Source organism: Echiichthys vipera, assembly GCF_963691815.1.
Source record: "Echiichthys vipera genome assembly, chromosome: 4".
Classification (NCBI taxonomy): Eukaryota; Metazoa; Chordata; class Actinopteri; order Perciformes; family Trachinidae; genus Echiichthys; species Echiichthys vipera.
The window spans coordinates 25842990-25893651 of NC_139829.1; the positions used below are offsets into that span (position 1 = coordinate 25842990).

The following is a 50662-nucleotide window of genomic DNA, read 5'->3' on the forward strand; positions in this document are numbered from 1 at the left end:
CAGGAGCCTTAACAAAGATTGAAATACGAATGAATGAATAAACAAAGCTGCTGTCTCCTGACATAACATGAATACACTATTTACATTTGTTATTATTAATATTTGCATAAACTATGTAGCATGATCAGAAGGTTACTCAAAAATGCAATGAACAGCTAGTTTCATTATGACTTTGACAGTTATAGCTGTGAAATCAAAATGCATTTGATGATTGCAGCAAAGCAAATGATTCACAAAGCTGGTTAAATGAAACACAGTAGAGATGTGTTTGTGTTTGATCTTGAGAGTCAAAGGTGACTGAGGGTCAGAGAAATACTTCTGTCACCACCAGAGTCTAAACTCCATCCTGCTCATATCACCACTATCCCCTTAAAATCGCTTCTAATTGGAAAAGTCACCTCTAACTTTCCTGTTATGCATTATGGCCGATAAATAAATGAGCATTTAAGCCTCTTTAGGGAAACACCGTGAAAGAGAACTTTGCTGTCACTTGTTTTTCCATGATCAAAAAACTCACAAACAACAGCAGCAGAGAGATTCTTCTGAAGATGAGGTTGGAAGAGATTCCACCTTCTGCTTGACAAATGCAGATTTAATCGAACTGAAAGGCAAAAACAGATGTTGTCTTGTCTATGAAAAGTGACCCTCATGGTTTGCAGAAGATGCATTCCAGTAGCACATAAAATCTATTGTTGTTTGTGATTCAAACTCAAAACATTCATGACAGATATCTTTGTTTGTTTGAATTGGGTTAGTAAGTTCATTTCCTGTAAGTTGTACAAGCTCTATTTTCTTATTTTTCCCATTTATTGCTCTAATATTTCACACAATTTTCTAATAATAAATAACAAAAAAATGTAAGATTTATTCAATTATTGAATATTCAATTGTCAGTGACAACTCACTGGCTTTACATACAGTAGTTGCTTAATACTACATGTGTGAGTTACGATACAATTGTTTTTAAAAGGGCTGGCTAACTGGTTATCATTTACTGCAACTTGTCGTTATGATTAATGTCAGTGTTCAAATAAATTACGATCTTTGCATGAATGGAACATCTTCCCCCGTTCCACTAAAGCGAAAGCACGTGTGCTACTTTCATTATTATTTGTTTACAATTTAAGCTCAGTTGTAAAATCTTTGTCACAATCATCTTAATTGTCGTAGTGAATGATTTGCTAACGAAAGCCGGCACGTGCACAGATGGTGCTCAATCACCTATCCTGTCTTAAGAGCGCTTTTTGCAAGACATTTTTAAATTTCTTTTTTGTATTTCTTCTTATTCAAAGCAGGTTGTAAGGCCTGACACCTGCATTTGAGTTCTAGTTCTATGGGACAGAATGAGCCCCTGCGTCTCATGGTGGCGATCCACTGGATCAGTTAGTATGTGAAGTTCATTCATTCATTCATCTTCAACCGCTTATCCCGGGGTTTGGGTCGCGCCAATCCCAGCTGACATCGGGCGTGATGCGGGGTACACCCTGGACAGGACGCCAGTCTATCACGGGGTACATAGAGACGAACAGAGACAGACAACCATTCACACAAGGGCATTTTTTTTTAGAGTCATCAATGAACCTAACACGTGCAGGTCTTTGGATTGTTGGACGAACCGGAGTACCCGGAGAAAACCCACGCAGACACGGGGAGAACATGCAAACTCCACACAGAAAAGCCCAGGTCGGGATGCAAACCTGGAACCTTCTCGCTGTATTTATGGAGAGCATGATATCTGACCATTGCATGATAGATATGGCTCTGGGAATTGACTGACCATGTGCCATATCCAAATGTTCATAGTCAGAGCAGAGAGATGCTTAAAAGCTTATAACAGAAAAACACAATGGCAGCTGAGTGTCTAATTGGTAAAGACACATCTGATATTTCATCAACGTTTCTAAGTAAATACATGAACATTTGTGCCTTTGCAGGAAACATTGTGAAAAATAGCTTTGCTCTCAATTGTTTTTCCCTGATAAAAAAACAAAACAGTCACAAACAACAGCAGCTCAGTTCAGCAGAGAGATCCTTCCGAAAGATTAGGGTTTAAAAAAAATCATGTTCCTGTTGACGTATGCAAATTTTGCAATTTAATCTACCTGAAAGACAAACACGTGTTGTTGTCTTTTCTATGGAATGTGAAGCTCATGGTTTGCTGAAAATGCATTCCAGTAGCACAAAATACCAAACAAACAAAGACAGGTGAAACTTGTAACATGTTTTGAACTCAGGCACACTGAGGTTCTTGGTAGCCATCTACATTTCAGTTACTGGTCAATGTTAATTTCCTGGATATTGAACAATCTCTACTATTTTGTTCTTCTCATTTATCAGCCTGATATTTCACACAATTTTGTATATATATTTTGTATTGTACATGTTTATCATGAAAATGTCTCTATTTGCTATCCTATTAGGCCAGTTGACTCAATCAGGCACAGTAATACACGGTCATCAAATCAGTTACAGTTAGTTTTGGCACTGTTGGCAGGTTCCAGGTCCTGCTGGAAAAGTAAATCAGCATCTCTATAAAGCTTGTTAGCAGACGGAAGCATGAAGTGCTCTTATATCTTCTGGTAGACATTTGCGTTGACTTTGGACTTGATAAAACACAGTGGACCCACACCAGCAGGTGACATGTCACCCCCAAATCATCACTGACTGTGGAAACTTCATACTGGACTTCAAGCGACTTGGATTCTGTGCCTGTCCACTCTTCTTCCAGACTCTGGGACCTTGATTTACAAATGAAATGCAAAATTTACTTTCATTTGAAAAGAGGACTTTGGACTCTGTGGGCAACGGTCCTGTTCTTTTTCTCCTTAGCACAAGATGCTTTTGACGTTGTCTCTGGTTCAGGAGTGACTCTAGGAATATGTCAACTCTATGTGTGGTGGCTCTTGATGCACTGACTCCAGCCTCAGTCCGTTCCTTGTGAAGGCCCCCCAAGTCTTTTTCTTTACCACAGGGTCTCCTACCAGTTAGACATGCCTAGAAAACCCCCAAAGTGAGGTGCCCAGATGGCATCCTGATCGGATACTTGAACCACCTCATCTTTTGACACAAATTGGCAGTGGCGCTACTCCGAGCTCCCTCTGGATATCTGTGCTGCCCAAAGCTCATGACCTTAGGTGAGGGTAGGAAGGTAGATCGACTGATAAATCGAAAGCTTTGCCTTCCAACTCAGGTCCCTCTTGACTATTACAGCACAGTGCAATGCTTGAATCAATCCGCCTGTCAAGCTCACACTCCATTTTACCCTGACTCGTGAACAAGACCCTGACATACTCCCAACCCAGAGGAACCAATCTAGTTTTTCGGGCGAGAATGTGGCTTCAGACTTAAAGGCGCCGACACTCATCCCGACTGCTTTGCATGATAAAGCCAATAGAGCCACATCATCTGCAAAGAGCAGAAACACAGTTCTAAAGTCCCTGAACAGGACACTCTCCTCCCAGCCTCTCCTCCCAGCCTTTCCCCAAAGTCTTCTAAGTGCTCTTTCCACCACATCAGTTGTGATTGGTCCGTACAATGTCAAGCTGCTGGAAATCTGTCTGTATAGGTAAGGGGCAAGACATAATTAACGTGTAACCAAATGTATTATTGCATATTTTTATTGTACAATTAGTTATGAATTAATGAAATCCTTTGAGGTCCCACAATGTCTAAGAGGTCCCACAGGTGGCCCTGATACTGTACCTATCTAGACACACATGCTGAAAATGTCACATTAAACAACCAGTGTTGTTGTGTTACAGCCTTTTGTTTAAAAAAGTTAAATTGTACTGAAGCTATGAATAAGTTGATTTAATATGATGCCATGATATATTTAATATCTTGCATATGCATGCATTATATTTAGACTCCTATACCAATGCATTATATTTTACATTAAACATTTAATATGTATATATGTACTGATATTGTGTCTGTCATAAACCTCATTTGTTGTGCTTTTTTAGTTTGAAACTGTTTTAAATCATATTTTGATTTAGTATTTTACGAGAGTTCATGCTTTGGAGCTATTTCTACAGATTAATGGTGGTTTGGGCGACATCTGTCTGTAGTCATGGTAAAATATAATCTCCACACATTTCTTTTCAGGCCCACTAAGGGGCAGTGTCGTACCACTTATCCTAAGAACGTCCACAGCAAAGCAAAGTCTGTAAAAGTGAAATCAGAGAACATTCTGACAAACTGCATCTTGTTCACAGATACCAGAAACAATCGTTGTGGATTGGAATTTTGACATACATGCAAACGAGTATTAGACAGTAGATCCATTGACTAACATCAAAGGACACATTATCAGACCAGCGAAGGGATAAAAAAAATTGCTACTACTAATTGTTTCTTTCCACATATGTTATAGTTTGTTTTTTGTGTGGACCGTGATTCCACTGAAACCAAATGAAGGTGTCACAGCGGAGGGTGACGTGGTCGTGTCCCGGGTCCAACGTGGAGATGGACTCCAGAGAAAGCGAGGGGTGTGACCTTTGGATGCTGATCTCGCAGGCAACCTGTTAAATATTTATCTTGGATGGCATACCAGAGACTTCTGCTTCTGGACTAGAGCTCAGGAATCCAGCGGTCGTCTGCAGACTAATATCTCAAGACAAGGAAACATGGGAATGGGAACCGACAAATAAACCTCTCAGGAGCTTAACAGAAGCTTTAAACTTACTCTGTAGTTACTGAAATACTGATCTGCTAGAGACACTATATGGACTTTAAAAGGAAAGCAGCAGCATTACTTCTCTTGACTTTTGCTGCAAGGCTTTCAGTTTTGCTGGAACACAACATGGAAACACTGAGACTGCACTGAGGCCTTGTGTGTGTGTGTGTGTGTGTGTGTGTGTGTGTGTGTGTGTGTGTGTGTGTGTGTGTGTGTGTGTGTGTGTGTGTGTGTGTGTGTGTGTGTGTGTGTGTGTGTGTGTGTGTGTGTGTGTGTGTGTGTGCGCGCGCCTTGATGTATGTGTGTATGCATCTGTACTTAGAAACACTCCTGAATGTATAAGATGGGCCTTGCAAAGTGACAGGTGATCAATAGAGCCACCTGGATCCCATAAAGAACACTCCACAGACTGTCTTTTGTGCCTGATGTGAATCATCTAAAGGTCCAACACAGTGAATAGAGTCACTCAGGCCTATTTATTGAGATAGTTGTGGAAATCGCTTCCTCTTCCCTTGCATGTAAAACACTGGAGGGCGGTGCCACTGCGCCTGTGCCTGTATGGGAATCTCTATTATTTCCAGCTGTGGATGGAAACTATTACTGAGGGCCTTCTCCCTGATGAGCTTTAAAGTGCATGCTCACATGCGCACACACACACAAACACAAACCATAGACACACATACGCACGCCTACGGACGCTCAGTCAAACATTCAGACCCACGCTGAATCATTCACCGAAGATAAAAGACACCCTGTTGCCCTGAGAAAGAGAAGAGAAAGAGGGAGGGAGAGACGAGCAGCAGCAGCTCCCTCCTTCTTTTATATTCACTTCCTCTCTCCCTCTGCACTGAGAGGACCTCTCTGCTCAGCCTGCACTCGCCTGTAAGTACTGTACAACTTTGACTGCCACTTCTTTAGGGTCAGTGTGACAAGGGAGGAAATATTCACCATACTGAAGGAGGTTTTCCATCCTTTTTGTCATTGGTTCATGATTGATTTCCAAGCTGCGATGTGGTGGTTTTAATTGACATTTTTATTTTAAACGAAGCTGACTCTGAGCATCATGTTGTTTTCCTTCATCACTCAGTTTATCACTGGAAATCAACAAGGCAAACAAGATAGAGCTGTTTATTATCTTTGTTGTGACAGTTATTTTTTTGAGGCTCACATTGTTGAGCAACAGTTGAGCATTTATATGGAAAAGGGCGGGTATGAGAGGGACTTTACTACAGAAGATGCCAATCTTTTACTGACTGTGGTTCAGAAGATGGTTATCACCAGTTCAGAAGTTGCCTTCTGTTGTGGCTTGGGTATTTGTTTTGGGTCTGAAAAGTTCTTGTGGGAATTTTTCCCTGTAAGAAATGTACTCAATCTTTTTTTCACCAAACTTTTTCAAAATTAGAGCAGCATGTCCCCACAAGGATTTATGACTATACTAGGCATTGTTTGTCCTCATCAGCCAACAGTGTGACCCAGCGTCCTGGGATGTGCACGACTCAGAAAAATTATGTTTGCCATTCAAATAAACATGTGTGTTTGTTCCCAGAGACATTATTCAAGTGCTACCTCAGAGTACAATCTGTGGTAAGAATGAGACCGTATGATGTCCATACCTCTTTATCTGTCACCAATTGACACAGAGATGCTTGTTTACCTGTTGACTCATCTCTTTCCAGTTATGTCATCATTTGATGATAACTTTATCTCCTGATTTGTACGGACTTGCTGTCTCTTGTTTCCTCAGAGTGGAGACAAAAAAAGCCTTTGGCTATTAATCGTCAAGTGATTTAGTTTTTCATGATGTAACAGATTTATAATATGGTTTATTCACTCGCTGGAATCTTTGGCTGGCAGGCTTTTTAATGAGCTTTTGCAGTAACATAGTGGCACATACCACTCAGCGTGATAGGACAGTGGTTGGCTCTTTACAGCGTAGTTAAGTTTGCTTGAATCCCTAATGCATCCTACTTCTTTTCCTCCTGTTCTGATAATGTTTCTCTAATAAAAAAGGGAGCTGGCATTGGTGAAGCCTAGTGTTTGTTTAGCAACGAGGCAGAGACAACGTGAACAAGGATCCAGTGTGAGGAGAGGTGTCAGGTCCCAGGCTAAAGCTGCAATTGCCTCTTGCGTGATTACCTCATTTAGCTGCAGAGTGACAGGGTGTCAGATGTGGTCACAGCGGGGTGAAAGTGCTCAGACGGGACACACAATGTGAATGGAGCCTCTGCCAGGATCCTGTACTGCCCCCTTTTCCCCCTCAGGTTCAGCGGCTCAACTGTTTGGCAAAAGTTACCCTGTTAGGAGTACAGGCTCAGAAAATGGATCTGCCCTGAGATTCGCTCTACCAAGCCAGACCACTGAATTATTAAACAAAAAAGTCTTCAGTTTCAAGATGGAACTGGCCACACACACACACACACACACACACACACACACACACACACACACACACACACACACACACACACACACACACACACACACACACCTTTATTTCCAGAACCCAAAGTGCACAAGTACGAAAGATGATTGCGTTTGTTTGCATGGATAACTCACCTTGTAACTCAGTCTATCTGCTGCAGTCTCAGCACCAAAATAAGCTTGTCAGCACAATAGATGACAGGTTTTTGCGCTGTTTGTCTTCATTGGCAAGAACTGCAGGCGAACTGGAAATCCTGGTTTTATTTGGGAAAGTATTGTGTGCAAGAGCAGTCAGATTTGACAGTCCAGCTTCATTCCTCTTTAGCTGTTTTTGGCTCCATGGTATTAACAACCTTCCTCCTGGAATTTGAATGCTGACTGACTTATCTGTGCACATACATTTCCAAATTTGAATAATTTGAACATCTTTCAGTCTCTGGTTATTTCCTCCAACCTTGGCATCCCACAGTATTGCTGTTGGTGTGCGTGTGTGTGTTTGTTTGTGTGTGTGTGTGTGTGTGTGTGTGTGTGTGTGTGTGTGTGTGTGTGTGTGTGTGTGTGTGTGTGTTTGTGTGTGTGTGTGTGTGTGTGTGTGTGTGTGTGTGTGTGTGTGTGTGTGTGTGTGTGTGTGTGCGCGCGTGTGTGTGAGATCGTGGGAGAAATGTACGGTCAGTTGCAGACTACATGTTGTAGTAGAGTAATGACTCTGAAACACTTCTAGAGCTACTGGAACAGAAAAAGCTTCTATTCTCCCTTTGTGCCAGAAATCTGGCCTTTGCACTCAAGCACACATAAAACACACACACACACAAAAGCAGAGGGAGGCACAGGAGAGAAAAAGTTAGGAAGGGGTGTCATGGAGTGACTGGGCAGTGTCTAGAAGGTGGAGGTGATGAACTATTTGCATTCCCCTTTGGTTAACCCTGCGCTGTGAAATATCGCCTCATCACAACAAAAGGGGCTGCTTCACTAAAGGAGCCCCCCCCCCACGAAACTGACAAGCCAAGAGCAGAGGGTGCCTTTTGAACGGGGGGGGGGCAGAAGTGGGTTGCTATGGCGATGCCTGTCAACCGGGAAGTCCTCCACGGAGGCAGGCAGAGTGAGGACTGGGAGTGAGAGAGAGAGAGCGATTGTGCGTCCTGGCTAGTCTCATTAGACGGGCGAGAGAGCAGGGAGGGTCTGCAGCGTGGTTTACTTGCACAACTCAGGCAGACAGTAAGAGGTGTGAGTCCACTTGTTGCCACTATTAAGGTGAGTACACTCTTTCCCATGGGAACACAGCTTTTAATCACAGGGAGTGATCTTAAACATTGAGAGAGTAGAAACCTATGTCTGGTCTGCTGCTTCCTCTAAAGGTTGAGTAACCTGTCTGACTGCTCAGGGCTGCTCCACAGCATTAGATCCTTTCTGCAGACCTGTCTGTGATTGTCAGGTGAGTGCACCTGAAAACCACTTGACCCATGTGATCTGTGCAGTTTTGATGTCGAAACCTATGGGAGTTGTTGTGGTTTTTGGCAAGTGGAGGCAAAAGCACCTGTGAGTTACAGCTGGAGCAGAGAGAGAGAGAGAGAGAGAGAGAGAGAGAAAGGGCACTGTGGTCAGTGTCATCCCTCATCGCTCTGCCCAGCGGGTACATGTGTGTACTAAAAACTGCCTGCAGAGCTCCAGAGAGTCAGAGGAAAGCGTTTACTTTCCCATCCTGCTTGCAGTTTTTCCAGTCTAAATGCCTGAAATCAGGACCATCCAGTCATAACTGGTGGCTCCCCTTACTGTCAGGGCGATTTCCACAGCCGGCTCTGATTCCCTTTGTGATATTACTGAGGGTCCAGCTGCCAGTCCTCATATCCACATGCTGCACTCAGCCTTAAAGATGCAAAATGACAGGCATGAGGATTTGTGAGATTTCTTTTTCAGTAGTTACCGTGATTTGAGTGTGTGTTTTTCTCATGCTTTGTCTGACACATTTTATTACAGTTTCACTTTTACAAATCCACCCAAATAAGGAATAATCTTGAATGATATGAAGAGTGCTTGTTGTAAGGTCAGATCTGACAAACTTCAGCTCAATCCTGGGCTCTTCTTCTGTGAGAGAGGTTTAATGTATTGCCCCGCAGCTCCTCCTTGGAAACGCATCGTCTCTCCATTGACAAGAAACACGCAGGGTGACTCCTCCTGTTGCTCAGACTGTTGGAGCACCATACAAGGAGGCGAAATACTTCCCTACTGATAAATGTGTGTATCCCGCAATAACTGCATATCATAAACTTGCAGCTCCAGGACCTTGTATGGGCCAAACATCTGCTAGAAGGGCAGTATGGTTGCTTGATCAACCTCACGGGACCTCTAACATCTCTCAAATAACTGCAGGATGACTCATTTAATGTGTTTTGAAATAAATGCCCACTTTATTCAGCAAATGTGCTTGTGATTACCTTCTCGCCACTTTTTAAGGCAGGATTTCATTGCGTATTTACGACCCTGTTACGCAACTTGTTGGGCTGCAGTGACACGGTTTTCATGCGAACGGGTGATAAGACATTCGCCCTGCTGTGTGTCATGCTCTTAGTAAATACCCAGGACATAAACACCTAAATAGAAGATTGGAATTTGTTTATACTTTTTTAAGATTGTAGAAAGGGGGGTTTTCAGTCAAACAAAATGCAGGTCACTGCTCACCCAAACAAAACGACCACCTTAAGCTAATATTGAGCTGCTGGTATTCCGGCCTGTGCCCTTCATTTATGTGAGTAGGGCTCAGATGTGTTCATGTGCAGTAGTTCCCACCTTATGAAGTCAATGATTAACTCGACATTTCTCCTCACCACCCTGCACACGGAAGCAGAGAACAACACTTCTGCTGATGAATGGAGATTGTTTCACAAGTGACAGTTTTATTTGTCTTATTTAAGTCTCAGGACTTTCAGTCATTGTCACTGCTCATTACTGATACATTCTCCTCCGTCACTGGTGATTTATGGACAATGTGATTCTCACTCTGACCACAAATCATTACTTTCCTGATGCGCCAACAGATTGCAGAAGTTCACGGGTTGACAGTTATTCATTGGGGTATGTGTGGTCACCCTGACAGCCTTGTTCTCAGTGCGAACAATGCAAGAAGCGCTGTGTGTGGAGGAGGAGGTCATCGTAGGTCAGTGTCTTCTCAGAAAGACACAGAAGACTTTTGATAACTGAGTGTTGAGGGATAGTGACCTTACGGAAGTTCACTTGTCATCAGTTGCTGTGGAACTGAATTTGAACTGTATAGTGATTTTTTAAATTATTTTTTAACGGCTGCCAGTATCTTTCCTGCAATACTGTTACCATAACATTAGTCTTGTGTTACTTTTCCCAGCTTTGGAAACCTCCCATTGTGATTATAAGGAATCACAGGGGTGTGGTGAAGTTCACTGACCTTGTAGCTGCTACGTCTGCTCTGGCTCAGCAACTTCAGATAATAGTCTGAAGTTCCTCATCCGCTCCTTATGGGTAAAAAAGGGGAAGAAAAATACCCTTGTGCTTCACTAATGTCACTTGCTTTTTTAAAGGGGACCTATTGTCCTCATTTTCCGGATCATACTTGTATTTTGGGTTTCTACTTATATATGTTTACATTATGTTAAAACACGTTATTTTTCTCATACTGTCTGCCTGAATATACCTGTTTTCACCCTCTGTCTGAAACACACACTTTCTATCTATATATAGTTGTGTTGTGACATCACAACCCTACACAAGTCCTGGCTGCTCATTTAAAGGCATAGTTTGTGAATTTGAGCTGTGTGCATTTCTCTGTGGATTGATCGTTTTGATATTTTCACAGTATAGCGCCTCGACTTGCTTGATAATCAAAAAAGACATGGAAGTCTATTTATTTATTTATTTATTTTACAATATGTGACCTTTACATATATATATAAAACACCAATTTTGGTTTGATGATGTTGATTGAGCTGTAAGACTTCTGTTTCGCGGATCGGTCTACAGAGTTTAACATCTGGCCTTGTGCTCCTTTAAGCACCGGATGAGTTTCCTGGGGGACAGAGGCACACATCTCCATACTAAAATCCCCTGATTTTCATTTTAGGATGTCCTCAGTTACCCTGTGATGGACTCATGAAAACTCATGAAAACGTGGGCAGAATGCAACTTCAGATACAGATTCAGCTGAGATTCACATGCACCTTTTATGACTCAGTTTTACCCTGTGGTGATAATGGACCTCTCACTTAGCAGGGGTTTAATATGGGGCTATAAAGTTTATATAAATCAGGAAGATAGCGTCAACATACTTACACTCCACCAGTCCAAAAAAACCCTGTCTCCACGTGAAAAGCTTATAGCTGCCTCTACTACTGAGTCTCAGACATTATGTAAGAATGCACTGGGCGTTCAGGACAAACCAAGGGAGAGCCAGACCTCTGGACAGGGATTTTCTTGCTAGATATCAACACAGATTTTTCCTTATTAGGTAGGATTGTGTTTGGTGCTCTCTAACGGGGGAATGAATGCACCGCTGGGGGAATTCTCTGTTGGATTCAGCTCCCCAAAGAAATGAGACACAGAGACACTGTTATGAAATGAGCTTACTCATCCGGATGCTGCGTTGATGACGCAGGACTCCTCCGTTTTTGGCCCTCTGAGTTGAGCGAGTTCCAGTGTCAACTTTTTAATAATGTAGAGAAAACAAAATGTGGTCCATAATTCTAACAATATATAGACAAATTTGAATTTCATGAGTTTATTTACACAAGAGCAGCACTAATGCAGCAGGAACTAATGAAGGGTTCCAGCAATAGTCAGATTCTTGGTGTCACAGTGTTGCTTTCACTGCACGCATCCCTCTCAGTAAAAGGCAATAATCTAATATTGTAGTATGTACTGAAAGGGCACTCCACAATTGTACACTTGAAGGTTATTGAACAAATCTTGAGGAGTGTTACTTATGAGAACAGTTGTTTAATGTCTTCTGTGGCTCTGGAGGGAGATTTCAGCAATGACCCTGATGATGTCATCAGGGTCATTGCTGTTCTTGTTATCTTGGCTTGTTCTTAAAAAATGTAAATGTTTAACAGAAATCAGATGCTACAAACTTTCAGAGTTTGAAAGAAATGGGCATTTAGGATGCAGGGAGGATCTAATTGAAATAGATGTTGTTAAGTTGCATTGTGGGAAATGTAGGATCCAGTGTTTTTGGAGCTCAACTTATACCAGAGGTAGTGTCTGCTGCTTCATCTTTGACCATTCTTTTTGTTTTTACTGTCTCGTGTGAGTCCCCCAAAATTACGGAGGTACACTTAATCAGTGGAGTGCCCTTTTAATTCTGCATTTTATTCATATATTTATTATTATTAACATCTTTCAAGTAACAACACATATTGTTAAATGCATGGGTATGGAAAAGAGCAGCTTTCTTGAAAAAGGAGATCCTTTGTTCTCTCTCTAGGATTTCTGTATTGAAGAAGCCTGTGTGGAAACAGCACTCCTTAAACAACAGTGAATTACTCAGTTATTTGTTCATCAGTGTGATGGGCCTTTAAAGTGAATGGCAGTAAATCTGGTGTAAATAGGGACCAGCATGTCAAACACATAAATAAAATCACACTAAGCCGTTGTTTGTTAATTAAGCTTGTTGTTGCTTATGTTAGCCGGCTGTGATTGCTTTGGGCGATGATATGTCATCCGTCATGCCTGAGCAGTAACGGTATTGTTGTAGACGCAATCCTCCGGTTCCCATATTTTTCCTGTTATGTAAGGCAGTTTATTAGGAGAAGATGACTCAGAGTGACATCGTTGTCTGGAAACTGGAGCATTGATTCTATCAGTGCATGTGCTGTGTGCTGTCTCTTAACCTTGTGCACAGAGTCGGAGAGAGCGTAAAGTTTTCTTGGAATTGACCACGAAGATTATAGACTCTAATGCTCAGCTGCGAATGCCACATGGAAAACTCATTAGCACAAATTGTGTTTGGCAACTCTCAGCCTGTAGTAAGCTGGTCTTGGCCATTACTTTCTTGCCTTTTCTTCGCTTACAAAATATGTTCTTCTTTTCCAACCAAGATAAGATTTTACCTCAGTCCAAGCGACTTAGAATCACTTAACAACCTTGTTTCTGCAGAGGCCATGGTTTCAGGGATGCAGGGATGTACAGTGGCTGTGGTTTCTATGCCTACAATGTTATTATGGGCCATTTAGCCACTGCAGATGCCTGCCACATACAGGAGCGGAAACGGCCTCCCCCTCATTCTCCCATGCCTTTGATGTTGAAACAGCAGGGCCTAATCTGTTTTCCTGAAGTACAATTGATTAGGAGCCGATCTCTGCTTTCAGTAGCTGACCTTCTCCATCATACCCCCCTCCCTAAGTCCAGTTTATTACGGCATTGTATGACTGGGAAAATTGTGAGTAACACTCATTTTTTGAGTAGATTTTTCCTTAGTGACAGTGAAAAGTGGGTGAGGCTAACTTTCCCTCTCTGGAATACTAGTGGTATGGGATAATGGAACAGTTGTCAGGCCTGCCTGCTGTAAAATGGGATTTATGAGAGGCTTTGTGGAACCCCACACAACTAATGATGCAAGGGGTTAAAAGGGGCATGCTGCAAGATTCAGAATAAAAAACTTGTAAGAGATATAATCTTCAGATTTTTTATTTTCATTGGATGTCAGTAATCTACAACAACTCTTAAAAGCCCTGGAAATCTATTTATCTCATGGAGCTTGTTCTTTAAGCAACAATGTCATAATCTACGCACAATCCAAAGTTTAGGGTATTTACCAGGAAAGATTTCTGTATTTATGTAACTGGTCACCGGTCTGAAGCTCTATTTAAGGCTACTGAAAAAAGGTGGTGTTACATATCTGTGTACAAATATCAAAAATTTGGTGACAGTTGTAGAAATGTGCTTGTTTTTAAATTTTAAATCATTTATTTGCCAACTTCTGTAATACGAGTAAAAACATTGGTTAACTATGTTTTTCCCTCAAGGTAGAGCATTTATGAACTGACAATTCAACACGCATAATGAAAAAGTCCTTTATACCTGACTACACATTTGATATAAGAAGACACTTGCTGACAGTCTAATTCTTGATAGGAATGTTGAAACTCCACTGAAACATCTTGATTAAAATGGGGAAAATAACATAATTTCATTTATTAATGTTTGTATTTTGCATGTCTTTGCAGATACTTTTGATGCTGGGCACAAGAATTTCATATCTGTCACACAAGGACCATAACAGATGCATTTTCAGGTAAAGCCCTTTTTAATTGTGCTAAATGTTGACTTTTACAACGGTTAAACTCATAATCCAGGGAAACCACTCATGAGTGTCACACAAGTCAGTCCAGTTCAGGGTCACCACGACTTACCTTTGCAGTAGAAAGCAGTCCTACTGTTCCCATGACCCCCTGCAACCACACAGGGAGCACCAAACCACCTGATTCAGATACATAGCATTCCCATAGAAGACTCTAGACTCACCACAACGGATAGGGGGAGGTAAAGAACACTGGAGACCTCAAAACTACTACTAGCCCTTCTGGACTTTGAGGTTGACATCAACGGCCCCTTCTAACCTCTTTAATCCCGACTCCACCCCCAAGCCGGAGAATAGAGAGGCCTGGTGAATAGGGAGTTAATGGGCTCATAATGGTCCTCTCCTGTTTCAGTGCCCCGCTCTGCACCTTGAATGAGGCCTTTCTGCAGTCGTGACAAGAGAGATGATGAAGTGGGTGGAACACCACTTCCCACTGGTCCTGCTTTAAATAAATTAGGGGCCTTTTCATCAGAAGCTCCCCCACTGAGGCCAGTTATTCTCTGGAGAATAGCCAGGCTGCTAACAAGTTCACATGACCTCCCATAGAGAGCAGTGTTTACCCCGGGGCCAACAGGAGGACATGACAGGAGCAAAGTTCACACATTGTTTTCGTTCTTCCATATTTTCTCTATGTTTAGCAACGTGTGGAAGAGGTGGGCAATCCGAATGGCTCCCGGGTTATCTTCTCCGGGGAGCCTGGGGTATCCTCCGGTCAGCAAATCCTAACTACTCCAGAGCTGACCCATGAGGTGGTCATCTCTCCTGGACTCCCAACTCCTCCTCTGAGCCCTTTTCGTTCATTTGGAGAGTTCAAGGTATGAACAATGATTTCCTGGAGGCTGTGTTAATAACAATGCTGAGGTTGAGTGCGTAGAATTCAGTAAACAAGTGCTCCTCCCTGTGGAAAAATGATGCATCACAGGCTATATACATTCAGCCATGGAAATGCAGTTGTCATCACATTACACTGAGATGCTTGTATTACTGTTCTCAAGGTGTCAGAAGTGAATGGAAGTGGACCAACAAAGCTCAGCTTTGGATCTTACTATGGACCCTCACAATTGCATGGTAAGGTTATGATTTTTTTTTTTAAATCTGCGCATCACACCAGTGCCTGAACAACGCAGAATATGTTTTCAGAGAATAAATATGAATTTAAGTCAAGATGAATTGACTCAAAACACAAATCAGTTGAAATAAAAGTGCTGAGAGGAGTTGAAGTCCAGCTGAATGGATGTCCTTAAATAATTGAATATCACTTCAAATGTTCAGAGGAAGTTAGTTCTGTTAGTTGAAGTGTCAGCTGATCTGCGTTAGAAGAGCTGAAGAAGGTTTCTTTAAGGTGACCACCTGAGACCTGACCTGAGACCTGAAGTCACAGGGTATGCACTGAAAATAGTTGGTAGAAAAGAAAGGGGTAAATGTATACCCATAAAGAGTCAGAGATGAAAGCGGTTAAGAGTAAAAGACGAATACAGTTGAAATGTCAGTTGACGTGTAAGTTGTACACAATAGTTTGTACTGGTGTCATGTGATTAGATGGTTTTAAATGCATTTTAATGGATGCATACATCACCTGAAATAAAATAAAATCAATAATGAATGGACCAACATTATTACTGAAATCTTGTTGTTGCGACTGTGACTCAGGTGGACTGTCCAATGGCGTCCAGGGCTCTGCCACTTTGCCACGCAGCTGGACTCCCACCAGGGAGGAGAGGCTTATCAAGTTCTCAGGAATCGGTCCAGTGGATGAAACTGGGATGCCCATCGCATCCAGATCGGTAAGACGCAAGTTCGATAATCAAACACTAGATTTCAATGCTATAGATTTCTCTTTTTTTTTTTTTTTCATGTTCAAAAACGCACATTCTTGTTGATTTGATATTTTTATGTTCTCACTATGTCCAATGTTTACCCTTTGCGGCCCACCCTCTTCTACCAGAGTGTGAACAAGCCCAGAGACTGGTACAAGAGCATGTTCAGACAGATTCACAAGAAGCCAGAGGGTAAGGACACTCCTCCTCCTCTTTTCACAAACACAACACCCGAGTGAATTCCTCTCTGTCAGTGTCAGGTATTACAGAGGTGATCCGGCAAACAGATTATCGCAGAGGCAAAATAAAACATGTTGAAAGAGCCCTAAAGTCTTAAATCATCTCAGCTTCTAGCTGTGACAAAAATACAGCTTTTTTCTTAATCTCAGCCCCTCCTAAATCTAGCTGTTCAATTCTCTCTATTACATGTTACGTAATAGAGACACATTCCCTGTGTTTGTGTGGTAAATGCCACCGTCGCAGCACTGAGGTGGTTTTAGTAGTTTTGCTCTGGATCAGTTTTGTTTTGGAGGAAAATTCTCAATTCTGCAAAAACAGGATTTTCACATTTCATCGATAGCTGGTTTTTTATTTAAGACATTTTATGTACAAAACATATAATCATCTCATAACATATGATGAGTTTTCCTGTAATATCTAAAGTAGTTAAACCGACTTGAACAACAACATTAAAAGGCTGCTTAAACATGAATTCATCAGTGACACTTATCTAATCATTTTATATAGGAACTGTACTGTTAAAAGGGCCATTCTGCATAATTATACATTTTATACTTTAAGTAGATTTGTGATTAAGTTATGTATATGAAGTATTCCAGTGTTTTGAATCTACATAAAAGGCTCTCTGCTTCTTGTTTACAAGAAACTGAGCTGGAGGATTCAGAGCGGTGGTCAGCCGAACGTAAGTGAATCCACCAAGGTCCACATTGTTATCCAGTCCTGTTACATAATTACTTTTTTTTTTACTTAAGAATGCTCTGCACTGATCCAATGATCTGCAGGGTTCCAGTTATCTGCCGACACAGAAGAAAGTAATGAAGCAGACAAGAATCTCTTCAGACTAACACCGTATGGAGCTCTACCAGACTGGTGAGTTTACAATAGTTTGATGCAACAGCTTCAGGGTCACAGGGTGTCTTATAGCACATCGTAGCATGCACTGGAGAGAAGACAGGCAAGCTGCCAGCCCATCGTGGCACGTTCAGACAGATTAACTATCAGTCACTTTCACACCTTTGGGCAATTTAATTAAGTCTTGAGTGATCCTGAGCTGTAGCACTGAAAATTAAAATGTGCACAGGAAGGCACAGAGGCTGGAATCAAACTTAAAGGAATAGTTTAACATTTTGGGAAATACGCTTGCTCACTTTCTTGCAGAGGCATAGATGAGAATATTGATACCACTTTTGCGTCTGAACATGTGGTTACAGACAGTTAGCGTAGCTTAGCACAACGACTCAAAACAGATAGAAACACCTAACCTGACTTTGCGCAGTAACTTCCTGGAGTATCCTCTGACAACTAAGGATTAAACTAACTACATAAAACAACTCAATTTGTAAGCTTCAGAGGTGCTGGTTGGTGTTTCAGCCTTGTCTCCAAACACAACTCAACTGCAGGCTAGCTGTGTCCCCCTCTTTCCAGTCTTCGTGTTTAGCTAAGCTAACCGTCTCCCAGCATACACATATGAGAGTGGTTTCGTTCTTTTCAACAATCAAACTTTTACTTAAAGCTCTTGTTTAAGGTTTCTTCTGTAACCTTCCTCTGTACTGCCGTCAGCCCAGTTCAGCTCGGTTTGAACTACAAACTTAGGGTTTAAACTAAACATGCAGACAAAACAATATTAAATATGAAAAGAAATCGTAATATTAGACCAGATAGCTAAGTTTGATAGAATGCATAGTTCCATCTCGATGCATCAAATGTTAAAGATACAAGAAATGAGAAAATTCCATGTGCAAAGAGTTTATCGTCTGCACAGTAATTAAAATGTGAACAAGACAGGATATTTAACAGTATACTGCTATGTTGATTTTTTTTTAATTCCTTTTAACTAGCCTACTACTAGTATAATACACACCAATATGGATGTATTCCTCACATCAGATAAACATTGCAGTTGACGTCTTATGTGAATACTATCCAAAAAGGCCCAAGAGCAGTGGAGGGGAAACGTGTGGGACAGACAAGTTTGGATTTGTTGTTACACGCACTCACAATGAAGCCATGATTTAGTTGCTGTCCATGGTGTGTGTGTGTGTGTGTGTGTGTGTGTGTGTGTGTGTGTGTGTGGTGGGGTGTAATGTTTCAGGAGCGAGGATGTAGATAAGCTGTCAGACCCGGGAAAGCAGCACCCTAAACCGAGGAGCATATTCGACTTTGAGCCTGGAAAGAGCAGCTCCTCAGAAAACCACAGCCAGGTAACGACCTCACATGCAGTCATAGTCACACATTTAACATAGGCGGGGATATCACTCCAACGGAAGAATTGTTTTTGTTGTTTGCAAGATTCTTTAACCTCTAGATTTATCCAGCGTTGTTGTTGGCCCCAATGACTGGAATTCTTTGTGTAGTCTTGCACTGTTTTTCCGGTGTGGCGGATCAAGTACAGGTTTAAGGATGGGCACCTTTTCTTTAAGGATTATAGCCTAAAGTCCTCATATTTCATCTTCTCACGTGAGGTAACTTGTGAGTGTGGTCTTTCTGCTGCTTACCACCAGATGTGCTCACCCCAACATTCATTCATTGAGCTTTTCAGACAAGGAAAGTAAATAATCTAGGTGTTAACATTGGTATTTCTATTAGGTATTGTGCTGAGAGTCAGTGATTTATAAGCTGGTGACACATTTATTTATCCCTCTGGGGTTGTAATTTATTGTCCTGTGTGTTCTGCACCTTCCAGGAGCTTTTGTGATCGAGTGTGCAACCGCTTGTATGTGTCACCCTGCTCTTGCAACAATGTCCCAGATCTGGTGCATATTGTGCCCTGTGTCCGCGCTTGTGAAGAAAAGGAGTCTTTGTTTTCCACACCCCCCCACGGGAGCTGAGGTGTCTTGTGATCCGTATTATGGTGTTAACCTCTTGTGGTGTATAATGGCTCACAGCATGGAGACTCATTTCATTTCCTTTTAATGACAGCGGCCTTATGTTCTATCCCGTGGACAGCGTTTCGAAAACCAGCTCTCAGATCGTATCAGGTGTTATGCTGCTTCACAGTGACATTACAGTCTGAGATTGGCGTGAGGATGTCTCCCAGCTGTCTCCCTTTTTTTTTTAAAAACAAAAACCCTGAAAATGGAGCAGGGAGTTCATGGTTCTCGCCAGCCGAGCCTTTTAAGTAACGTTTGATAGAATCAGCAGCTCTCTTGGTGTTAAGTCTTTGTAAAGAGAGGGTGAAAGAGGTATCGGCTAGTTAGTGAAATTAGGTGTATTATATTACTGAGATCTTGATATCCAGCCTCTGTCCAAATTTCCCTGCATTATCAAAAAAGTTTTTCTTTTCTTTCCTTTTTCACATTTTTTGTAAGATATTGAACTTTTAAGTGCTTTTCTTTCTGGCCCTGAAAGTTGCATCCATTTCTGACCAATCCAGTTCCTTCAAAATATATCTTATATTTATATATAAAGATATTTAGTTGTCAGTTGTGTCCAAACTGTCCAGAAATGGTGACATGCTGTCAGATTTGCTTTTGGGTCATAATCTCTGTGTGGCAGAATGTTCAGTTGGTCCCAAATTACTATTAACCCCTAAACATACTGACACAAAATATAATGGAAGCCGCTATACATGTCAGCTTCATTATTTCTCTAGACACCCCAAAACCAACCAATACTTCTATGCTGGAATAATATCACCTGGTCCTTTCTGTGAGAAGCAATTTGACATAACACAACTTTATTCATGAATATGCACCATATGAGCCACATAAACTGAAATAACCAAGGTCCTATTTTGACAAGTTACATACAACCAATTGTTATGGAAGAGAAAGAAATGTCTGTTGTTGTCATTGTCTTTCTGTTCTCAGGTTCATGTACCCCAGAAGAAACAACCTGAGACACCAAAGTCCAATTCAATTGAGGTGAGCTGCATTGACGGCATTTGGATTTCTTTGTTCACTCTATTGAGGTTTCATCTTATACATCATTAAAGGGGACACCATTAGCTCCACTATGGTGCTCTGTATTAGTGTTTTAATTTTGCCCTTCCAACTCCATCATTGCTTGGGCTCAGGCCAGCCTGGTCTCTGAGCTGAGTCGGTTTGAGGCTGAGCTGGACTCGGAGATCCAGGGTCTGGAGAGGAGACTTTCCCAGAAGAACAACCAGCATCGAGGCCGGGGTGAGGTACTGAGCCCCCCTCCTGACTCTCTCTGTTAGAGCATCCCCCCCACCCCCCTCTAATCTAGCAGAATCCTCACCCACCCTCACCCTTACTCTCTCACTGAAGGCTGCGAGTCTCAGTAAGACCCTCCCTGCTTGCTAGCTTGCTAGCCACATATGTTGTTTTCCCTCTGTGACCTGGATGACAGCCCTGGAATCGCCTGCCTGCTTTGCTCTTGAATTGATCTGCTGTGTTAATCACTTGCCTGCAAGTTGCCCTGAACCCACCCACCCAAATGCAAATCTGGCTGCCAAAAAAGGAAGAACCTTTGCAATCAATGTTGTTCAAATCATATATGTTTTTTAGAACTTGTTGCACTTTTAGAGAATGACTTGGATGATTCACAAGCTGTTCCTGATTCTTGCGTGATTCAATTTGCTTCAAAAGCTGTGATTCGACTGAAATCACAGGCAGCTCAGACAGAACATGAAGGGTGTTGTTTTTAGCCCGAGGAGGATAGGACCCAGGGGATTTCTTGCTCCTTTGGGAGTGGTCAGCACCTCTACTTTGTCTGAGTTGTTGTGAGATTTCCTCTGAGCTGCGAGATACAGAAGGCTGCAGGGAACAAACTGTGTTTAATGTTCACTCTGCTTTCAGGAGGCCAGAGACGGGGATCTGATAACTGCTCCAAAGACCGGGACCACAAACTACAGGTCGGTGACAACATTACTTAAGAAAGCACCATGGAATATGGTTACTTCAAATGATTTTTAAGCAGATTATAATGACATCTTTATCATTTGAGATGTCCTTAACCTAGAATAGATTCCACTAAAAGACAAAGTTGTTAACACTATTATTTGTATCTATGTTGTGTTACATGACAGTGTTCATTTTCCACCCAAATATACCATTGTGCTCAAAGTGTACAGGTTTTTCTTACACACATCAGTTAGACTGTTTAAAGTAGATTCAGGGCTTTCAGTACTAGCTAGGAATAGTATGTGTTTCTTGGCACGTTTTACTTTCTCCTTATTTTTATACAAAGCTGTGGCATTCCTGTTTTCTGTTCATGTTACTGGTAGAGTGAGGGAATTTGTTCAACGAATGGACAAGTGGAGTTCAGAGAAACACATGTCAAGTGACTTGAGAAAGTAGAAGCAGTTTGAATATTAAGAATCATTTTCGCTGTGAGGATTGTATTATAGATAGATATAATATATAGATATGTAGGACAGGTTAATGGAAAGACCTGGGTCAATCATCACATAACAGACCTCCTCTGAGCTCAACACCCCTCTAAGCCACTTTATCATTGCTTCACCAAGTGGGCGTCACTTCCTATTTCTTTCCCACTGTTTTAAGAAATCCAGCACCGTGATTGGACAGCACAAGCATTAATATTTTACGGGCTACTTGTTCTGTTAGTCGATCAGGTAGCTCTCTGTGCTAGATTCTGGTAGGAAGCTGTTGCACTTTAACAAGTTCAAGTACAGTATTATATGTTACTTCAAACAGCATTCCACATTTCTCCCCATGTGTGTAATGCTCTCCTGCAGGACTCTCGCTGTTGTTTGCTAAGTTGAGCTCATGGGGTTTTGACCTTTTCTAAGGGGCCTGTTGCTAAGAACATGTGAAACCAAACCATGCAGCACGTTTCCAGACAAGTTGTGTAGCTGTTGGTGTCCAGCTGCAAATACTGGAATACAAAACAACACTGTCTGGAAATATGCAAATGAGCTCAGAGTCAGCCAGGCAGCAAGCTTTGGGTTTTTGGATTAATTCTTAACCCAGAAACAACTAGACTGATTCTGATTAATTGGGTTTCAGGGCTGTTTATAGAATTTGAACTTCATCTAAACCAGATTTTCAATTCAAGGATAACAACATGGGTCACATAGTATCTTCTGCATGGCCTTCTAGCTGTCTGTCTCATCTCTGCACAAAAACCAGCAGCTGTGACCAGATGTGTTGAACAGTAAATCTGCATTCTATTATTTTTTTTTATACAGAGGCAGTAAGATAAACATAAAAGGCTTATACTTTCTTCACATTTTCAGCAATCCATCAGCAGCAAAGCAGCCTGTCCATGGCTCTGTCGGCACATCATTGACCCCTGCTCCCACTTATGGTAAACAGTTTTTTCCCCTTTCAGCTCTGTGACACACATGCACACTGTGATTTCCACACCAACCATGCCAAGACTTTGATAATGAATTTGAAGTTGATAGTGTTTCTTTCAGTACTGTACATAAGTGTATCCTGTTCTGCTCTTCCTCTTTCCTTCCCACCAAAAAGACAAGCACACTTTCAGTGAGCAGATCACTCATTTAATCAGGCAGCATATTTGATACAAGCTTTCACTGTAGTAATCTTATATATTTTGAAAGTCCCATGATTCTCTTTCATCGCCGCGGTTGTCTTCTGCTCTGGTATTTTGCATTTTAGATGAGATGGCTGATGTTAGCATGGAAGGCATTTGCCGTGTTTTTTCCTATAGAATCAGGAGGTGCTGCAGATGGGTGGGGAGGAAGCCCACAAAAATGGGAAGTGGAACTCGGAAGACCTGATTAAAGATTAGCTTTAGCCAATTGTTTTTCCTGGACGTTAGTCCAGATGGAGCCAGCCTGAATAATTTCCAAGCTACTTTTTGAACATATGTGCTAAGGATGTGATTGCGTTTTCATAGCAACACATCCAAGAACAACATTAGCTGAACAAAAGAGTGCACGTTTGAGACTCCACTCATGCCTTTACTTTGTTCAACAGTAGAACGTCTTTCCCCTGCAAATGAAACCATGGAGATCCCACTTAAGAAAGAGGAGAAAAAGGTCTGTATCTATGACTTTCTTGTAACCTATAATGCTGGAAAATATTTTAAAAATCCATTTTGTTATGTTAAGTTGTGGCATTTTGAAGTTGTTCACATGATAACTGCATCTGGTCATGTTCTCCGATAAGGCTGAATGATTTGTTTATTTTTCCAGATGAAAGCGGCGCGAGCCAAGTTCAATTTCCAGGCTCAGTCACCCAAGTGAGTAAGAGTGTGAGCTAATACACTATTTGACATTTTAGAAATATCAGATTTTAAAGCTCTAGATCCAATCTGAAGCCTAAATTCTCTTCATAATGCACATTCGGAACAGTTGCTACATTTTAAACTCTCGAATATAATGGATATCCCTTGTGTGTATCATTATCCTTATTCTTTTCTTCAGGGAGCTCATGCTGCAGAAAGGCGACATTGTTTACATCCACAGGCAGGTAGATTCCAACTGGTTTGAAGGAGAACATCACGGAAGAGCTGGCATTTTCCCCACATCTTATGTGGAGGTGATTTTTTACTGTGTCCCATTTGATGCTATTTCTCTTTAGTGTTGGTTTTTGCTGGTTATGCAGGATGCTGAGATGCTGGCTCAAAACTCTTTCTTCTGTCCTCTATAGATTCTACTTCCTACAGAGAAGCCGACACCCATAAAGTCTCCCACTCTGCAGGTGTTGGACTACGGAGAAGCTGTGGCTCTGTTTAACTTCAACGCTGACCTACCGGTTGAACTTTCTTTTCGGAAAGTGAGTATTTCAGTGATGCTGCAGCAGAAAGTCTGGTGCTTTCTTTTCACATTGATATTGGACCACATGCATTTGTAGTACAAGTCTGTTTTTTGGCTGAAAATCTTATTCGCATAAAGTCAGATGAGAAGATTAATACCGCTCCACAGGAAGCTACTAGCAGATGGTTAGCTTTGCATAAAGACTCGAAACGGGGAAACTAGTCTGGCTTACAGCATGCACAGTGCTAGGATAAAAGTCTGACATGCAGCGTCACACTGGATATCAGGCTTTCGTCTCCTCTTTCGCTTTCTGGTTTGAAAAGAAAGTGTTTTTTCTACTGTCCTAGAATAAAAAGCCGGTGTAGCCAGACCATCCTCCGTTTCTGGACTATGGTCTGGCAGTACAAGACTATAGGAAACAGCAGGCCTGGCTCTGTAACAAAATCCACCTACCAGCACCTATAAAGCTCACTAACATGTAATATGTTGTTTGTTTAAGGGTCACATATTGTAAAAAACAAGATTTCCATGTCTTTTTTAAATGTATTTATTATAAAGCAGGTCGAGGTGTTATGTAGAAGTATCTGAGTAGCTAAGCACACAGCCCGAATTCAGAAACACTGCCTTTAAACGAGCTGTACGGTTGTGATGTCACAACTATAATATGTATAGGTAGAAAGTGTCATTCCCTGGTTGATCCAGAAACACTGACCAATTGGAGCAGACTGGGCTTTTATGGCGGGGACAATTAGAGGGTTTTTTTTAACATTAAAGCATAAATACTATGTTTCAGTAGAAACACAAAATACAAGTATGAACCTGAAAATGATCATAGGTCTCTGTAAATCTGCATACAATCTATGCAAAAGTTTACTACGGTTAGAATAAGGAACAAGGTTGGCATATTACTGCCATATTTCCATTGACTTGATTGAATGATTACTATGCATTGACACTGTCTTAAACAAACATTTTCCATGTTATCTAATTTTTCAAAATCCTGTTCTATTTTTTTCCTAAGGGTGAGATGATCAATATAACCAGGCGTGTTGACGAAAAGTGGTTAGAAGGGAGGATCTCAGGGACCAGTCGGAGCGGCATCTTCCCAGCCAATTATGTCCAGGTTAACAAGATGCCCCGCACCAAATTCTCCACTGACGACTACTCATCGGGCCCCATGTCTCCCGTCTCCCCTGGACCCCAGAGTCCAGGGCGTCCACTCCACTCACCCTGCCCCCGGTCACCATTATCCCCTTTCACCCCCACTTCTCTCAGCCCTAAACCTGAACACTCGCCCCCGAAGCCATCTTCACCTGTACCTTATGGCAGCCCAGCTTCACAGTCACGCTCCCCCACCCAGACACCCATATCCAAAGATTCAGCTAATCGCTGGCCGTCCAAAACCGCTTCTTCACCCACCAACCAGAACAACCACTGGGCTGGGACACAGTCAGCGAACCAGAGCTCGGTGGCCAGAGCTGTTTCACCTTCTACTCAGTCATCAGCGTCCGTACACAGAGCAGGAGCTACCACAGCGAACACTGCTAGATACACTGAGCCCTCACAGGTCCGCCCTCACTGCACTGCCTGTCACTGCATGTCCACGCCTGTGGTGTCACTGTTTGTGTTTTTAGGAATGTTGTTTATCATTTGTTATTTCGTAATGTCTGACATGAGGTTTCTATTTCCTCCAGGGAGCGATACCAAACCAGGTTTCTCGGTCTAATCCACGCATTGACTCCCTGCCGCAAACACACGTGCCAAACAACCCTGATTCAACAATGGTGCAACGTCAACCGTATGTCTCAACAATTTAGTTTGCCCACATTGTTGCAGTACAGACCAACTGTGGGTGAATTTGTGGCTCAGACCATTTGTTTGTCTGTTCTCTATTTTAGATACAAAGCTGTTTACAACTACAAACCACAGAATTCAGATGAGTTGGAGCTCAGAGAAGGAGACATTGTACAAGTGATGGAGAAATGTGACGATGGCTGGTTTGTAGGTAAGAACTAAAGAGTTTTATTTTTTAAAGTAACAAAGAATCTAACTTTCTGTGTATGTTACTCCCATTGTGTGGTTCCCGTAGTTCCTGTACAGACAATATGTTGGGTCATTAAAGCAGAACTACGCCCATTTTTCCTATAGTCTGAGACAATCCAAAAATATTACTAAACATGAACAACTTTATTCTCATGTGTACAGTAAAGAGCTGCTCCATATACAATGAGCTGGGGAAGATGTTATGGATGACACTGAGAGCACCGAGGGGCACCTATCGGATTCAGGACAGACAGAAATACAAAAGAATAAATTTTATTTCTCTATAAAGAAAACAAACAAAATCAGTCTCCCATTCATTGTCTGTGGAGCAGCTCCATACTTTATACTTGATGACATCACATGTTTGAAATGTACTTGTCAGGTTTCTGGCTTTGAGAGAGAGCAGCTCATGTTCACAAATATTGACTGAACTTTTTTAGGCCATGGAAATAATCTAAATTTAGGTGGTGTTCCCCTTTAAAGTGCTTTACAGTAGTGTGTTGATTAAGGGTCACTTTGGGTCACAGCTTTGATGAAAATGTTATGACGCTGGTGAATGACCCTGCCCAATAAGTCCAGAATCTCAGATAGGTGTTGCTGTTGTATTAAGATTAGTTGACGTTGAAGGCCACAGTTCACTTATTTTTCATGCTCATCAAGCCATTCAGGGAGACCCCCCTCTGTCATGTATGAAGCATCTGCGTCCTTATGTTTCTTTTAAATCATATTCAGGATTTTCCTTTGATTTGTCACCTCTCTGTAGATTGTACACCAACTGGGAAACAGTAGAGTAAAGCTGTTTTTTGTTAAATAGGGTTTGTTAAATCTGTCACAGAACATCTTCTGATACCTCAAAACGGAATCACTATAGATCTTCCATTAAGTAAAGAAATGGGATTTTATAGTTGGCTACAAAATCTACCCCCCCCCCCCCCCCAAAAAAAAAAAACCGCCAATACAATTAAATTTAAAAAGTTTTAAAATGACATGAAATCTTGGTAATTTTGTTCCACTGTGTGACATTCTGCAGTGTCAGTACCCCCTCTAGCGGACATTAGGAAACATTGCAGATGTTATTTCCAGTAAATATTGCTTTGTTTTAGAAAATACGCACACATGTATTTGTTTCTGTTGTGTGACCACAGCCTGTGCTCTGTTCTCTGTAGGTACGTCAGAACGGACACATGCTTTTGGGACTTTTCCTGGGAATTACGTGGCACCTTTTTGAACTCCTCACTTCCTGCTTGCCCACGTCCACCTGGAATCATGAGGGCCCAAGCAATCACTCACTGAGCTCTCTCCAACAGATCCTTATATGACACCCTAAGCATTTCTTCATCCCGTTACACTCACCACACTCCTAAACCTGGTTTAGCCAGACCTGCATGTTCACTCTGTTTCCAGAACAGAAGTGAAGGCAGGGACAATGTGTGGTTTCTCACCTCACCTCCCTGCATGAGTGCATGTGTGTGTGTGTGTTTTCCACTGAGACTCAGAGTGCTTTTCACACACCACATAAGAGGAAAAGAATGAATGCTGAGGATACTGTTTCAGATGCATAAATTGACTTTTTTCGGTCCACAGCTATTTGCAGCTGCAGAAAATTTGCATTCCTTCTCAGTGAACAGCTCTGTTCCTCCTGATACAGTATGATGCTGCATTCAGCTTTTTGTCACCACGATGCCATCACAAACCACTGCTGAGAATTTATGAATTGGAACGGCACATATTTCTAGGCGTTTCCATGGACTAATGTTTCCTTCAAATCTCCCTCAGATCGTCTTTCAGATCTCTGAAAATACCCTGGGCAAGTTTGAGGAAACAACAAGAACATCTGTAGATATGTGCTTAAAATAAAGCACAGTAAGGGCTCGGGCATGTCAAGAGAAGTTTACAGCCTTTTACAAGGCTATGCAGAACAGCAAATATAATTAATGTGTGTACTGGTTTCTTAAACAAGTTATTCATAAGAGAAGCTTTTCTTTTGGATGTCGCTCTTAAACCATGGGGTGGAATGCCAAATGTGAAAGTAAAGAGATGGATCATGTTCTGTGCTGTAAGAAAGGTTGATTTGCTCAGAAATTAAATGTCAAACCCCTGTAAGGATTTAGAAGATCAGCCGTGTTGGACAGCTCCTCGTTAAATCTGGACAAAGCCTCCACAGCAAAAGGTTGAATGATTTTTTTCGAAGTATTTGATGTCATGCTCTATGTGCCAAATCACACCCTTCATGACATATCTCTTTTAAATTCTCCATTAAAGATTCCCAGATCACTTCATTTCTCCTGCTTTTATAATGTTTCCTCTGCTTACAGCGTGAACGTTTTAATTTTGTCAGTATTTCCAAACCCTGTGTGACCTAATTAGACCCTATCATCATTTTGCAATTGTACGATATATTCATGATTTTACTGTAAAAAATGAATCGTATTTAGAAGACACAGAAGATGACTGTACAGACTGTAACCTTTTATCAAATTGAAAGTATAATATATATTTGCTTATAAAACAATGTATCTCGTATGTATGGTACGCATTTTTTAAAGCAATTAAACATTACAGAGTGGAACTGAGAGTAGCTCGTGTTCATGTGGTCATTTTGTTAAACACTTTTCATATATTTGAATTGAACAATGTGTATGTATGGAGCTGACCAGCAAGACTGAGAGGATGTCACCTTTATGGCTTCAGCACACAGGTATTTGTACTGGATCTTGCAAATGTGGCAACCGTAATAAAAATGGAAGCATTCAAACAAAATAGAAGAAGAAGAAGAATTCCTTTATTAGTCCCGCAAATGGGGAAATTCAATTTTAACTCTATTATTTTTTCATTTTACACACACACAGGCCCGAAATACACACACATGCACAGACAGGAGCTATATATATGCAACCAATGGAGAGATGTGAGAGCGAGGGGGCTGCCAGTGACCGGCGCCCGGAGCAGTTGGGGGTTCGGTGCCTTGCTCAGCAGCACCTCAGCAGTGCCCAGGAGATGAACTGGCACCTCTCCAGCCACCAGTCCACACTCCATTCATGGTCCACACAGGGACTCGAACCAGCAACCCTCCCAGGTTCCCAGCCCAGTCACCTATGGACTGAGCTACTACAGCCCCAATAAATGAATACAATGAATAAAACACATTTTGACAGTATTTTCCTTCTCCTCTGCAGTAAATCTTTTCTGAACTTAAAACCACTAAAATACAGTGTGGATCACACATTCCTGAATGGTTGGACTGGTTGATGACGAGTGATCAGGTCCCCGGATATAAGAGACAATAACAGGTTCTTCCACTGAAACAGTTCAAATAAAGTTTGCATCTCATGGAGGTCCATGATCTCCACCAGGATTTTCCCAAACTTTGATTCTCCCCCTTACATATTTTATTCTGCTGCACCCGCAGGTGGTGGATGACTGCTACGACATCCTGAGTCCAGCTTCTCCAAACAGGGAACAAAACTGTTACTTAATGACTGGCATGTCATTAAAAGACTTGACCTAATCTGCTTCATTATACGAGATGGATTTGATCTTTTTCATAAGATCCATGTAAAGCAAATGATGCAGTCATGGTCACATTAACCTGTTAATGGTCTAGGCAAAACGTTTACTACTGAACCCAGATTGACCTCTAAATCCCAACTTTGTGTTTATCACTGCTTGCGCCAAGTTATTATTATGTATATATTGTTATGGTATAGAATTAAGGAATAAAGATGAACATTTCACTCCTACATGAATTCATAGAGTGCTATGGGACCCATACAAGCTAAAAACAGACATATAATTTACTCCTACTCCTATCCAACTGATTTTTAGCCCATAGTTTTGCTGCATGTACACCGTGTTATTGAGAGTGATGGTTGAAAAAGAAATGACGATGTCGGTAGTTAAACCATCAACTTCCACATCACATGCAGGTTATATGGAGGTTTAATATGAAATTAATAATAATTATTATTATGATTATTACTATAACATTTTTAACTATATGGTCATTCAGACACACATTCAAATAAAAAGAAATTTACTATTATGTTAAAGCAGAGCACTTTTAATAAAGTTAGATGCCCCAAAATATAAAGACTAAAACCCTATTTTATAACAGTGTTCTTCAGGATGCAGTCGGATCAATAGATTACATTCAGATATGAACTTGATCTCAGGCTGATTGGATCAAACTTTAGATCCCAGAGGTCAGATGTGACTGAACTCAGGTGTGACGTGAAGGATTCCATGGTTGCTGTGTTTGTCTCCAGGTGCATCATTTCTATAAAATCATCATTTAAACAAAAACAAACCTCAGACGGTCTTTCTTCCAAATCAACACTTCTGCTGAGGACTTGAGACATCCTGACATTTACTAAAGACTCACAGAGACTGACGAAAGAGACTCAACTAACTTTCATCATGGAAAATGTGAGATTTGATCACTTTGACAGCCTGCTCTGTTTTATATGTATTTCACCGTCCGGACAAACTTACAGACACGGACAGCTCAGCATCAGACGATATCAAACATAATTTACCACATGATATATTAAAAGATGGATTCAGGTAAACAGGTCCGATCGGGGCCTTAGATTCAGGCTGACTTGACCTTAGATCTTGTCTTGTCTAAAAATGATTTAATAAGGTTTGGTAAAATAATGTCTGGGAGCTGCGTACTTGTCTGCACACAACTCGTCATTCACAAAAAGCAGTGAGCTAAATTATCTTCATCAAATATGACTGAAAAAAAATAATCTGTTGGCGAAGTCCTTCACGTCTATGTAAACACCTGCATTTGCTGTGCAGTTTATTTGAGCCATATTGTTCCCGCTCATCTCTCTGATAATGGTGGTGAAGTTATTATTCATATTCTGTTTATTAATGTAGAATAAGGAGAAATGCTTGTAAGCACGTTTATTCAGTGATCTGAACTCGAAATGCTTTCATTGCTGCAACGAGACAGCTATTGTATAACACTAATGTTGCATTAACAATAGCTTTCATTATTTTCCTTGTGTGTTTTTACGTTATAACACATCAGTATAGTCAAGTGGAAATTGTGAGCAAGGTGAGTTTCCTGTCAAAATGAAAACTGCGCATAATAACTTAACCGGACAGAACCAAATATATTTGGAGACTTCAGAGGAAATAGTTATAGATTAGATATTTAGATATGAACTTGATCTCAATGTAATTATATAACGTTAGGCCTAATAAACTTTAAATGTACAGATGTGACTAAACTCAGGTGTGACGTGAAGGATTCCATGGTTGCTGTGTTTGTCTCCAGGTGCATCATTTCTATAAAATCATCATTTAAACAAAAACAAACCTCAGACGGTCAAGAAAAGTTTTTTTTCTCAACTTTCTCTCGACGATTTCTTCCAAATCAACACTTCTACTGAGGACTTGAGACATCCTGACATTTGCTAAAGACTCACAGAGACTGACGAAAGAGACTCAACTAACTTTCATCATGGAAAATGTGAGATTTGATCACTTTGACAGCCTGCTCTGTTTTATATGTATTTCACCGTCCAGACAAACTTACAGGCACGGACAGCTCAGCGATAGATCATATCAAACATAATTTACCACATGATACATTAAAAATTAATAAAATAATAGGTCTAATGATGGTTTGAAAAAGTGGCGGAAAGTTTTTCTCCGAAATACCTGTAAGGGAAAATTCAATCAACATATGATGCATGATAAAACAAATATTATTTCATTAAACAATAGACCTATCCCATATGTTATGCAACATACCTTAAATAAATAGGTGAAACGTTACAAATGCAAGGCAAAGCTTTGGTCTGTTTGCTACAATACACAAAAGAAATACACGTCCCTGACGACAAATGCATTAAATAAAGGGTCAACTCGATTGAAAACTCATAAGAAAAGAGCAGCCTACGTGAGGAGAAGAGGCAGATTTTACAACACTCAGACTGTGACATATACTGACAGTTCTTACTGCTTCTGTCAATTTAATGCTTTTAAATTTCGATTAACCCAAAACTGCTTTAATTTGTTTAAAATTATTTATTGGCGAGACCGTAATAAATGGGTCGGACCTGTCTGACTTTATTCTAGGCAAATGCTTAATTATGCATATTTCTATTGAGAAAAAAAGCAGTCCACCTAGAACTATAGATGCGTGTAAACTAACTGCTTCTGAATGTGGTCTCAGTGGTCTCACATTTATTCAGAGATCTGAACTCGAAATGCTTTCATTGATGTTTTTTTGGAAGTCAAATTTGTGTTTCACGGAGATGTCTGTGCGTAAAGATCGGCCTGTGCGTAATGATCGTAGTTTCCATGCTGCAATGAGACAGCTATTGTATAACACTAATGGCGCATTAACAATAGCTTATATTATTTTCCTTGTGTGTTTTTTACGTTATAACACATCAGTATAGTCAAGTGGCAATTGTGAATAACAACTTAACCGGACAGAAGAAATATATATTTGGAGACTTCAGAGGAAATAGTTGTAGATTAGATATTTAGATATGAACTTGATCTCAATGTGACTGTATAACGTTAGGCCTAGTAAACTTTAAATTTACAGATGTGACTAAACTCAGGTGTGACGTGAAGGATTCCATGGTTGCTGTGTTTGTCTCCAGGTGCATCATTTCTATGAAATCATCATTTAAACAAAAACAAACCTCAGACGCTCAAGAAAAAGTGTTTTTCTCAACTTTCACTCGACGATTTCTTCCAAATCAACACTTCTGCTGAGGACTTGAGACATCCTGACATTTACTAAAGACTCACAGAGACTGACGAAAGAGACTCAACTAACTTTCATCATGGAAAATGTGAGATTTGATCACTTTGACAGCCTGCTCTGTTTTATATGTATTACACCGCCGAGACGAACTGAACACTTCATCCGCACTTCAAATAAGGATTAATAATCTGAGTTATTAATAATTTAGTACTGGAACTAACTGGCTCAACTCATCTAACGTTATTCATTTAAAAATAAATCGTATTTCTTAATTAAAATAACTGCCTAACGTTTATGATTCATTTTATTTTTTCCATGTAAAATAAAACAATGTACAGCAATTATTTATCTCTGTGTCTTTAAATGTTCCATTTAAAAGCAAAAACTAAACTTAACATGAGTAGCAAATGTGTGACATTATATTTTCCTATATGGAAATATTTGCTATAAACTGTATCTGAGCTATCTGCTCACAGGAAGCTCCTGCTTTGTTAGTTTTAACACCTTCACTCTTTCATTTATGTGATTACATGTTGCATATTCCTAAAATAATTTAATGTTAGTGCAGTAAACACAGAAAACATGTCCACACAGCACAGAGTGTGTGAGGAACAGGAGTTAATAGGGACCCAGCAGCTATTTTTTACCCTGGGCCCTCTGCAAAATTAATACGGCCTCCATGAACTCCAAGGGAAATCAATATATATATTTAGGGAAATTTTAATTCATTTTTAAGAATGTATTTTGTCTACAGGACATGCAAATAGAGAATTGAAATCCCGTTTATTCAATATCAGATGTTGCTTTTACCTGTAAAGCCTCATTCTGACACAAGTGTGTGTTGTTGCAGTGTGATGTGTCTGTCAACCTGCAAGAAAAGCAGAGAGGGAGGAGAGTGTCTGCACGCCTGGCAGGGGGTGCAAGGAAGACTGCTGCACGCTGTCCATGCTGCACAGACGACCAGGTGACACATTTGAATCTAATATTTTGGATAAAGAAATTGTTAATGTCTCAAACTGTCCACAGTGTAATCCTCAATATTAGGCCGTTTTACAAAATGGCAAACACATAGTAGAGTGTACTGTCAATATGAATGTGTTAGGACACACTGTAGGCCGTTGTTACTGGGCTCACATTTCAATAACTTTCATATTGAGGTCAGGAGTAAAACAAATAAAGGTTCCTGTAAAATACACAGAATCTGTGAAGGGTCTTTTAATGTGAAAAAGAAGTCCTCTGCAGTGCATCTGATGTAGATTTATGTCTTGTGAGATTCTAAAAGTTTGTTGTAGAGTAAGAAGTGAACTGGAGTCTGACATCCTCTCATGTGTTGCTTTTAAACCAGAAGCACCAGAACTCTGCTGTTCCTGCAAAACCTCCTAAGAAGAGGAAGCGGACCTCCTCGGTCCGTCCCTCCAAACCTCCTGCTGAGCATCCGGAGGTGTTGAACGGGGGTCCCACCCCTCAGCCCTCCACCCCAGCTGTTGACATGCCAGAGTTACTGGATTTGGTCCCAAAGCCTCGGGCCACCATCTCTCCTGCTGACCTGCCAGTGGCCTCAAACTGGGTCCCCAGCCCCGAGCCGTCCACTGCTCCACTGCACCATGACGAACCTCTGAAAATCCACAACCATTCAGTGGAAGAGTACCAGCGCATCTACCATGAAGTTGTGGATGATATGCTGAAGTATGTTGTGTCAAAATCAATCAGATAATTATCACATTTTCCAATCACTTAAAACTCTCAGTTTTTCCTGTAACATTATGATTTAAAGTCTGTGTTTTCTGCTCCTCACAGGACCAAGAGTGGCCAGCCGCGTCAGTACAGTTTACATCTGGGCCGCTGTATCAAGCAGAAGCTGTGGGAGAGACTGAACCGGCCCGTGTTCACAGAATCAGTCGATGAAGACGGCCGGGTCCATGTGGACGTCTCATACGGGGCTGGAACCAATCCTCCTCTCTATGTTGTGGATATCTCAGGAGAACCAGAGCCTGAGCGGCCAAACAAAAAGCTAAGAACTGCATAACACTCAAATAAGATCCAATCTGTACATCTTATCATAATTTAAGGAAAAGTACAGTCTTACATTTAAGTGTTGCAGTCTAAGCTTAAGTATAGTTTTAAGATTAAGTGTTGTGGTTTAAGTTTCAGTGTTATAGTTTAAGTTTAAGTTTTATAGTTTAAGTTTAAGTTTAAGTTTTATAGTTTAAGTTTAAGTTTAAGTTTTATAGTTTAAGTTTAAGTATAGTTTTAAGTTTAAGTTTAAGTATAGTTTTAAGTTTAAGTTTAAGTATAGTTTTAAGATTAAGTTTAAGTATAGTTTTAAGATTAAGTTTAAGTGTAGTTTTAAGTTTAAGTTTAAGTGTAGTTTTAAGTTTAAGTTTTATAGTTTAAGTTTAAGTATAGTTTTAAGATTAAGTTTAAGTATAGTTTTAAGATTAAGTTTAAGTATAGTTTTAAGTTTAAGTTTAAGTATAGTTTTAAGATTAAGTGTAAGTGTAGTTTTAAGTTTAAGTGTTATAGTTTTAAGTTTAAGTGTTAAGGTTAAGTTTAAGTATAGTAGTTTTAAGTTTAAATATTGTAGTTTAAAGTGTAAATATTGTAATTTTAAGGTAAGTATTATCTTAAAGTGCCACAGAACTGATGAATTGTCTGGTGTTTGAATCAGTAACTGCAGCCTCTGTTAAATGATTTCATCCAGCTTCAGTCTTCACAGCGACATAAATCACCTGCCAGGACACAAGCAGCCTCTGCAAACCAGCTGAAGCACCACACTCCACGCTCCACCCTCCGTCTTTACCATCCAACGGCAAACCAAACATCCACCTTGAGCTGCTGCCTGAGAGATGACAACTCCCTCTCCACCTACAGCCTCTGTCATTCTGCTGTCACCCTCTGCCAGGAGCTTTAACCACCCAACTGCTGCCCCACGCTCCGCCTGCTGATTCTGTAAAACAGCCTCTGAGGTGTCCTGCTCCATCCTCCACCTGCAGCCTCTCACAGCCACCTTCAGATCTGAACTCTGCCTTCAAACAGCAGCTGTCTGCTGCCCGAGCCTCCACCTGCAGACAGCCACAGGAAAAATGCATTATAACATAATAGTAATAATAATAATAATAATAATAATAATGATAATAATAATAATAATAATAATAATAATAATAATAAAAATAATAATAATGATAATAACAATTATAATAAGATTTATAATAATAATAATAATAAGAAGAATATAATATTAATAATAATATAATGTAATCATAATAATATCCATTTGCAGATTATTGCAGCTCGTAACTCCTTAGTATGGGTTTCCTCCCACTAGCATAATAATAGTAATAATAATTATAATAATAATAATAATACAATTCATAACAATAATTTTAACAATAATACAGAACACATAATAATCACAATAATAATAAGTAATAATAATTATCATTATTATAACACAGAATACTGAATACATCATGATAGTAATATTAATAATAACAACAACAATAATATTAATAGTAACAATAATAATAATACATAATAATACTTATAATAATAATCATAATAATAATAATAAAATAATAGTAATAATAATAATACAAATAATAATAGTAATAATAATAATACAAATAATAATAGTAATAATAATAATAATAAAAGTAACAATAATAATAATACATAATAATAATTATAATAATAATCATAATAATAATAATAAAATAATAGTAATAATAATAATACAAATAATAATAATAATAATAATAGTAATAATAATAATAATAATAATAATAGCTTCATTTATATAGCATATTTCCAAACTAAGTGTACAAAGTTCTTCACAAACAAGGACACATGAAATAAAGCAGGAGAACAATCAAAAACAAATCTCAGTCAACAAGTGAAAATCCTCTCCCAGCCTCGACAGCTTCACCCTGAGCCTCCAACTAAATCCTAATCCAGCATCCTGCACTGGCCGTCACACTCCAGACTCTGCCAGACAGTTGCAGCCAGGACCTCCACCTACAGCCATCCACCTGCACCTCCACCTCCACCTGAGACTCCAGGGCCTTACATCTCCAACCATCCCCCTTGAAAAGACAGTTAGCTTCATCTACATGTGTTCTTTTACGCCTTTGCACTGTTAATCAATAAAATGTCTCTGCAACTACGAAATCCTGGTGAATCTGTTTGACAGGAGAAATCTTTATTTAGTTACTTTCTGATAAATCACCATTTATGAAGGGTTTAGAGGAATTACTTTGTATTTAATGGCTTTAAATACTTGTGTGTCTCTCACTTTCTAAGACAACATGTCTGCATGTTAGTAAGTTTAAGAAAGGCTTCCTCATTTTTTAATAAGCCATCAGCAAAAGCTTGTCAGTAAATCATCAATAAAGGATTCTTATGGTACTTCATGCAGGATGATGGGGGAGGGTGGGGTGCGCTCTTCCTGAGGTCTTCTATCATCTCCACTGTTTTGGATGCATTGAGCTCCAGGTTGTTCTCCCTTCACCAGGTCGCCAGGTGGTCAGTCTCCCACCTGTAGGCAGACTCATCCCCACCAGACATGAGTCCAATGAGGGTGGTATATAAATGATGTATTTGCCTGTATTCATGTAGCCTACAGAACGCCGACAACACATTATTTTAATTTATTCATCTTTCAATAATCTATAATCACTCGCTTTTAACAAACGCCACAATATTTTTGCAGACAAGCTTCCAAACTTTATTTTACCAAACTTCATTAAATCAGATTTAGACCAGGTGAATTAAAAGTCAAATTAAGTCTGAATTTAAGTCAGCTCTCTTTTTTTCAGAGGAAATATGCAGAAATAAGTAGAATAGAATAAGATCTATGAAACTGTCTACGGTCTTGCAATAGAGTAAATACTGTATACATTGTATATTTATTGTTTACAAAAATGAAACCGTTTTGGTTAAATTAAAATATATTATGAGTAGCCTTTAAAATAAAGCAGTAAAATCTGTCAGTTCATTTCACAGTCTGAGTGAAAACCAGCGGAACGACACGTCAAATTGATTTTCTGCTTTTTTATATTTTTTATAATTTTTTTAATCGACTATATTCTAAATGTAATCATTTTGCATCAGGGACTTGTTGCTCTAAGTTATTTCATATTGAGGTAAATCACGTTAGACCAAAGCTTTGCATTGACTTGTGAACATTTAACTGATTTATTAACTGTGATTCTCTCCCTGATATATTTTACTCTGCTGCGCCCTCAGGTGGTGGATGGCTGCTATGACAGGGACCATATTGTTAAAGGGAAAGTGACCCCCCCCCCCCTTAATGACTGACATGTTATTAATACAATAAAGACTTGAGCTCAATGTTCATTTTGCTCAAATCTTCTTTTTAAAGCAGTCTGTGTAAATCAGATGATGCAGTGATTGTCTCAATAACTTACTTATAAACAGACATTTACTCCTTTGTTGTGTTTGCTTATATCTTTTTTTATTTACTATATAAAACTATATTACAGAGTTAATGTGAAGACTAAAACCACATGTTATGACAGAGGATGCACCCAGATCAGTAGATTACATTCAGATATGAACTTGATCTCAGGCTGACTGGATCAAACTTTAGGTCACAGAGGTGAGACTCAACAAACTTTCATCATGGAAAATGTGAGATTTGAACACTTTGACAGGCTGCACTGTTTTATTTGGATTTCACCGGAGAGATTGATTTACACACACCTGGAGCTTAATTCACATGAATAATATGGATACAGAACTACAGTTTAATGTAATTACATTATGTTATGAAATAAAATATATTATAACATCTGCTGATTTGAAGAAAGGCTTTATTTTTTATCATCAGATGAATAAATCACTAACTAATCAACATTAACTGCAGGATGAAACCAAATGTTTTTTCCATTGAACATTATATGCTAGTGCATAATTTATTTTTTTTAAATGGTTAAATTTTAACAATTCAATGCAAAGCTTTGGTCTAACGTCATTTGCCTGAATATGAAATAATTTAGGCCAACACGTCCCTGATGCAAAAGGATTCAACCATATCTGAAGTTGATTTAAAAAAATAATATGCATATAAATTACATCATACATTTTGATTTCGCCAAAACGGTTTTATTTTTGTTAACTATACATACATATATACAATTTCTACATATATATATAAATATTTACTCTAGTTCTACTTATTTCTGCATATTTCCTCTGAAAAAAGAGAGTTGACTTAGATACAGATTAAGTTGACTTTTAATTCATCTGGTCTAAATCTGATTTAATAAGGTTTGGTAAAATAAAGTTTTGAAGCAGAACCATTGTGGCGTTTATTCAAGGCGAGTGATTAGAAATAATCGAAAATATGAATAAAATAAAATAATCTGTTGTCGGCGTCATTTAGGTCTGCTGATGGTTCAGAGGTTTGGAGTTTGTGCAGGCTGCGTTCAGCATTTAGTGTTTAAAGCTCCTCACTTTGGCTGTTTGCTTTCGGAGGTTGTGCTTTTAAACTCTGCTTTGGTGACTGAGCTTAAAGCCGTCGTTGCTGTCAGTGGAAGATGATACTTTTTTGGAGGTTTCACGAAAATGGTCTGTGCGTAATGACACGACAGTTATTGCATTATTATTATTATTATTATTATTATTATTATTATTATTATTATTATTATTGTTATTATTATTATAATAATTAGTAGTAGTAGTGGTAGTAGTAGTAGTAGTAGTAGTAGTAGCAGCAGCAGCAGTAGTAGCAGTAGTAGTAGTAGTAGTAGTAGTAGTAGTAGTGGTGGTAGTAGTGGTGGTAGTAGTAGTAGTAGTGGTAGTAGTAGTAGTAGTAGTAGCAGCAGCAGCAGCATTGCTGTTGATGACGTATTTCTTTTGCGTTAATGGTCAGATATATCAGGTTATATGTGGATATGGAAACATGTGTGTAAGTCTCCTCTGCACATGTGAGATTCACAGGTGAACAACCCAAGTGGAAACAGGACAGATGATTAATGATGACACAGCTGTGATGAACTTGATCTCAGGCTGATTGGATCAAACTTTAGATCCCAGAGGTCAGATGTGACTAAACTCAGGTGTGACGTGAAGGATTCCATGGTTGCTGTGTTTGTCTCCAGGTGCATCATTTCTATAAAATCACCATTTAAACAAAAACAAACCTCAGACGGTCAAGAAAAAGTTTTTTTCTCAACCTTCACTCGACGATTTCTTCCAAATCAACACTTCTGCTGAGGACTTGAGACATCCTGACATTTACTAAAGACTCACAGAGACTGACGAAAGAGACTCAACTAACTTTCATCATGGAAAATGTGAGATTTGATCACTTTGACAGCCTGCTCTGTTTTATATGTTTTTCACCGTCCGGACAAACTTACAGACACAGACAGCTCAGCATCAGACGATATCAAACATAATTTACCACATGATATATTAAAAATATAATAAAATAATAGGTCTAATGATGGTTTGAAAAAGTGGCGGATAGTTTCACCGAAATACCTGTAAGGTAAAATTCAATCAACATATGATGCATGATAAAAACAAATGTGATTTCATTAAACAATAGACATATCCCATATGTTATGCAACATACCTTAAATAAATAGGTTTAACGTTACAAATGCAAGGCAAAGCTTTGGTCTGTTTGCTACAATACACAAAAGAAATACAAGTCCCTGATGACAGATGCATTAAATAAAGGGTCAAATCGATTAAAAACCCATAAGAAAAGAGGAGCCTACGTAAGGAGAAGAGGCAGATTGTACAACACTCAGACTGTGATATATACTGACAGTTCTTACTGCTTCTGTCAATTTAATGCTTTTAAATTTAGATTAACCCAAAACTGCTTTAATTTGTTTAAAATGATTTATTGGCGAGACCGTAATAAATGGGTCGGACCTGTCTGATTTTATTCGAGGCAAATGCTTAATTAACGTTAGGCCTAATAAACTTTAAATGTACAGATGTGACTGAACTCAGGTGTGACGTGAAGGATTCCATGGTTGCTGTGTTTGTCTCCAGGTGCATCATTTCTATAAAATCATCATTTAAACAAAAACAAACCTCAGACGCTCAAGAAAAAGGTTTTTTCTCAACTTTCACTCGACGATTTCTTCCAAATCAACACTTCTACTGAGGACTTGAGACATCCTGACATTTACTAAAGACTCACAGAGACTGACGAAAGAGACTCAACTAACTTTCATCATGGAAAATGTGAGATTTGATCACTTTGACAGCCTGCTCTGTTTTATATGTATTTCACCGTCGAGACGAACTGAACACTTCATCCGCACTTCAAATAAGGATTAATAATCTGAGTTATTAATAATTTAATACTGGAACTAACTGGCTCAACTCATCTAACGTTATTCATTTAAAAATAAATCGTATTTCTTAATTAAAATAACTGCCTAACGTTTATGATTCATTCTATTTTTTCCATGTAAAATAAAACAATGTACAGCAATTATTTATCTCTGTGTCTTTAAATGTACCATTTAAAAGCAAAAACTAAACTTAACATGAGTAGCAGATGTGTGACATTATATTTTCCTATATGGACATATTTGCTATAAACTGTATCTGAGCTATCTGCTTACAGAAAGCTCCGGCTTTGTTAGTTTTAACACCTTCACTCTTTCAATTATGTGATTACATGTTGCATATTCCTAAAATAATTTAATGTTAGTGCAGTAAACAGAGAAAATCTGTCCACACAGCACAGAGTGTGTGAGGAACAGGAGTTAATAGGGACCCAGCAGCTATTTTTTACCCTGGGCCCTCTGCAAAGTTAATACGGCCTCCATGAACTCCAAGGGAAGTCAATATATATTTTTTTAGGGAAATTTTAATTCATTTTTAAAAATGTATTTTGTAGACAGGACATGCAAACAGAAAATTGAAATCCCCTTTATTCAGTGTCAGATGTTGCTTTTACCTGTAAAGCCTCATTCTGACACTAGTGTGTGTTGTTGCAGTGTGATGTGTCTGTCAACCTGCAAGAAAAGCAGAGAGGGAGGAGAGTGTCTGCACGCCTGGCAGGGGGTGCAAGGAAGACTGCTGCACGCTGTCCATGCTGCACAGACGACCAGGTGACACATTTGAATCTAATATTTTGGATAAGGAAATTGTTAATGTCTCAAACTGTCCACAGTGTGATCCTCAATATTAGGCTGTTTTACAAAATGGCAAACACAAAGTAGAGTGTACTGTCAATATGAATGTGTTAGGACACACTGTAGGCCGTTGTTACTGGGCTCACATTTCAGTAACTTTCATATTGAGGTCAGGAGTGAAACAAATAAAGGTTCCTGTAAAATACACAGAATCTGTGAAGGGTATTTGAATGTGAAAAAGAAGTCCTCTGCAGTGCATCTGATGTAGATTTATGTCTTGTGAGATTCTAACAGTTTGTTGTAGAGTAAGAAGTGAACTGGAGTCTGACATCCTCTCATGTGTTGCTTTTAAACCAGAAGCACCAGAACTCTGCTGTTCCTGCAAAACCTCCTAAGAAGAGGAAGCGGACCTCCTCGGTCCGTCCCTCCAAACCTCCTGCTGAGCATCCGGTGGTGTTGAACGGGGTTCCCACTCCACAGCCCTCCACCCCAGCTGTTGACATGCCAGAGTTACTGGATTTGGTCCCAAAGCCTCCGGCCACCATCTCACCTGCTGACCTGCCAGTGGCCTCGATCTTTGTCCCCAGCCCCGAGCCGTCCACTGCTCCACTGTACCATGACGAACCTCTGAAAATCCACAACCATTCAGTGGAAGAGTACCAGCGCATCTACCATGAAGTTGTGGATGATATGCTGAAGTATGTTGTGTCAAAATCAATCAGATAATTGTCACATTTTCCAATCACTTAAAACTCTCAGTTTTTCCTGTAACATTATGATTTAAAGTCTGTGTTTTCTGCTCCTCACAGGACCAAGAGTGGCCAGCCGCGTCAGTACAGTTTACATCTGGGCCGCTGTATCAAGCAGAAGCTGTGGGAGAGACTGAACCGGCCCGTGTTCACAGAATCAGTCGATGAAGACGGCCGGGTCCATGTGGACGTCTCATACGGGGCTGGAACCAATCCTCCTCGCTATGTTGTGGATATCTCGGGAGAACCAGAGCCTGAGCGGCCAAACAAAAAGCTGAGAACTGCATAACACTCAAATAAGATCCAATCTGTACATCTTATCATAATTTAAGGAAAAGTACAGTCTTACATTTAAGTGTTGCAGTCTAAGCTTAAGTATAGTTTTAAGATTAAGTGTTGTGGTTTAAGTTTCAGTGTTATAGTTTAAGTTTAAGTTTAAGTTTAAATATAGTTTAAAGATTAAGTTTTATAGTTTAAGTTTAAGTATAGTTTTAAGTTTAAGTGTTAAGGTTTAAGTTTAAGTATAGTTTTAAGTTTAAGTTTAAGTGTAAGTGTTATAGTTTAAGTTTAAGTATAGTTTAAGATTAAGTTTAAGTATAGATTTAAGATTAAGTTTAAGTATAGTTTTAAGATTAAGTTTAAGTATAGTTTTAAGATTAAGTTTAAGTATAGTTTAAGATTAAGTTTAAGTATAGTTTAAGATTAAGTTTAAGTATAGTTTAAGATTAAGTTTAAGTATAGTTTTAAGATTAAGTTTAAGTATAGATTTAAGTTTAAGTTTAAGTATAGATTTAAGTTTAAGTTTAAGTATAGTTTTAAGATTAAGTTTAAGTATAGTAGTTTTAAGTGTAAATATTGTCATTTTAAGGTAAGTATTTTCTCAAAGTGCCACATAACTGATGAATCGTCTGGTGTTTGAATCAGTAACTGCAGCCTCTGTTAAATGATTTCATCCAGCTTCAGTCTTCACAGCGACATAAATCACCTGCCAGGACACAAGCAGCCTCTGCAAACCAGCTGAAGCACCACACTCCACGCTCCACCCTCCGTCTTTACCATCCAACGGCAAACCAAACATCCACCTTGAGCTGCTGCCTGAGAGATGACAACTCCCTCTCCACCTACAGCCTCTGTCATTCTGCTGTCACCCTCTGCCAGGAGCTTTTACCACCCAACTGCTGCCCCACGCTCCACCTGCAGATTCTGTATAACAGCCTCTGAGGTGTCCTGCTCCATCCTCCACCTACAGCCTCTGCCATTCTGCTGTCACCCTCTGCCAGGAGCTTTTACCACCCAACTGCTGCCCCACGCTCCACCTGCAGATTCTGTAAAACAGCCTCTGAGGTGTCCTGCTCCATCCTCCACCTACAGCCTCTCACAGCCACCTTCAGATCTGAACTCTGCCTTCAAACAGCAGCTGTGTGCTGCCCGAGCCTCCACCTGCAGACAGCCACAGGAACAATGCAGTATAACATTTAACAATAATAATAATAATGATAGTAACAATTATAATAATATTAATAATATTAATAATAATAATTATAATAATAATAATAATAATAATCATCATAACAATAATAATGATAATAATGATAATAATAATAATATTAATAATAGTAATAATAATAATGATAATAATAATAATAATAATTTTCATAATCATAATATTAAAAGTAATGATTACACATACATAATAATAATAATAAATATAATAATAATAATTATAATAATTTAACAACACTTAATATTAATATTAATACTAATAATTTAACAAGACTTCATATTAATATTATTAATAATAATAATATCAATATAACATTATAATAATAATTACAGTAATGATAACACTTAAATAATAATGATAATAAAAATAAGTAATATGATTATTATAATCAAAATACATTAAAATAGTAATATTAATAACAATAACAACAACAATAATAATAATGACAATACAGAACACATATTAATAATAATAATAACAATAATAATAATTAGAATAATATAAATAATATTAATGATAATAATAACACCAATAAAAATAATAACAATAATTATAACAACAACAACAACAATAATAACAAAATAATATTCATATTAATCATAATAATAATAATAATTAGTCTAATACAGAATAAATAATAATAATAATAGTCACAATAACAACAACAATAATAATAATAATAATAATAATAGCTTTACTTATATAGCATATTTCCAAACTAAGTGTACAAAGTGCTTCACAAACAAGGACACATAAAATAAAGCAGGAGAACAATCAAAAACAAATCTCAGTCAACAAGTGAAAATCCTCTCCCAGCCTCGACAGCTTCACCCTGAGCCTCCAACTAAATCCTAATCCAGCATCCTGCACTGGCCGTCACACTCAAGACTCTGCCAGACAGTTGCAGCCAGGACCTCCACCTACAGCCATCAACCTGCACCTCCACCTCCACCTGAGACTTTCGGGCCTTACATCTCCAACCATCCCCCTTGAAAAGACAGTTCGCTTCATCTACATGTGTTCTTTTACGCCTTTGCACTGTTAATCAATAAAATGTCTCTGCAACTCAGAAAACCTGGTGAATCTGTTTGACACGAGATTTCTTTATTTAGTTACTTTCTGATAAATCACCATTTATGAAGGGTTTATAGGAATGACTTTGTATTTAATGGCTTTAAATACTCGTGTGTCTCTCACTTTCTAAGACAACATGTCTGCATGTTAGTAAGTTTAAGAACGGCTTTCTCATTTTTGAATAAGCCATCAGCAAAAGTTTGTCAGTAAATCATCAATAAAGGATTCTTATGGTACTTCACGCAGGATGATGGGGGAGGGTGGGGGTGCGCTCTTCCTGAGGTCTTCTATCATCTCCACTGTTTTGGATGCATTGAGCTCCAGGTTGTTCTCCCTTCACCAGGTCGCCAGGTGGTCAGTCTCCCACCTGTAGGCAGACTCATCCCCACCAGACATGAGTCCAATGAGGGTGGTATATAAATGATGTATTTGCCTGTATTCATATAGCCTACAGAACGCCGACAACACATTATTTTAATTTATTCATCTTTTCAATAATCTATAATCACTCGCTTTTAACAAACGCCACAATATTTTTGCAGACAAGCTTCCAAACTTTATTTTACCAAACTTCATTAAATCAGATTTAGACCAGATGAATTAAAAGTCAGGTTAAGTCTGAATTTAAGTCAGCTCTATTTTTTTCAGAGGAAATATGCAGAAATAAGTAGAATAGAATAAGATCTGGGCTACACGGTGGTGTAGTGGTTAGCACTGTCGCCTCACAGCAAGAAGGTCACAGGTTCGCATCCTGACCTTGGCCTTTCTGTGCGGAGTTTGCATGTTCTCCCCGTATCTGCGTGGGTTTTCTCCGGGTTCTCCGGTTTCCTCCCACAGTCCAAAGACATGCATGTGTTAGGTTAATTGATGAGTCTAAAATTGCCCGTAGGTGTGAATGGTTGTCTGTCTCTGTACGTCTCGATGTGTCCTGTGATAGACTGGCGTCCTGTCCAGGGTGTACCCCGCCTCACGCCCGATGTCAGCTGGGATCGGCTCCAGCAACCCCGCGACCCCGACCCCGGGATAAGCGGTTGAAGGTGAATGAATGAATGAATGAATGAATAAGATCTATGAAACTGGCTACGGTCTTGCAATAGAGTAAATACTGTATACATTGTATATTTATTGTTTACAAAAATGAAACCGTTTTGACTAAATCAAAATGTATATGAGAGTAGCCTTTAAAATAAAGCAGTAAAATCTGTCAGTTCATTTCACAGTCTGAGTGAAAACCAGCGGAACGACGCGTCAAATTGATCTTCTGCTTTTTTATATTTTTTATAATTTTTTTAATCAACTATAGACTAAAATCATCAAATCATTTTGCATCAGGGACTTGTTGCTCTAAGTTATTTCATATTGAGGTAAATCACTTTAGACCAAAGCTTTGCATTGAGTTGTGAACATTTAACTGATTTATAAACTGTGATTCTCTCCCTGATATATTTTACTCTGCTGCGCCCTCAGGTGGTGGATGGCTGCTATGACAGGGACCATACTGTTAAAGGGAAAGTGACCCCCCCCCCCCCCCCTTAATGACTGACATGTTATTAATACATAAAGACTTGAGCTCAATGTTCATTTTGCTCAAATCTTCTTTTTAAAGCAGTCTGTGTAAATCAGATAATGCAGTGATGGTCTCAATAACTTAGTTATAAACAGACATTTACTCCTTTGTTGTGTTTGCTCATTTCTTTTTTTCACTGCATGTGTGCAATGTTATTTATATTTACTATATAAAACTATATTACAGAGTTGATGTGAAGACTAAAAGCACATGTTATGACAGAGGATGCAGTCAGATCAGTAGATTACATTCAGATATGAACTTGATCTCAGGCTGACTGGATCAAACTTTAGGTCACAGAGGTGAGACTCAACAAACTTTCATCATGGAAAATGTGAGATTTCAACACTTTGACAGGCTGCACTGTTTTATTTGGATTTCACCGGAGAGATTAATTTACACACACCTGGAGCTTAACTCACATGAATAATATGGATACAGAACTACAGTTTAATGTAATTACACTATGTTATGAAATAAAATATATTATAACATCTGCTGATTTGAAGATAGGCTTTATTTTCTATCATCAGACGAATAAATCACTAACTAATCAACATTAACTGCAGGATGAAACCAAATGTTTTTTCCATTGAACATTATATGCTAGTGCATAATTTATTTTTTTTAAATGGTTATATTTTAACAATTCAATGCAAAGCTTTGGTCTAACGTCATTTGCCTGAATATGAAATAATTTAGGCCAACACGTCCCTGATGCAAAAGGATTCAACCATATCTGAAGTTGATTTTAAAAAATAATATGCATATACATTACATCATACATTTTGATTTTGCCAAAACGGTTTTATTTTTGTTAACTACATATATACAATTTCTACATATATATATATATATATATATATATATATATATATATATATATATATATATATATATATATATGTACTCTAGTTCTACTTATTTATGCATATTTCCTCTGAAAAAAGAGAGTTGACTTACAGTAGATTCAGATTAAGTTGACTTTTAATTTATCTGGTCTAAATCTGATTTAATAAGGTTTGGTAAAATAAAGTTTTGAAGCAGAACCATTGTGGCGTTTATTCAAGGCGAGTGATTAGAAATAATCGAAAATATGAATAAAATAAAATAATCTGTTGTCGGCGTCATTTAGGTCTGCTGATGGTTCAGAGGTTTGGAGTTTGTGCAGGCTGCGTTCAGCATTTAGTGTTTAAAGCTCCTCACTTTGGCTGTTTGCTTTCGGAGGTTGTGCTTTTAAACTCTGCTTTGGTGACTGAGCTTAAAGCCGTCGTTGCTGTCAGTGGAAGATGATACTTTTTTGGAGGTTTCACGAAAATGGTCTGTGCGAAATGACACGACAGTTATTGCGTTATTATTATTATTATTATTGTTATTATTATTATTATTATTATTATTATAATTAGTAGTAGTAGCAGTAGTAGTGATAGTAGTAGTAGTAGCAGCAGTAGCAGTAGTAGTAGTAGTAGTAGTAGTAGTAGTAGTAGCAGTAGTAGTAGTAGCAGTAGTAGCAGCAGTATTACTGTTGATGACGTCTTTCTTTTGCGTTAATGGTCAGATATATCAGGTTATATGTGGATCTGGAAATATGTCTGTAAGTCTCCTCTGCACATGTGAGATTCACAGGTGAACAACCCGAGTGGAAACAGGACAGATGATTAATGATGACACAGCTGTGATGAACTTGATCTCAGGCTGATTGGATCAAACTTTAGATCCCAGAGGTCAGATGTGACTGAACTCAGGTGTGACGTGAAGGATTCCATGGTTGCTGTGTTTGTCTCCAGGTGCATCATTTCTATAAAATCATCATTTAAACAAAAACAAACCTCAGACGGTCAAGAAAAAGGTTTTTTCTCAACTTTCACTCGACGATTTCTTCCAAATCAACAATTCTACTGAGGACTTGAGACATCCTGACATTTACTAAAGACTCACAGAGACTGACGAAAGAGACTCAACTAACTTTCATCATGGAAAATGTGAGATTTGATCACTTTGACAGCCTGCTCTGTTTTATATGGATTACACCGTCCGGACAAACTTACAGGCACGGACAGCTCAGCATCAGACGATATCAAACATAATTTACCACATGATATGTTAAAAGATAATAAAATAATAGGTCTAATGATGGTTTGAAGAATGGCGGATAGTTTTTCTCCGAAATACCTGTAAGTTAAAATTCAGTCAACATATGATGCATGATAAAAACAAATATTATTTCATTAAACAATAGACCTATCCCATATTTTATGCAACATACCTTAAATAAATAGGTGAAACGTTACAAATGCAAGGCAAAGCTTTGGTCTGTTTGCTACAATACACAAAAGAAATACAAGTCCCTGATGACAAATGCATTAAATAAAGGGTCAACTCGATTAAAAACCCATAAGAAAAGAGCAGCCTACGTGAGGAGAAGAGGCAGCTTTTAAAACACTCAGACTGTGACATATACTGACAGTTCTTACTGCTTCTGTCAATTTAATGCTTTTCAATTTAGATGAACCCAAAACTGCTTTAATTTGTTTAAAATGATTTATTGGCAAGACCGTAATAAATGGGTCGGACCTGTCTGATTTTATTCGAGGCAAATGCTTAATTATGCATATTTCTATTGAAAAAACAAGCAGTCCACCTGGAACTATAGATACGTTTAAACTAACTGCCTCTGAATGTGGTCTCAGTGGTCTCACGTTTATTCAGTGATCTGAACTCGAAATGCTTTCATTGATATTTTTTTGGAAGTCAAATTTGTGTTTCACGGAGATGTCTGTGCGTAAAGATCGGCCTGTGCGTAATGATCGTAGTTTCCATGCTGCAACGAGACAGCTATTGTAAAACACTAATGGTGCATTAACAATAGCTTTCATTATTTTCCTTGTGTGTTTTTACGTTATAACACATCAGTATAGCCAAGTGGAAATTGTGAATAACAACTTAACCGGACAGAAAAAAATATATTTGGAGACTTCAGAGGAAATAGTTTTAGATTAGACATTTATATATGAACTTGATCTCAATGTGATTGTATAACGTTAGGCCTAATAAACTTTAAATTTACAGATGTGACTGAACTCAGGTGTGACGTGAAGGATTCCATGGTTGCTGTGTTTGTCTCCAGGTGCATCATTTCTATAAAATCATCATTTAAACAAAAACAAACCTCAGACGGTCAAGAAAAGGTTATTTTCTCAACTTTCACTCGACGATTTCTTCCAAATCAACACTTCTGCTGAGGACTTGAGACATCCTGACATTTACTAAAGACTCACAGAGACTGACGAAAGAGACTCAACTAACTTTCATCATGGAAAATGTGAGATTTGATCACTTTGACAGCCTGCTCTGTTTTATGTGTACTGACGAACTGAACACTTCATCCGCACTTCAAATAAGGATTAATAATCTGAGTTATTAATAATTTAGTACTGGAACTAACTGGCTCAACTCATCTAACGTTATTCATTTAAAAATAAATCGTATTTCTAACGTTTATGATTCATTCTATTTTTCCATGTTTCTATAAAATAAAACAATGTACAGCAATTATGTATCTCTGTGTCTTTAAATGTACCATTTAAAAGCAAAAACTAAACTTAACACGAGTAGCAAATGTGTGAATTTATATTTTCCTATATGGAAATATTTGCTATAAACTGTATCTGAGCTATCTGCTTACAGAAAGCTCCTGCTTTGTTAGTTTTAACACCTTCACTCTTTCAAT

General features: G+C 39.0%; 1 protein-coding gene across 5 annotated transcripts; it reads left to right on the plus strand.

Moving 5' to 3' along the window:
• Positions 1-5488: 5488 nt before the first annotated feature.
• On the plus strand, positions 5489-28886 carry sorbs3 (sorbin and SH3 domain containing 3). 5 transcript variants are annotated; one of them, XM_083912413.1, is made up of 21 exons: positions 5489-5560; positions 14287-14354; positions 15059-15235; positions 15416-15488; positions 16071-16204; positions 16366-16429; positions 17121-17159; positions 17260-17347; positions 18570-18678; positions 20287-20340; positions 20493-20603; positions 21238-21293; positions 22641-22711; positions 23350-23411; positions 23568-23614; positions 23799-23913; positions 24025-24150; positions 25153-25698; positions 25826-25929; positions 26030-26136; positions 27341-28886. In XM_083912413.1, exons 2-21 carry the CDS (start codon positions 14343-14345, stop codon positions 27400-27402), a joined length of 2157 nt encoding a protein of 718 aa, XP_083768539.1. In that variant the 5' UTR covers positions 5489-5560; positions 14287-14342; the 3' UTR covers positions 27403-28886. The 5 variants fall into 5 exon arrangements, with proteins under 5 accessions (XP_083768539.1, XP_083768541.1, XP_083768540.1 ...); XM_083912415.1 differs by lacking the exon at positions 5489-5560 and adding an exon at positions 8279-8350 and having other exon boundaries at positions 27951-28886; XM_083912414.1 differs by lacking the exon at positions 5489-5560 and adding an exon at positions 8280-8350 and having other exon boundaries at positions 23353-23411.
• The last annotated feature ends 21776 nt before the right edge of the window (positions 28887-50662 follow it).

Coding starts and splice junctions, on each gene's coding strand:
- sorbs3 (XM_083912413.1), top strand. Junction 16,205..16,365: donor TGCCCATCGCATCCAGATCG/GTAAGACGCAAG, acceptor CTCTTCTACCAG/AGTGTGAACAAGCCCAGAGA. Junction 25,930..26,029: donor ACAATGGTGCAACGTCAACC/GTATGTCTCAAC, acceptor TCTCTATTTTAG/ATACAAAGCTGTTTACAACT.